Below are 72089 nucleotides of genomic sequence, written 5' to 3'. Positions count from 1 at the left end.
TTTCATTACAACAATCTTTAAGATATACACGCTAAAGGTGAGTCTGTCGTTGGTCCTACTCCCACCATAATTTAAAACTAATTATTTACTTTAATTTCGTATTGAACTTTGTCATTTTTAAAGAAAATTTTGGCAAGATGTTACCATGTTAAAATAATGATATCTGAACTATTAACCAAAGAATTTATGGGAAGCACACGCTAATGGGTAGGGAGCAATAGCATGTCCTTTTAGTTTAGTCATAGGTAACATCACTAATACTTTTCTACTCCTAAATCCACTTTGATTCATATATAAAGTAATTACATTAATAGTAATTTATTGTTTAGAATGTTATCTTGTATATACCTTTATTATCCACATAGTAGCCTTGTTCGGCTCCTAACATTGCTCATCGATTTTCTTATATTCAGTTAACTGATGAGTGAAAGACCAATTCTATGGGTCGATCCACCATTCAAACTGTTTGTTTAAAAATTTTTTAAAAATAAAATAATAAGGAAATGATGAGATAATATTGACAAGGTAAAGGTGTACTACTTCATTTTTTTTTTAACAGCTTTAGTATTAATATTAATAATAATACAATGCTTCGACAAGATGCTGAAACATAAACAAAAGAGTACAGTTATAATGAGAAAGATGAACTAGTTACCCATAAGGGCCACGAAAGACAAAACTTTTTATCACGACTAGAAATCCAAAAATAACATAAAGAAACAAAAGAGTTAAACACTTCGTTGATAGAGGTATTGCTTGCCTGATGAATGACTTGATTTATATGCTTCCAAAGTGACCATCACCACACAAAACAAGATTACTCTTTCATTGGTTTGTTGTTGTAAACCATAACCTTTACTATTAGGTTGTATATAAGATAAACTCTCATTTCTCTTTTTAAATTTTGTAACTATATTCCCAAAATGTTTTTAATAATATAACTAACGTTATACATGATCCTATGTACCTTTGAATATTTAAAATAACTGCAATGTCCTTTTACATCAATAACATACATTACTCATGGCTAACACCAATAACCGATTCACCGCCATCATCACGTTGCCGCTACCACCATCATCGCTGCATCACATGAGTATTCGTGTAGTATTTTTACTTATTTATCTTTACTACTGTATTAAAACTATGAGTAATGATAGATCCTCCTGATTGATCAACCTAATAATATTCCTAATTATAGGATCAAGACACATGAAAAAATCAAGAGGGGTGATGAAAAAATATAATTAATGGATTACACATGTAAAAGATTTATAGTATTAGGAGGATTATTAGGAAAGGGGATATAACTTGAGTCAAGTTAGAAAGATTTTGACATTTGGATTAAAATCAAACGAAAGATTTAATGATCATTTTTGAATCTTGACCTTTGATTGTAATCCAAACGCCATGATTATTCTAACTTGATGTAACACCCCGCTAAAGCGGAATATACGGGATGCACAGACAAGTACAAATGCACACAGTACAAGTTCAACACAGCCATTAAGATTAATCAAAGATCAAGAGAGCAAAGTCAATACAGATCATAATTAAGTCTAGAACAAAAGTACAAATGTTATTACAGAATATATCTGAATCAGAATAGTCAAATTCATGGGACAGAACAATTGTCTCATCGAACAGAACTTGAACTGGAATAGCAATAAGGTCTTCGTAGCTCCTGAACTTGTACGCACGAACCGTCGCCAAAAGGATGAGCTTAGAACGGAAGGCTCTTATGCTAAAGATCTAGTACCTAGCCTGAAAAGCATGTAAGTTCAAAGGTCAACTACGAAAGTAGTTGGTGAGATTCACATAAAGTACTTTATAAATATACATAGTCTGATATGTATAAGGGTCTAGTCAAAAGTCTGTATGCCTGTCAAAAGTACCTTGCTGTAATAACAGTAGATTAGAGTCCGTAATGTACTTAATATGTATGTCTATTATTACTGCTAATCCGCTTGGCCATAACGAGCTATGATAATTTAGGGAACTCATGTAATCAGATAGTATATAAGTACAAACTAGGTCAGAACCGGTGACCAGAGCATGTGATCAGAACAGGTGATCAATAAGTCTAGGTAATATGCATTCTCCTGTCCTGAGGAGAATGAGGATGGGCCTACCCTAACAGCGCTGTCCATATACCTACGGTCCATTCCCAAAACTGGTGGGAGATGAATTGATAGCAGTAAGTCTTAGGCCTCATACATAAAATAAGTACATAACAGTATGTATTCAAGATCCTGCCCATTCAAGATCTAGAAACACATTAAGAAAATAAGTATCATAACATAAATAGTCTGTCTGTACGTAAATAGTCTGTCTGAAAGTAGTCTGTCTGTACATAAATGGTCTGTCTGAAAATAGTCTGTCTGTACATAAATAGTCTGTAGTACAGTCAAGAAAATATATATATATATATAAGTCTATATATATATATATAAGTGCAAAATAGTTTCATGCTTTTCAGTCCCTGATAGAGAACTTTAGAAATGTACGAAAGGGGAAATAAGTGAACTCACAGTGATCTGGTACAATATAGAGAACTAGTACAGTGAACAAGTATAAAGATAGATAAGTATATCTATCGAGATCCAATTACGCCTTGCCGAACTCCTATGCACATAATAACCATATAGAAGTACATATATTAGTCTAAGTGATTATTCAAATCACAAATGTCCTTGATGAACTGATGATTTGGTCCTTTGAACGTTTTGACTCCAAAATAGTTTTAACTGAACTTTACGTACATGAACTGAACGAAGGTGAGCCTTAAGTCTGTTTGAACTGCACTGAACGAATTTAGACCTTAAATTCGTTTGACTGAACCTTACGAATTTAACCATTAAATTCGCATGAACTAACCCTAAGTGCTTTGAACCGTACGAACTTAACTGCATCTTCGCACAAACTGTTAGACGAAGTTGACTCTATTTTCGCATGAACCCCTTAAACGAATTTGTCTTTTATATTCGTATGGTCTGAACTGGTACGAAAATGGCCCCTAAATTCGCAAGCACTATTAAGTTCGCTACAAAGGAAAACGAACATTAAGTTCGTTTGGACTCAATATTGAACGAAGTTATTTGTTAAATTCGTATGGTGTGGATCTAAACTTAAGCTAATTTCGTTTTGAACATGATAATTTCGCTTGATGTTGCAGGCATACGAACATAAGACTGAACTTAACAAAAATCACGGGTTTTGAAGATTAAGACATGTTACGACCCAAATTTTGATTACAAAACAGTTACTAGACTTATCTAAGCATAAACCCATTAATCTTTAACACGTTTTTGACATCAAAACCGACCAAATCATCAAGAACACAAGTCTAAAAAGTTTATTTTTTTAATTTCATCAAAAACATAAGATTTGTTGTTGTTACCTCAGAACCGATTTCAGAAACACGTTTTGATGATTACAAGGAAGCTAATGATATCAATGATTTCACCCAAACCAACCAAAATCAGGAGATGAATATAGTGTGTGTTTTAAGGTGTGGGGAGTGCGTGAAGAGAGGTAGGAGATGATGAATAGTAAACTTTTAGGGTTTTACACTTTCTATTTATACCTTACTATAAAATGAGATTTCACAACTACAAGGACCATTTTGCAATTAATTTAGGCTAAACTCTTTTATAAACTTTTAACATTTACGAACCGAACATATTATATTATTGCACGTAATCACGAGCTCGTCGTACAATATTAATATTTAGATTAATTTGAAGTTCATATATAAGTACATAATGAACATCTAAAGTACGTCTATAACTCATATAAATTAGACTGTCTGGCCGATCTAATGGCATATGTACGTTTTTAGGAACTTAAATAGAACATTTCTGGGACGGTTGTTACACTTGACCCCTTAAGTTGTTTTCAACTTGAGTGAATCTCCATCAGATTATTAGGCTAAAATACTAGGAAGGTTTTCCAAAAATTATTCATCCCCTTATTTTTAGGTTACCCAACACTTAGTTTAGAAATGACTCAATTATCATTAATGAATCCCCTCTTTGAAAAGCGATATAAGAAATTTTCCAATTTAATTTTAATGAACTAATTCACACTTTCAATTTTTATCTTACTACTTTACACACTCTAAACCTTTATCTTTGAAAATATTTTTACTGCCATTTTTTCGTCAATTACATTTACATCAATCTATACCACTCAAAGTCACTATCATCATCAATAGACGCTTTATATCACCATCAGTCGCTGACATCGCTAAACCGCCGAACTACCACTACAACCATACTGTACGATTGACATGCTAGTAAAGTATAAGCACTAGATGGAATAAGTGGCTTTTAAATCTTATTCTTGTGATGTAACTTTTAGTCTAGCATTTCTTGAGCTATGGCCTCTCTTTTTTCATATATGCTAAAAAAAAACTCGTACGTAGCATATATATATATATATATATATACACACTAAAGTTAAGGTTTAAAACTATATGCTGCTACGATCATTCGCCGGTAATTACAATACGAACTATATTTTGTTATAGCTTTTCGGAGATTTTAAATGTATAATCAGAATGACAAAGTCTTGGGGGTATTTGGCCTAGCTTATTTTAGAAGGCTTATGGCTTTTTTGGTTTTTTTTTTCATAATAAAAGTCATTTAAGTGTTTGTTTTAGCTTTTTAGCTTAACTTTTATAACTTATAAAAGTCATTTTTAAGAAGTCAAAAGCTAATCCAAACACTAGAACAATAGCTCATAAACTTTAAATAAAAAAACCACAAACCATTTATAAAACATAAGCATAAGCTAAAAAATAAAAGCTTAGGGGTGAGCAAAAACCGAACCGAAAAACCAAAAACAAAAAAAAAAACGACAAAATCGAACCGACAAAATCGAACTGAAAAAACCGAAAACCGAACAAAATCCATTGGTTTGGTTTTTGTTTTTCAAAAACCGAACGAATCGTTTCGGGTTTCGGTTTCATATGCCAAAAAACCGATCAAAACCGAACTGAACCAAACTCATTATATTAATTTATTTTATTTTTATATCATATTACATTTATATTTATTACTTATAATTTGTAAATATGTTAATATATTTAAACTTTTTGTCTTTTTAGTGTACAAATCTATATAAATTGTATGTTTTATATGAAAACATACAATAAAATCAATTCATTTTATAAAAGTTATATCAATTTTAACACCTAAAAAACCATAATTAGTTTTTTAAAAAAAACATCTCTATATTTTAGTTTATATATCATAGTTTTTAACAATTAAAAATTCAATTTATAAAATTATAAACAAAAATGTAAAAAGAAATAAAAAAAACGAACAAAAACCGATCCAAACTGAACAAAAAAACCGAATCAAATGTTTTTTGTTTTTCTAAAATCCGAAAAGATCGCTTCGGGTTTTGGTTTTAGCCAAAAATCGACCCAAACCGATCCATACTCACCCTAATGACAAACAACCATTAGAAACAAAGATTTACGAAAAGATATGTAATGTTTGGTGATGTCATTTTGGGGAGGCAGGGTAACATCAATTTGATAATGAATTTTGCTTTATGGTCTTTTCCCTCCTTAATTTAAAACATAAAATATTATATATGTTAAATCAATTAACATTTTTGTTAAAATAAATTAGTGCACCACTTACTATTGTTTATTATACTAATAATTGTCTTCGTCAAAGACGTGCCATTGGCTTAACTAAGATTACAATTCTCATCATCACTTAAACAAATCTAATCCACTCCATTACCACCATACTTTCACCAATCAACACTTTCACCCCCTCATTTTATTGCTTGAAGAAGCTTTCATTTGACATCTTGTTATGGAATACTATTATCACACGTTGGTATGTTTGAAAAAACTAGATGGTAACTGGTGTCTGTTAGCTGCTAGTTGTAGTTGGTAGTTGTTAACTGAAGCTTTTTAAGTATATTTAAGTGTTTAGCAGAGTAGTTATAGTTTTTAATAAAATATATAAAATGACAATAATAGACATTTAAAAAAAAAATAATTTGATACATATATATAATATATAATATAGAAATTCATTTTCAATTAACTTAGATATAGTTATTTTAGACTATTGAAAAATATATACGAGATTATTGGATAACAATTATATAAATTAAATTATGCTCAAAGCTGAAATTATAAGTTAAAAGCTACGAATAATTTTAACATTTTTCATTACATAAGTGGTAGAATATAGGATAAGATAATAAGCAAAAGGCATTGAGAGCGGAAAATATACATACGATTTCTTGAAAATCGAAATAGTATTTTAGTAATTTAATACTCAAAACACACTAAAAGCTTGCAACTTCTTATTAAACGCTTGCATTGGTAGCGTTTTATGAAATAGCTTTTTGGCTGAATTGAAAAGCTTGAACCCTTTTTATCAAATGAAACTTTTTATTAGAAACGAGCTTTTTGTTAAAAGCTTGAAGCTCTTAAAAGCTACAAAAAGTTTGCTTCCAAACATACCCCTTATATGTTTATGTGCCTCGTTAATATTCACTAGAGTTACCATAAGTGGGTTGTAACTTGCCGTTTCACAAAGTTTATCATTTCGCGCTCTTGATTTTCAAATTACAACGAAAAGTGGCAAATCTAGCTTGTTTTCGCTTCTAAATGTAAATGTCATATTTATGAACATTTAAGCTATTAGGAAAATAGAATTATTGAAAGAATTTTGTAGAGTCGTACATGAACAAAAGGTGATGTGGTTTGAAATATGACGTGACAAGATGAATGAGATTTTCAACCATGAACCAGCAATTCCAAATAATGTCAATTTTTTGTTCCTTACAATTGTTTTAATAAATGTAAATGTCGTTTAACCTTCTCGACATAAGGTATATTTTTTCTTGCTCTCTTACGTAATTAGTCCATCATTTACTTTATGGTTTTTCTACGGCCTCTTATAACCTAAATAGTAGAAATAGAATAGTAAAGAGTAGATATATTTTTTAACAATTAGTCGTTATTCGATATTAGGGAACACCTCACCGTATAATGGTGAATTCTTACACATACTCTAGACTACGTGATGTAGACCATAAGCCGTTACAGGTGATTCAGGAAAAAAACTCACAGACTTTTCACTCCGAAAAGTCAAACCCAAAACCTGTGAGAAAAAGCATAGATACATCTGTCAGTTAAACTATCTTCATTTACGGTAGTAGAGAGTAGATAGATGGTAGGTTAGTAATTAACAACTCTAGAATTGAATGTAAAAATATGACATTGAGCTATGGAGCCCTTTGTTAGTGCAATTTTGTCAACATAAATTGGAACATTTTACAATCTATATTTGGTCAATCAAATCATTATGCGGCCCCAAAATTTTGATTTTTGACTTTTACTGTTTAAATGGTAATGTCTATTGGGTGTGTTTCATAAATAATCATAGTAAGATTTTGTTTATTCCTCATCCCGTGAAGCCAGAAGGTCGAAGGTTTTTGTTCGATCCTCACTCATTGCATCAACCAGTTTTCTAATCCATAGTTAGAGTCGGTGTTGAGAATCAGATTGTTCAGGGTGGTCACTCATTAGACCCTGGCCCGGTGACGGTTTAAGCTTTCGGAGGCGTTAAGCGTGATCGATTTTGGAGCCTACTTCATTAGCATACAAATTAAAGTAAATTAATATAGGAAAAAAATATCTCATTTTATGTACTTGGCTACCTTCTATCATGAAAGGAAAACAAAATTAAAAAAACCTTTTTTTTTTTGTTGAGCGGTTGTAATGATCTTTTGTCATGCCTCATTTTTTTTTTTTTAAGGTGAGAGTGGTTTCCCTTTTTTTCTTGAGCCGTATATTATAAAGTTGACATCTATTCTAAAAGTCTAAACGTAAACTTGTTATAAGAATTTGAGACCTTAAATTTTTCCATTTACTATTGAGCTGTCTCTGCCCGGGCCACCCCTAGGTCCGATCCTGTCCATAACTTTGATCATAAAACTTTCAATAGTATTTTTAATTCATTGTGGAGTGAGATTGATCAAGTAAATTATATATAAAAAATTTACAACTTCTGAGTTAAGTAAGAGTGGGTAGTCAAAATAATAGGCAATGACTAATGCATGCATGATTAAGATGTGGGTGTTGAAAAGGTTTAGGGAGGTGCGGTGGGGTTGGAGTGTCTACTTTTTCCTCTTTATTGTGCTCGATGGGTTAACCACCTGAGTTGACTTAGCCCATTTCAGTTATAACCCATCATGCATTTTCTTCCCAAAGCAAATCCACTAGCTTACAACCTTCTTGATGCATTATTCTAATTGTGCTTTATACATACATATATAAGTATAATATTTAATCTGCTTAGTCACTTATTTAAGTTAAACACTTAAAAAGTTTTGAAAAACTATTGTAAATGAACTCATAAGCTTTTATCAAGTAGCATTGAGCTTTTATTTAATCTAAGTAAAACTTTTCAAACTCTTATACCTCTATTTTCGCAGACAAATGCTTCAACCACTTCATCCAACCGAGTTGAATATGTTTGGATTAGAATACTTTACGGATTATTATGTGAATATTAGAAAGAAATCAATAATCTTGGGTTTATAGCTTACGATCTTATCGACTTGAGGAATCAATAAGCCTAATTGGTAAACTAATAAAGTGTCAAACATAAGCATATATAACAAGTTAGAAGGTTAGAAATATAAGAAACATTTTTGGTTTTGTAGCATCATTTCGTATATGTATGATAAATGGTGGATGATGGCACGTTTTGGGATCCATGGAATATTAAGGTTGACGATTCATTTACACTAATGGCCCCGTTTCCTTTCATATTTGAGAAATTTGAAATATTTTCTGCAATCATCATAACATGTCGTTTTCCAAGCTTACCATGGGACAATTAGTGAGTAGTTAGAATGGTATAACAAAGGACAATGGGCCAATGGCGAGAAAATATGTGGATTACATTTTAATAATTAGTACTCTTAGACGTAATATATAATATGTGTGTCAATTTCAATGCATATCTATATCTATACTTATTAAAAAAAATACCCCATGTTGAAAGTTATACGGGGAATTGTCTAAAATGCTCTCTCATGTAACATTTTTGTCTATCACCCTATAAAATATTTTCACATATACTATATCATAAACATTAATAATTAAATTACACTATCAATCATTTACCTTTTAAAATATCTTCATTAACCCTTTAAATCACATATTTTTTTATGAAATATCTACACCACTCGACGTCGTCTCCACCACCAACACTCGCCGCCACCACCACACCGTCGTCGTCGCCACCACCTCCACATTACGCGGGTAGAGTGCTAGTTTATAAAAAAATAAATTTTACAAAAAGTTACGTTGATTGTAAAACAACTTATCTTTTACCATGTTAACACCACTTTTTCGATATTTTTTAACATGCATGTCATGCATCTTCCAATTCAATACTCACAATATAATTAGATACCAATCAAAATAAAATAAAATAATAAAATAATAAAAATAATAGAAAATAAAAATGCTATGGTGGTCACCCTAGCCTCATCACTTACCTATCACAATTCATAACACCCTCCTAATCAGGGACGGCTCCACAATGAGGTAGTGTGGGTAACTGCCCCTATTTCAATTTTGGTACAATGTAATTTTTTAAAGGTATATTTGTAGTTTTGTTCCTAAATAATAATAATAATAATAAATACATTATACATACAAATGTCACCATCGTTGTCATAAGCCTCTTCTTTGGAAGTATGTTACATATGTTGGAAGCATTAGTTTTGAGATAAAATCTTCTATTGGTAAAGTAAAAATTTTCAATTATTTTGATTTTTAACGAAGTTGAAAAAGAGAAGTTGAAGAAAGTGTTATATTTGTGAGTAATTGTATCAAAATTTATCACATGCTTTAAAATTGCAAAGACCAATGTTCAAGTTAAAGATAGATGTTCTCATAACTGGCACCCAAGCGAAATTATTTTAAGGGTCCATTTTTTCTAATTCTCCGGTGAGAGTTAATTTTTGTTTAAAAACTTTTTTTCCCCTCAAAGATGACTTTAATAAATATAATAAAAAACTTTTAAATTTGCCCCCTCAAAAAAAAAAATTCTGGCTCCGTCCCTACTCCTAATCCTTCCCGTTATCAATGATCTAATAGATCCACTTTCATGTCGGTTTTTGCTAGCACAAAAGTTACTTTTAACAAAACGCGCGTTGATAATTATAAACAAGTAAAAAATAGCTTGAATGCATTTAGAGTCATCTAAATTAATTATTATTATTTTTTTCTAAATAGATAACTTCTAGGTAGATTCATAACTGTATCTAAGGTTGGAAAACTCGTAACTCGAGATCGGATCAGCGAGAAAGGGGAGTCACGGCTTTTTAAAACTTTGATCGGAATCGGGGAGAACCCGGATCGAGTTTTTATATAGAAAAATTATAAGTTTTGAAATTATATGTAATAAACTTCAAACTTATAACATACCTGTTTAGAAATTTTAGCATAACACTTAAAATTTAAAATTCATTCATTAGAAACATAAACTTAAACCAATTCCAATTAACCCGTGCTCTGATTTCGATTCTGAGTTCTCAGCCGAGTTTTACAACCCTGAATGTATTAGGATATCCATTAATTATTCGATCTACTTTTGCATAGTATACAATGTCATAAATACTACTTACATAGTAATAACTTTTAAAAGATACATTGCTTATTAAACCTGAACTCATTTGGTTTTGAGTATGTTCCTTATTGGAATGACAATGCAACCATTAACTCAAAGTAGAAGAAAACTTGTCTAATAGGACGGTGGCGGGGTTGTGGTGGCGCAAGCCTTGTGGTGGTGGCAGCGGAGGCACCGAATGATGTAGGTTTTGATGTAAAAAGAATACTGTAAATATTTTAAAAGATAAAGAATATATGATATAGGTATAGGTATTTCCGTTTAAAAGATAAAGAATATATGTAAAGAGAATGGTAAGAAAGGTAAATATAGGTATTTCCGTTTTTTACTTTTCGATATTAATAATGGAGAATTTTTTTTAGTATTATAGATGTACGCTCAGCAAGATAGCATATGACCGTGAGTCTGTGACCAATACTTTTAAAATAGTGCATGGTTGTCCAAAAGATAGGTCTAATTGCATATAGATTATCAACATGTTAAATCACCTTCTTGCAAAAGTTAGACTATTATTGTTAAATTATTTTAAACTAAAGTTAAAACATACTGTCAATATTAAATCATAAAGCCACCGCCGATGCCTGTATACATCGGGAAGATTTGTCAAGATTTTTGCTGATAGATACATATGAAAAATACATTGCATTTATAATTTTATAATTCATCAGCCACGTGTGATGTTTAAATTTTTTTGGTGCAACTTTCTTTTTAGATAAACTTGGTACTAATCTTAGAATATAGAATATAATTAAGTAAGCTATATACTTAACTTTTTAGAAAGTCTGCAGATTGGGTGACATCATCAGTTGTGGGAATATTGAAGAGAATATATATTAATATATAGATGTATAAGTAACATTCTAAGTATTTATTTTATAGAAAATGACTTCTGATAAAATAGCCTTAAAATCTTTTTAACACTCTAAGAAAGTGACATATAATATCTACTAATTCTCTTTCTTAATCTTGCTCCCTGATTTTTCCACGTGTCATGATCCAATAGTTAGAAAGATTTTTAAGCTATTTTGTTAAGATGATTAATCATTTCCCTATTTTTATACAACGTTTATAAACTTGCAAACGACTCGTGATTCAGATAAATTTTGGATAACGATTTTATGACGAAATAATAAGTAATAATGGTATATGTGGCTGGCTTAAATACTTTTTTAAAATTTTGGTACTGATTCATTATCTTTTTATCTTAACTTTTTGCTCGCTCATATGTGAATACTATTTTTTTAAACATATATTTGGACCTACCAAATTAATTACTTTACAGTTTTTTTTTTTTAAATATTACCATTTGACTCCAAGAAATTGTATATACATGCGGCCGTTTTACGCCAAGAAATTATATATACGTGGGGTTCATGATTGTGTCCTTTTGTCATTTTTTTTGGTAGAGAAAATTACATTTTTGGTACCTTAATTTGATAACTTTTGCACTTTTAGTCTTTAACTCAAAAAATTGCAGCTTTCATACCTAAAGTTTTGTGTTTTTTTCAGTTTTGGTACCACGTTCATACGGTGTTAAATTTTGCCGTTAACCCCCTCACGTGACAAACACGTGAGGGGTATTTAGTCTTTTGGCCCTTCTTTTTTTTTTGATAAAATTACAGTTTTGATACCTCAAGTTGTCAAATTATTCACTTTTGGTACCTCAAGTAGACAACATTTTTTTTATTACACTCTATAATTTTCATCTCACACATTAGCATCTATCAAACAACACAAACTTAAAAATCAACACACATTCGTATGAATCCATGTATACCTATATATCTTTATAACATACCAAATCCAATACATAAACATGCATAAATAGATTCAAATCTCTTATATGAATCATACACCACCAGAAAAGGTTGCCTACTATCTCCCTCCCCACCATGCACCAGATTCCAATCTAATCTCGTCTGTAGCAAATATATTCATCTGTAGCAGTTTCCGTTAAGATTTCGTTTATAGCAAATTCCGATCAAGTGTCGTTTGTAGCATATTCCAACAGAAGAAGAGGGTAATTTAGGGGTGAGATGATTCAAATCTCTTATATCAATTATACACCACCAGAGAGGATTTTCCCGTGACATGAGTTTTTTCCGGCCATCGATCCACCAATGCATTCAGTTCCTCCACCATCACCCGTAATTACACCAACAACATATAATATTTCAAGAATAGATACACACCATTGGGAGTTTTTTTAGGAGTCGTTAAAAAAAATAAAAAATCATGTGTGTTGATTTTTAAGTGTGTGTTCTTTGATAAGTGCTAATGTGTTAGATGAAAATTGGAGAGTGTAATAAAAATATGTTGTTTACTTGAGGTACCAAAAGTGAAAAAATTGACAACTTGAGGTATCAAAAATGTAATTTTCTCAGAAAAAAGAGGGTCAAAGACTAATACCCCTCACGTGTTTGTCACGTGAGAGCGTTAACGGCAAGATTTAATGCCGTGTGAACGTGGTATCAAAACTAAAAAAAAAACACAAAACTTTAGGTATGAAAGTTACAATTTTTTGAGTTGAAAACTAAAAGTGCAAAAGTTGCCAAGTTGAGGTATCAAAAATGTAATTTTCTCTTTTGGAGAAAATTATGTTTTATGTTACCAAAACTTTGTATGTTTTTTCAAAAAAAATGTAATTTTCTCGTAAAAATCAAAAGTTGAAAGAAACATACAAAGTTCAAAGATAAGATATGAAATAGATTTTTTGTTAAATTATGTTTTGAATAGCAGAAGTTTAATGTGAAAATTAACTAAACATCCTCCATTGAAGGCCCAAACAAATATCCAGACTGAGTCTATACAAACTCATTAGTCCATTAGGCTAAGATGTAGATATATGTTTTTATCAGTATCAGCTCATTAGTACAAAGCCCATAGCCCATAGGTCCATCTATTATCTATATGTCGGTTTTATTTTTTATTTATCTATTTTATAAAAATTATCACATCCTTATTTTTTCAAATATTTACACAATAATTACATACAGAATTATTAAATTACTTTTAATAAAAACCCATTATGGAAATAGTTTTTAACTAACACTTTAAACCTTTATTTTAATAATTAACTAACACTTTAAACCTTTATTTTAATAATAAACACTTTAAACTCTTTAAAAATTTTCACTATCACAATTAAATTAACCTACACCACTTCACACCGTCACCACCACCAATAGTATCATCACCGACACCACTAGACCTTTTCCCCACCACCAGCGCCGCATTGTGCGTGTACCAAGCTTGTTTTAAATTGCATGAATAGTTGACGTGCTCTATTATGTTTTACACCTTCCGTTCATTTATGAAAAATATTTTGTACGTGTGATCTGAAACTATTATTTCACTACAATGATACCCTTTTCGTTCACGTCAATGTTGTTATTAAACCACAAATTGGGATGGTGATTGAACTTTACAAAATTTTTTTTTTTTTTTTTAGAAGGTCGGACTTGCACGTGATTAGAATGGGTGTTTACCAACTCTTAAATGAGTATTTGGTGATAATTTTTGCAGCTACTTATCTTACATGCATTAATGAGTTCATTTTCAAGTAAAATAACGTTACTAAATTTAAAGGAAGCTATCAAGAATTGAACAAAAGTCTTTAAATTAAGGTACGAGGCAGTTACTAGATATTCAACGACACTTTTGTGTAATATTTTACAATAATTTGTATATTTGGACTCGCAAGTTTTAAGTTTTCTTCACGGCCCATATGTGAAAAAACGTCAGGATAAGGGATGAAAGGTGCAAAAATAACCAAACGAAAGGGACCACTTATGCAATTTATTTATTCTTTATTTTAATATTTCCATTTCCGATGTTTTATTCGTTGCAATCACCGTTAGGAATAAAAAGGCTGAAAATTTGTATCTATCTATATCTATAGATTCTTGGACAATTTGAGTTTTTCTTTCTTTGAAGCAAAAGATCAAACAGTTGGTGTGCAACATGGAAACTGCAAAAAAAGAATTCTTGAAAGAATTTGGTGAATCTTACGGCTATCCAAATGCCCCAAAGAATATTGATGATATCAGAGCTACTGAATTCAAAAGACTTGATGGTAATAATAAAGATTTTATTTTTATTTCATTTTTTATTCAATAAATTTGATAAAGTTTTGATTTTTATTTATATATATGTGGGATTGTGTGTAGGGAATGTGTATTTGGATCATGCTGGTGCAACTTTGTATTCTGAAAAGCAAATGGAAGCAGTTTTTAAAGATCTTACTACTAATGTATATGGAAATCCTCGTATCCGGTTTTTATGTTATATTTTGTAGTTATATTTTAGTATGATGTGTGATAATATGATTATGTCGTATAGGTGGATCACGTTTCGATTGAAATCGTTAATGTAGTTATTTTGTGTAAATTAGTTTTAAGTTGGCCTTCTAAGTAGTTTCATTTTTGTTAAGACATGATAAAGGCTTTTGAGATGTTCGTGAGGTTGTAGGGAACGAAAGTATGCATCGTGATCAGGATATGGGTTTTTTTATATATGTTCGTTATGATGCTAGAATGTAGACAACTTTACTTGCTATGAAGTTAAAAGAAATGAAATGTGAGCTAGGTTTTGGTCAAACCGTCAAACATGTGATATATAATGATTTTAGCCTATGTTATTAAGCTAGTTGCCGTGGAATAGAGATTTTTATTGATTCTTTTCGCCCATGTGCTTATCAACAAAATTTTTTAACTTGCTGACCTTGGCCTCATATGAAGGTTATGGGTTCTACTCCCACTTAGGAAGATGTGTGGTATTATTGCGTGGATATATGCCTTTCTAATGAAGTAGTTAGAGTGAAACGTGGATTGTGTAATGTGATACTTTTGAGTAGCTCCTCCGTGATGCCTTAACCTGGCTATACTAGATAGTCAAAGCAGCGCTAGCTTGGCCTCCTCAGACATTGTAGAAGATGCTCGTCATCAGGTAACACATTATACAATATATATGCATATGTAGTTCTTACCAGAATATTAACTATAAATTTACTTTTTTGTTGTTTTATGTATTATTTAAGAAGATAAAAACTTTTATATTCTTATGAAGGATTGGAAACCACTCCTATTGTTCTCTTCCTTCTCTAATTGGGTTGCATTGCTATTTATATTATTGTACATATAGGTTCTCAAACTCTGCAATGCATCCCCAAAAGAGTACAAATGTATATTTACTGCTGGGGCAACAGCAGCTCTTAAACTTGTTGGCGAGGCTTTTCCATGGAGTAGTCAGAGCACTTTCATGTATACAATTGAGAATCACAACAGTGTTCTAGGAATCCGAGAGTATCCTTTTAGTGTGAAATCTTCGTCTTAGTTTCTTTGATACCGTCATTACTGCAGCATATGGAGTTCAGATATCGTTCATTTTCTCACCTATATAGTTGACGGGTTTGTTTCTCCCTTAATTTTAAAAGATATGCTCTCAATAGAGGAGCCGTGGCTTTGGCAATAGATTTTGTGGATGCTGCAGAATCAGACACGTGTACAAGCAGTAGATCTTCCATCAAGGTCTTGCAGCATCCTCTTCAAAAGAGAAATGGTGCTAGGACATGGGACGAAGAGCCTAATGGTAGTCTCTTTAAATGAAAGCTGATTAGACAACTCTACCAATTTTTGTATGATTTTGTTTAGGAAAGTTACCAGTTTAATGGTTTTCTCATGTTTACAGGCCAAGTATACAATTTATTTGCTTTCCCTTCTGAGTGTAATTTCTCAGGAGTGAAGTTTAACCTTGATTTGATAGACGTTATTAAAGAAGATTCAGAAAAAGTATTGGAAGGCTCTCAACATTGCAGGTTTGAGACTTTTCATTCATATAAGTAGTCGGTACTCTTATCTGGTAGAATATGTAGCGAGTTTTTGATGAAAAGAATTAGAGGTGGCAATTTTGTCCCATATGCTTATAAATGGGTTGATTTGGGGTTTTGTTTTATCCCATATGGGTCAAGTAAAAAAACATAGGTAAATGGGGTCCGGGTCATATGTGTTGAACAGGCTGGAAGTCGTCCAAATCCTATGTATAATGCATAAATCCTCCTAAAGTGGTTTATTCGTATATTTAGATAATAGGCCATTTCAATTCATACCTACTTGACCCGTTACTGACATGCCCATCTTGCCGCCTCTAAAGAGGATATTTGGGGTTTATTTATACATAATGTCTCCAACCAGGGGAAAATGGATGATTTTAATTGATGCTGCAAAAGGATGTTCCACCGACCCTCCAAATCTATCAAAGCATAGAGCAGACTTTGTTGCTATCTCTTTTTACAAGGTACCTCTTCAACTTTCAGTTTGTAACTGAGATGAAGGAAGATATGTGTGTTTGTGTGTGTCTGTGTCTGTGTATACTAGTCTTAATACCCGTGCGCCATGCACTGTTTGGCATAGTTTATTATATGACATTAAAATATTGAGTTTTTTTAGACAAATAGTGTAAGTTAAATGCAGTAAGACACTTCGAATAATTTTGGTTATGTTTAAACTTTGAAAAAAATGATATAGTTGTATACTTGAATAAATAATTTAGGCAAATTACAAGAGAGAAAATAGTAAATTTGGCTTTTGTCAACGTTTTTTTTACTTTTATTTTTATTTATTTTAATTTTACTCAAGCAAGGTAACAGTGCTAAATAAGTTCAAATGATTTATTTGTAATCATATTCATGGTCAATACATTCACTTCAAATGATAGTTTATTCACAGATATTATTTAATTTTGTATGCTATTTAATAGGATCATTTAAGATTTCAAGTATATGATATGTAAACACAATTTAAACAATTTATGCTACTTACATTTTGTTATCAATATAATTACTAAGAAATATTGATTGCAATATAATTAGTAACAACGAGACAAAGTACCCGCGCGTTGCGGCGGTGAGATGGTGGGGGTGATAGGTCATAGAGTGTGATAGCCAAATGCCTTAGCCGTCCGGGCTCCGCCCTCGGCTTTAAAATTTCGTCGAAAGTATATCGAATGACATTTATAATGAAGGAGCATGAAATTTTAAGAACACCCATATAATTTTTATAATTTATCGATGTACGGTTTTTGAGATAAAAGATTTTGAATGAATTAGAAGAATAACATGATTTATGGAGGAGAGAGAAAAATAAGTGGTTGAGATTTGAGGAGAGAGAAAAAAATGAGTGGTTGAGATTTCTTCTAAGGGCATTATGAATAAGTGATAGGGGTATTTTGGGGTTTTCACTTAGTTGAAGTTGAAAAAATGGAGGGAAAAAATGTTTTATAATGTAGTAGAGATAAATTGTGAGAAGCAGTTATTTCTAACTCAGATAAGCTAATAACAATAAGATTTAGATAGAACATAATTATAATTTTTAGAAACCTCGAGAACTAAAATCGACACAAAGAAATTTGAAGAATTTCTATTGGAAACTAAGGGTGATTGGGGAATTAAATAGATCTATTTCACCGGCATCAAAAACTTACTGGGAGGTTATGATGGGTATCCAATGTGGTATAGGGGACATGGTTCCCTCCTTAGCCCTTTTATATATATCTGTGTGTGTGTGTGTGTGTGTGTTCGTTATATTGGTTTTATTTTTCTTATTTGTAGCTTTTTGGCTATCCAACTGGACTTGGAGCTTTGATCGTACGTAATGGTAAGCAGGCTTTAGTCTTGGCTTTCAGGGTTCTTCAATACGTGATACGTTCTGTCCGAGTGTTCAATAATATATTTAAATCAGTAAAATATGATATTTAGAAATTTCAAATTTTCAATGACAAGAGGAAATCACATTCATTTTTTTGTGTGTACAGATGCTGCAAAGTTATTAAGGAAGACCTACTTTAGTGGAGGTACTTTCTTTTCACATACGGATAGTTTTTCTTTATTTTGTATAAAACAAATTTTATTCACAACAGAAGTTTTTCAGGCACAGTGGCTGCATCAATTGCTGACATTGATTTTGTGAAAAGAAGAGAGGGTATTGAGGAGTCTTTCGAAGACGGAACACTATCATTCTTGAATATAGCATCCATTCGGCATGGGTTAGATATTCTCAATACTCTGACCACATTTTCCATATCACGGTATGTGACTCCTTAATCTTGTCATAATTACTGGTTTCAGGATTTGATTTAGTTATCATGATTAAAATTGATTTGGTTTATATTTTCATGGGCTTGTATTGTAAAAAAATTGAGGTCATTACCTCATGAGAAATATACAGAAGTATTTCCCCATATACTTTCTCTCTTCCTCAGAAGTTCCATAGTGCCTACGTAGTTTTTTTGGTTGATTATTCTAACATACTTTTTGATTACCTTTTCTTAAGGCATACATCGTCACTGGCTAGATATACAAGAAATATGCTTTTGGCATTAAGGCATGCTGATGGGGAGGAGGTTTGCAAAATATATGGCATGGATTATTTGAAGGTTGGTGAGTCTATGAATATAGCTTGCGCCTAAGATTTAAGATATACCTAATAACATATAATTGTCATTGCTTTCCATTTATACGTGGACTGTCAGTATGAATGCTTTAGGTAAAACATTGACTATTTGAAATGTAAAGCTTACATGTTGCGTGTTTTATGCCATATATTTAGTAATTGCCTGATTTATATTTGCTTTTGATGTTGCGTTAGTTGAAGTAATATAAAACTTTGTATGTTATTTGTAGGTGTCGTGTAGTGGACTTGGTCCTGTAGTTTCTTTCAACTTGAAAAGGCCTGATGGTTCCTGGGTTGGTCATCGTGAAGTGGAAAAGTTGGCTTCTTTGTCTGGAATTCAACTACGGGTAACTAATCATACTAGGTTATGTGTTATCATGAATGTATAGGTGTGGGTGACATAGGGTTCGTAGTATTTGTTTCTTGTTATGGATTTCATTATTTTATTAATTGTGTAGACAGGATGCTTCTGCAATCCTGGTGCATGTTCTAAGTATCTTGGTTTATCTCATCTGGATCTTCTATCCAACATTGAGGTAAGCTCAAATTTACATATTTACTATTGACGATCAAAGAAACAATGAACACATAATAAAGACATGCCCAGTATCTGAACATATGAATGTATAAGAAATAACCTAGTTAATTGCTACTAATATATTTATATTGCCCTTAACAAGAGCTGTTTATCTTTCTGTTAGGCTGGGCATGTTTGCTGGGATGACTATGATATATTACAAGGAAAACCCACTGGAGCTGTTAGGGTATCTTTTGGGTATATGTCAACATTCGAAGATGCATGGGTAGGATATAATGATATATTTAATGTTAAAATTCATCTCATATGGTCTATTTGCTATGTTCATCAATATTGATGATTTACGGGTTTCAGCTTTAGAAAGTTATAACTTAATGATCCGTCCATGTTTCTTTTCTTGTTGTCTCTATCAAGCCTATTGATCTTATAAATGTTACACTTTTGTCTTCACCTCAAATTTTTACAGAAATTTGTGAACTTCATCGTAAGCTCCTTTCTATTGTTGCCCAACAATACTAGACATCTTTATCAACTCATATCCAACTCTATCCAGCCTGATGCAGAAGGTTGGTCATCTTTCACTTTACGTTATCAACTGTTTACCTCTTTTCATTGCTGGGAAAAATTCCGTTTAACTTATAAAACTGATCAAGATGCAGGTCATGGGAAGACAACAAAACATTATCTTGAGTCAATTGTTGTGTACCCAATAAAGTCATGTGCAGGATTCAGAGTAGACAGTTGGCCTTTAAGCAGCACTGGTAGAGTTGTAAGCTGCATGTTTTTGTTAAACTTTCTGGTTTGGATTTTATACGTCTAAGTGTGTAATCCTGTCTAGCTTATATTTGTTAATACTGGGTATCATTGATATGTTTTTCTCCTTCTCCTCCTCAAGATAGCATATCTGCCTAGTGCATATAAAATGTAAAGTAATAACAACTTAGATTTAGCAAAAAGGGCGGATGGGCAGATTCGGTAACAGTAAGTTACTTAAGACACTTTTTTGAGCCCACTTCTTTTTTATAGTTAGTGTGTCAAAATTTAGTTTAAAGAATTCAGCGTAATTTTGATAATGATGATCATCTTGTTATTTAGTTAAATTAAAATTGTAGTTTTCCATAATCAAGTATGACAAGAACTCTACATTAGGCTAGGGAGAGAGAATTGGCTGATGAACTTACAAAGACGTTTGTATTCACTTGTTCTTTCTAAAATCACTCGATCAGACACTTCATACTGCACTAATAGACCTTTTGATCTAATACAAAAGGTTGTGTATAAGTTGTATGAAATTAATTGTGGGTGTACTCACCCAAGAGCATGAGAAAAAGCATACTTTTGTTCCATTTTCTTGTTTGTAAGCTGTGCTAATTTGTCATCCTTAACTACCTTCCAATTTTGATGTACATTTCTATTCAGGATTGTTATATGATCGAGAGTGGCTTCTCAAAAGCATGAATGGTGAAATTCTTACGCAAAAGAAGGTTGGTTCTCGGTTAGTTGTTACAGTGAACTGTATTCTGTAATGGTTGACACTACATTAATAGCAAGCCTCATTTTTGTGAACTGAAATTTCTGGTCTAAGTTTCATGTAAGTCATGATTTTCACACTGAATGAAAGTTTGCCTCCGAGTGATATTGACTTAATTGGGGAGCTCCTAAGAAAATTATATAACATGCTTTAATAATGTTCCTTTCCTCCATAGAGAAATTGATTTCAACTGTGAATTTACTCTAGTGCAAACCCTTTTGAACATGGATTTTTTAAATGAAAAGTTTGAACTGGTATAAGCTAACTGTTGTTTCTCTTCATCTCTTCAAGTAGTTACTTCATAACTTGATAACATGGCAATCCTCTGGAGAAAGTTAATTCATTGGCACTTGGTGTTGTAGGTACCTGAGATGTATTTTATCGGTACAAAGATTGACCTCAAAACAGGAATACTTCATGTGGAGTCTCCTCGGTGCAAAGAGAAACTGCTTATAAAACTTAAGTCGAATTTAGCTGAAGTGGTAGAAGAAATCAGCGTACATGCTCAGAGGTTTGGCAGTAATGTTGTATTGTATCATACTTCCTCTCTTGGGAAAACATTGAATGTCTTTTTTTTTTCCTACCTTCGTTGTTGAGGTGGCTAAGTGGGTGGGTTTGATGGGTTGCATTATGGTTCAAAAATAACAATTATTTGGTATGCTCCAGGTTGCATTGACCAGAAACAGTTCTGTTTTGTAACTTTTTATTGATAGTTAGTGTCTCAATATTTTGCAAACAATAGTATAGTAATCTTATTATATAAAACGATCAGAAGTGCACTGTACTGAAATACACTGTGGTTTTCAACCTATTTGATATGTTTCCCTTTAGGCTACTTTCTATGTTTTACCTAGTTGACCCGGTTAGGGATGAAGTATAACTGATTCGGCTCATAAATATGCAATTGTGCAAAATTGTCACCACTATTTTTTACATAGTTAAATATAGTTGTTATAGTTCCAGGGGGGTTCTTGTAAACATAGATAAGTCCAGGGTAGTAAGATGTAGTATGTCTGAATTAGGTCGGTTAGTAGTTTGTATAAGAACTCAGATTAGGAGGGAAATAAAGCAGATTAGATTATGATAAAACTCCTTCTCTAAATTCTTTCTTCAGTGATTTTCACTGTATCAATTGGTATCAGAGCCGTCGATTCTCCGACATGCTTTCGATTCTGTCTCCGATTAGGATTCCGATCAAGTTCCGGCAGCTTATTGATTCTCTTCCTCCTTAAAATCAATAGCAACTGTAATTTTGATTCGTTTTCTTCTTCGTGAGTTATATGATTTCCGATCATATCTCCAGTGATCTCCTTCTACGTAACTATTCAATTCATTAAAAAAAACAAATTTTTTTTTTTTTAAGAAATTAGGGCAAACCAGAAAAGTAGCAGTTAATAGCATTCAACGAGGAAGGTGCTCTTACTGATTACTGTAATACGTTTCAACGGTTATTCGATCAGGTTAGAAATTTTGATGAAATCTCTGAATTCTACGGTATATACCTATTCATTTGTGGATTAGACCTGAAATTAGGGAAATAATTGTTGATTGGCATCAATATAGCTGCATTAAGGTAGAAGATGTGATTTCATTAGCTTTAAAAATTGATTCTAATGGCTTAAAAGATTCTTTCTCTCCATTTGATTCTATTTCTTCTTTTTATAACAAAGATTTGGAGTTTGATGTTAATGTTACTCTTGAGGAATTGATGAAAGATAAAGTTTTATTAGCAATGGGATGATTCAAGAAACACTTATAGATGAAGTAATTGATGATAAAGATTTAGAAAAAAGTGAACATAGGCCTGATGTCAAAGATTCACTAGATATATCTGAAAATATAGATAGTGCATATAAGGTGTTTGATGAAATGCCTGAGCCAATTAGGGATGAAATTGAGGCTCAATTTAGTGATATCTATATTTGTGAGACTGTTTTAAGTGAAAGCCCTGCACTGGAAGTTTCAATTCATGAGATTAGTAATGTGATTGTTGAGATGGATGATAGTAATAATCTTGTTACTCGGCAGTTTAAGCATGAATTTGGCAGTTTATGTCTAGATGTACATGTTCAGAATCGGTGAAGTTGTGGCATTTCAATCTTTAGGTAATATTGTGTATTTTCATAGTTTTGGGGGACAAAAATCATTGAAGGAAGGAGTAGTAGGTTTGGAAATGGTTATGGACAATTTTGGTTGGAAACCGGGATGGCTTCATTGTTTGGATGGTGTAGCAGGAAATTGTCATTGAGGGAATTGTCAATGAATCAGAAATTGTCAAGAACATAGAAGAAGTCAGGGATGATGTTGTTGTTTCTGTTACAAGAATTGGATTGCTGAGTAAAAGTGACATGGTGAAAAGGATGTTTGTGTTTAGTAATACAGAGTTTGATCAGGCTTGTAAGGATTCATTCGGATGGAAACTGGGTTGGATTGGTTTTGTGAGGAATAGTAAGCAGGTGCAGGTAGTGTCAAGTTCTATTATGATGAATAGACCTGTTGGTGGTGATGTATTGAGGGGAAAGCTTGGCAATGGAAGTAGTTTTCTGGAAGTTGTTGATGGTCAAGATGATAACAAGTGGAAGGCTGCTCTTAAGGACAGAAAGTGATACTTCTGTGCAGAATTTTGTTGTCTCCAAAGTAACTAGTCAGGGAAGGGTCTTCTTTGATCTTGGAAGTGACAACAAAGGCCACTTTGTGGAAATAACTAGAGATGGTATTGAAAAAGTCGTTGGCTTATATACAAACTACTAACCGACCTAATTCAGACATATTACATCTTACTACCCTGGACTTATCTATGTTTACAAGAAACCCCCTGGAACTATAACAACTATATTTAACTATGTAACACTATTTTACTATAGGAGTTTAATTACTTTTCTGACATAAATTTTCAATGTGTTGATACAAATGCATAACTCAGTATCATGTTCAATGTAGTATTGGGTTATATTTTTCCGGATCAAGTAGTCAAATGACCCTTTTAACTCACAGATATGAAGTTTTGGGCTATAATAACGAGATCGACACGTGGTTCAGCAATGCAATTGGCCGACCTTGTTATTTGCTGAGATCAAGTTCCAGAGGTTGTATCCGCTTGAACAGGAACAAAGTCACGGGCATATGCAGAGACGTAGATACCAGACTAAACTTCGTTAATGAAGCTCAACTTTTATTGGTATCCAAGGAAAGTGTATCTGACCTTAACCACAGATTGAGATCAAGTATGTTGAGAAGCACCCTTTTTTATGATCCCCAGATATGTTATTAGTTCATTTAGCATCTTATTTAGGCCGATCTTACAAACAAGTTTATCAGGATACCAAGTAGAGGGCCAATTTTGAATCATGTGAATGGGTTTAATTTGGGTGGGTTGTGTTTTATATCTAAAAGGTCAAATGGATAACATCAAAGGTCAGGACTGCAAATGAAATTTGAAGGTCCCTATGCTTATTTCAGTTGCATGCGACATAATTCTTTTACAAAAGTTAGATGATAGTTCTCATATAGTAGTCTTTCAATATATAAATAAATTTATGAACAAACTATCGGGTATACCTGACCCAATCCAACTTGCTCCTACCCATTCCAAAACTTGCATGTTTTGATATGTTACACAACCTGCCAACTCTGTTGTTGAAAATTCTCTTAGAGATGTTATGTGGAGACTCTGCGTAATGGGTGATCCATTGCATATTGGTTATGTAGTGTTCTAGGATAGTAACCCATTTTGTTGGCAGCAGTAACAGAGAGAGGATCTGCTGGATTACTGATAGAAGTCGATGCAATGAGATTCCGACCCAATCTTGTCATATCTGGTGGTGTGCCATATGCTGAAGACAGCTGGAGTGGTCTTAAGATTGGAGGCAATCACTTCATGGTGAGTTCTAGCTTCATTGAACCAAAATACTGAAATAGCTTCGTCAACTCCAAATTTTCAGTTGCATTATAGTAATTCTGTCCATGAAAATCACATCGATTTACTTTTTCGGCCAACTTTGCTTTCTCTGGAAAGCTATAAAGACAAAAGAAACTGCTCACGGCCACCTTCTGCGGGTTCTGTGCCCCAATACCTCGACGGTGTATGGGGGTGGTTAAGATGTAGGCAGACCTTACCTCTACTAAGGTAGAGAGGCTGCTTCTAGGTTCTACCTAAATGGGTAGAAAAGGACCTCCGGCCTTTGTATGAGATGAGGATCGAACCCTTAGAGGCCAGTGTGTTTACCACTGATCCAAACCGCGCTGCTTTAAAGACAAAATACATATTTGTTTTGTAAAAGGGCTGCGACGGCTACCAATGGGACAACAAGAATTGCATTTCTTGCATATATTGAGTCAATGTTATATGCTTAGCAGATAATTAGAGGTGGAAAAGTTGGCGGGTTAAGTGATGGTTCAAAACATGTAAACTTTGTGCGCCTCGACATGGGTTGAGATTATTACCTGAAATACTCTCTGCTATAGAATACATTGTTATTCAAGATTGGGAAACTCGAACTTGACTCGGGGAGAGGTGGACTCACAAGTATTTGGAAACTTGGGCTCGACTCGGGGAACCTGGATTGGGATTTTTAAATATATAAAAATAATATATATTTTGAAAATGTATTTTTAACATATATTGTTATTCAAGGTTGGGAAACTCGAACTTGAATTGGCGAGGGGTGGAGTCACGAGTATCTGGAAACTCGGGCTCGACTCGGGGAACCTGGATTGGGATTTTAAATATATAAAAATAATATTTTTTGAAATTATAGGTAATAGAAAATTAGAAATAGACTAAAGTCTTTAAACTTAAAAACATAATTGTTTAGAATCATTAACATTATACCTCAAAGTTCAAACTTAATTGCTGAAAAAACATCAACTTGAATCACTTTAGGGTTTTTCAAGAGTTTATTTTTAGAAAAATTGACCATCTTTGACCCGAATCAGCCAAGCTTGACACGATTCGGCCGAGTTTGACCCAAGTTGGCTGAGTTTCACACGATTCGGCCGAGTTTGACCCGATTCGGCTGAGTTTGACCCGATTTGGCTGAGTTTGACCTGTATCGACTTGAGTCTGATCCCGTTGAGCGAGTTTTAGATTTAGTCGGCCTGACTCGACCCGTTTAACTGCCAAGCCACGAATCAAATCCGGATACTCGGCCGAGTCTTACAACATTGTTATGGATATTTTGATTTAGGACAACTTTCAACAGGTTTGACCTGTTTCCTTTTTAGCTATTATATTAGACATTTCACATTTTTTTAGTAATAAAGCATAACCCAAGTCACCTGTTCACTAGTAAATGGGTTGTTGCCACCTCTACAAATAATGGATCATTCTACTTAAAACTATGTGACATGTTAACCAAAAAAAGAAGCAACTGTCACTTAGCAGTTTTCATGGGGTTTAATCGTTATATGCTCGTTTTTGTAGTCATTGGGTGGTTGCAACCGATGCCAGATGATCAATTTGAATTATCAAGATGGTGAAGTACAGAAATCAAATGAACCTCTGGCTACTTTAGCGGCATACAGGAGAGCCAAGGTTGGTAAATCTGCTATTATATTCTCCGTGCTCTTTTATGGTTTTGTTTGAAGCTTTTATATTAATGCGAACAGGGGAAGATACTCTTTGGAATTTTATTGAGATACGAGTTAGACAACGAGGCTAGGGAAGATATATCATCATGGATTCAAGTGGGACAAGAAGTATACCCTAAAGCAGAATGATGCACAATGACTTGGTATATGTAATGCAACTACAGAAATTAATATTGTGGTGGCTTTAATATTAAATTGTAACTGATGAGGAATATTTGATTTGGGTTACTTTATATAGTGTAAGCTTCCTGAAATATGGTTCTTGGTCATAAGATGACCCTAACCTAGATTTTTAAATGTTATGTGTACAAATTGTTTAAGGAAGATTTAATAAATAAAATCCAAAATAGGCATCTTAAAAGTTAATATATCTTATGTGTGATGGTGATGATTAGAGGGATGGGGTTATCCTTGTTTAAGTTACCGGGGAAGGTGAGTCATTTGACTTGGATGTACCTAGCCTAATGGGGTTATCCCCGTGAGTGCTTCAAATCTTTCGGACAATTTCCAAAATGTTATCTACTAAGATTTGAACTTAAGACGATATCAGGTCTTCTGGCTGTTATGTGATGGTTGTTAGTTGCTATAATTTCTTTAGAAAACATGAAGTAAGCTTAATATCTTAAAAAGGGTTGGAATTGTATGATTGAAAAGGTTGCTTATGTTTGGTAGTAGGTATTAATGTTGTTTGACTTGTGACTTTGATTAATTCTTTTTCAAAATTGGCTGTTTATTTCTGGGTCTTGGTTCTTCTTTTGCCCAATCAATGATGTTGACTTGTTTTAAAGCTTGTGGGTTTGTTTTCTATTAAAATAAATCTTTAAAAAGATTGTTGCTTTCTTATTATCTTGATGGTGACAGTTTTATGACAAGGCTGCATTGGAACATCATTGATTAGTTATCGATCGCAAGTACATTGAAAGAGTTTTTTTTTTAGCCAAATCTCTATAACTTTAAATTCCTCCTAAAATTATGGGTTATTTCTATTTTGTACTAGCACTAGAACTATATGAAAGTGAATCTCTTGCCCAATGTATATATTGATATGGTTTTCCTTCTTGACATTATCTTTTATATATATTTATATATCTACTAATAAACTAAAACAAGATTAACATGTTCTTGAAACGACACGTGCCGTAATCCTTGATCGACAAATGTCCTTTTAATTTATTTATTTTGTTAAATAAGGTTTATAGTTGTATATAAATTCAATTTTCTTATTAAACTTAGAACTAAACTTTAACTTTTTGCTTATTAATATAAAATATATTATAACTTTATTTGATTTATCGTTTTTTATCATTAATAAATTGTCTCGCTTTTTTTCTCACTTCTTCAACTTCTATTATTTATATTAATTATAATAAGTTATTAACATAAAGACTTCAAAAATTTGAGTTTACGATCCGAAATTACAAGGCTATTTACCATGATCTGCTATACTTACAAGTTCCGGTTTTGATGTGGTTTTAAAAACTTAAGGTAAATTCAAAACTCTAACTAAACATATATTATATTTATTATTACTGTTTTTTATAATTTAGATTCGTCGATTTACTTCAACTACAATTTATTTTATACTCACGAATCATGTATGAGGCATATTTGACATTCTTTATGATACAATCTACATAGCTATCGTACATCATACGGGTATTAAGACTAGTAATAATACAACTAAAAGAGGGGATTGGGGTTGGCACCCATAATCCTCCTCTTTTAGCCTAATACTCTCTCCTTATTAATCCTCTAATTTTTAAATATTTATTTAATAAAAAATGACCGACCTTTAATAAAAAAAAATTATTATTATTATCTATATATATATATATATATATCACCTAAAAAACTCATGCATATTCTCAACCTTAACCTACGGCAAAAAAAAAGCTACGATCGACTACTTACTAAAAGAAAGGTTTTTTTTATTTATATACTTTGTTCTTATTATTATTTTATTATTATTATTATTTAACATTAAATTCTTATGTTATTGTTATTATTATTATTATCTTTTTTAATTTAGTTTGTTTTTTATTATAGGTTCATTAAGGTTTCCTCTTCAACAACAAAAAATAAGACCACATTAGTTCATCTTGAAGATCTTAAGCCAACACATGTTAACCATCATCACCGACTCCGTATTGTGCATGTATGAACTGCTTCACTGTGGAACAACCCGTAGAAAATCAAAACGTTCGAGATGGTCTTTGTTGATGAATTGGTATGTATTTTTCAAGTTATATACTATACATTTTTTGTTTTTCTTTTAATCTAACTAAAGTTGAAAAAAAAAGGTAAATTGGAATCAATATTTATATGAAATTAATTTTCTTATGTTTCTTATTTAGCATTCGTATTGATTAAGTTGTGATATTGGTCATATACTTTTTATTTAACTAAAGTTGAAAAAAAGGGGTGAACTATATCAATATTTATATGGGAGTTAATTTTCATATGTTTCTTATTTAACTTTTGTAGTTATTAAGTTGTAATATTGGTCATACATTTTTTGTTTCACAATTATTATAAGATTTTTATATATCATGAGACTATCCGTCTAATGGACGGGCCTGAGCACTAAATGACCCCCCCCCCCTCCCTCGGTCCCTTGTAAAGGAGTATTGATACTGTGCCATCACTTTTAATGAATGTATTAAAATGTATAAGCTTTACAGTTGGTTGTATAAATCAGTAATACATAAATATAGTACATGTATTAATAGTGTTTGATGAAAATATCAAACTCTTCTTGTAATCAATATGTTTAATCACTATCTCTTAATTCTTTTAATAATAATATAAAAATTTTTGCTTTTATTATATTATGGATAGAGCTTCTATTTAAAAGTTTTAATCGCAATCTTAGTAACGATGATTATCGGAAGTACTTGTTTGTTTTATTGCTTGTAAAGTTTTTTTTTAGAACGGTAATATATTAAAATAAAAGGCCACTAGCAAAGTACTAAAGAACCCAAAAGTACAAGAGTACAAATAAATTACAAATATAAGCCTCAAAGAACACGACAAAACTATGGAACAAGAAGAAGACAATTAAGCCATTCAACCCAAGAAATTTGTTTCTTTTTGCATCTACACGAATACCACATATCGGACTGGGTAACAATGAGATCATACACATGAGATCATACACAAATACCACATATTGCTTGTAAAGTTTTGACTACATTCTTGTTGGCATAGTTATTGTGAGATGAGATATTTGATTAATATCACATTCCTACACTTTTAAGTAGGTTAAATAAACCATCCTTGTTTTGTTCGGAGATACTGTGCTTTGAAAAAAACGGATTTTGTTCTTGAGCTTCTAATTTGGATGGCCGTTTAGTCAAGTCCTCTAGAATATTTCTAAGATGAGTAATACATACATGACTTTTAAATCCATGTACAATAAATACAAGTCTTATTACATCTCCAATTTAATATATACTACTTAACCTCAATCGACTAATCACAGTCTCCAATTTCTCCAAGTTAATTAAGTCAATACATCTCTAAATCAATTTACATTTTTGGTTTTTCATCACCAATTTATACTTTAACTCAATTTAAAAATAATTAATATATATTGCATAATGTCTATCCAATAACAAAATATAGTTAAAAGTTATTAGTAATTGTAATCAGACTATAATTAGGATAATCATTGTTGTTATTATTAATTGGAATCAAACTGTATTTATGATACAGATTATTCTTATACAAACTGAACCCTACAAATAAAATCACAACACACAAAATAATTGAAAATTTTACGAACCAACTTCTACTTTTACTTTTTATTGTTTTTAATTATCATGACTAACGAAAATAAAATTATTTTTTATGTATATATGTACATTTAACGTATAATTTTTGTTTTTGTTCAATATACTAATTCTTATAGTAATAGTGTTGTAAAACCCGTGTATTTAACACGGGTCTAAAAGCTAGTATTGAATAAAAATATAATAATAATTGTGTTTATACCTATATAACTTTTAGTCATACACTAACAAATACAAGTAATATAATGTATAATTTATGTACTGGTCTTAATACTCGTACGATGCACGTTAGCTATATAGAATGTATTATAAAGAAATTCGAATATGCCTTATACATGATTCGTGAGTATGAATTAAATTGTGCCTAAAGTAAACCGATGATCAAAGTTAAATTATAATAGACAGTATTGATAAGCATAATATATGTTTAGTTAGAGTTTTTCAATCACATCAAAATCGGAACTTGTAAGCATAATGGATGACAGCAAATAGCCTTGTGATTTCGGATTGTATATTAAAATTTTTGAAGTCTTCATAATAACTTATTATAAGTAATATAAGACTATAAGTTATAGGAGTTGAGAAAAAAAAGCGACAATTTTATTAATGAGAAAACGATCAATCAAATTAGGTTATAATATATTTTGTATCTATAAGCCAAGAATTAGAGTTTAATTCTAAGTTTAATAAGGAAATTGAATCTATATATAATTAAAAAATATATAATTTAATAAAATTAATTAATTAAAAGGAATGTGTCGATCAAGGATTACGCCACATGTCGTTTCAAGAACAACTCAATCATGTTTTAGTTTATTGGTAAACAATTATGATGGATCTATAATTGTTATGTATGATCAAAACTATTATACACATCATTTTAGTATCTTTATTCGCTACATCAAGTTTGAAATTGTTAACATTAATTAGTAGTTTCCTTTCACCTATAATGGACATTTTGGTCATGTTGTTTACGAATTGGTGTGAAAATTGTTTGGCAAATAAATTACGTTTTGATGCTTCTCACGAGGTCTCTAACAGTTTTGATGTTTGGCAAATTATGAAGATTTAAGGTTCTCAACTCCTTTATAATGATTGGCGAAACATTAGTTTCAAGCATGAAATGATGTAGTGCAAATAATGGTGGCAAGCACAATTTAGTTCATCTACATCAACTTCAAAAAAATGGTCGATGCATTCGTAAGAGTTAGCCAAGGCAATTTATAATTTTAAAAAATCTATGTATCTCACATCAGAGATTGTTGAAAAAAGAATGGTGATCTTAATTGTCAACTACCAAGATGGTATAAAAAGATGACATTACGAGATTACTAATTGGAGAGACTTAGTTTTTTTTTCCTCCAATCTTTAGATAATATTTTAGTTTTTTTTTCCTCCAATCTTTAGATAATATATTGGTGGATAACTTAATAATAATATGAATTATGTATTAGGCAAATATGAAATTATTAATTTTAGTTAGGTAAATATGTAATTAAGGTCTTAAAATTGGGTATATATGAAATCTCCCCCCCCCCCTAATAAAAACAACACATGTATTTTACTCTGCTACACCAAATAATCTTAATAGTACTTCATGCCAGAGATTAAACTTTGAACTTCACAGTTTGAACCACTAGCATGTTTCGTTTCTAATATTGGTGCTATATATATAAGATCTTATGTACTTTAACTAAATCATTGATGCTTTCTTGACGGGAATATATAAGAGTAAAAAAGACAAAATACAAATCAAAATGTCCATTCACTTTTCGATGTTTACTTTGATAATTAATTGGCTCGACGATGATATCTTGTCACTCGATAGTGACTTCCATGATGAAAGCATCGATTGAATATCAATGTATTGTAGTTCTTCTGGAGGTTCTAATGACTTTTGTTTAATTTTTCTATTTTGAATCAAATGTTCTTTATCTACTTTGGATCTTTGTATAAATTATTCCATACTTAGAGTCAAGTCTCTGTGTTTATTAAATTAAATCTTGTGGTGATACAATATATCTTGTTTTAGTAAAGTCTTCAGATGTAAGATTCTATAAAGTATGGAAAGAAAAGCATCACATATAGGAAGTTCGTCTATATAAAGCCAAAAGGAGACACATTTGCTGACCAAGTAGTAGATATTAGGAATTAAGGACAGACAATCAACCATAAAAATTTTGAATGGATCAAAACCACATAAAATCAATCATTTATATTTGTCAAATTTTGACTATCCAGATGATTTATGCCTATGTCAACTTGGCGTATTGATTATGATATAATCCGCTTTGTTTATAATTTTGTTTTGTTAAAATCCAGATGCTTTGTTTATAATCCGCTATATCATTTCATTTTACTTAAAAAACTTTCATATATGTCACTAACTTGACGTATTGATTTTGTTTAGCGTATTAAAATCATGTAACTTTAATTTTTCTTATGTGATTGTATATAATTTATACGAAAAGACATGCCAAGGGGCAATCGAGCTAGCCAAAGGCGACAACTAAGTAACTTTAACGTACTAAGCTTAAAAGAATTTCTCCTTAATCTTAACCTGGTAAAAATTAAGCATGCATGTTATACACGATTTAATAGTAAACTAGATTTTAGACCTATATATTAAACACGGAGTTTACGATATTATCAATATTATATCTTTATACATTTAATTAATAAAAAGTTATAATTTTAAATATATACGGTTCTAAGTGTTATACTTTGCAAGTTGTAGTACAATATTCACAGGTTCGTCATTGTCATTATTAGGATTTTTAATTTATAGTTAATGTATATAATAATAAATATAATTTAAGTATTCAAGGCTAAAAAGTGTAAATTATTGATGAAAAACAAAAAAAAAGTAAATTAATGAGATTTTTTTATATAAATTAATATACTCGTAAATACTAATATAATAATATATCTGGATAATGATTATTAGGATTTTTAATTTATAGTTAATCTAAATGATGACCTAAGCGATAATAAATTTGATGAAATTGAGCGATTTGATTGGTTAATAAATTATTAGTTCAACTGTCTTATAGTATATACTAGATTTTAGCCCCATGTCAAACACTGGACACGGGGGTTACGATATTATTAATGCTAAATGCTTTGATACCAATTAACTGTCAACATTATTAATACAGAAAGTTAATATATATATAAAATGAGGAAATTGTGTTTTTTTTATTGAGATAGAGCATGAATATTGAATGAAATTCATATTGATTTGAAGTTAGGATGTTGTATTTTGTTTATAAAATATTACCGTAAATTTTTAATAGTTTTTTAATGACTTAATATTTATCTTTTAGTTGAATTGTAATTATCTAATTCTAATATAATATTTATACATATGGATAGGAGTGTAGTCGACATTTATTGCTATAAAAATTTAATAACTTTTTAAAAATGTAATATATATCTTTAGGTATAGAATTAGTCGTGTAATTATATCTAATTTTACAATAAAAGTCAAAATTAAAATTTAGAGAAAATCGAAAGACATTATCAATATTAGATGTTAATTTATTATATTTTAAAACATAAGATACTATTCTGAGTAATAAAAAAATTAATCTATATATATCAACTCTTTGAGTCTTATATTGAAATATGTTTTACAAATATGTTTATCGAAGTTGTTCTTAAAATGTTAATATATTTATATCAAATTTTATTTTTTAATTAATTAATTTTATGTTTATATAATAGAACATACTATTAGATATATGATAGAACATACTATTAGATATATATTAGTTATTATTCAATTGGATATATATTAGATATTATTTTATTGGATAAATATTAACTATTATTCTATTGGATAAATATTAACTATTATTCTATTAGATATATATTAGCTATTATTATCTATTTAATATATTAAAATTATTGAATAAAAGTGTATATTTGTGATTGAAAACAAAAAAGTGTAAATTAAAGTCAAAACTGAAAACAAAAGTCAACTTTAAAACATCAAGAGCTGTGATCAGTATTGGAGCAACTATGCTTTAGTATAATAAAAGATTAACATAAGATAAGATGGGACTTAACTCGATCGACATGGAGTTCGTCAATAAGTGGAGACTTGTTACTTGGAAACAAGATTTCGATTTTTGAGGCAAGCATATTTTATAAAGGGGTTTGCTAAATAAGGCATTTAGGACTGTGTTTAAGGTGCATAAATTATTTATACATTTACCATGAAAATCAAGAAGTGGACTTTTAATATAAAAAAGTACAAGTTGTTTAATGCACGTTGTATTTAACATTTCTCTTTTATCAATATATTTTGTCGGTCATGTTTATAGATGAGCTAATTATCGGGTTATTTTTGGGATCCGGGATGGAGTAATTTGGAATGCCTAGCTAAGGGTCATGTGCGGTTGGATTATTGTCAACAAAATGGTGACATCTTTGTTAATGATCAACTTAATCCATTAAAAATATCTCTATAAATACTTGGTTGAATTCAAATTACGACAAAAAAAAGACTACGATCTAGAAAAAAACTCATTATGATTATTATTATTATTACATATCATTTAGAAAAAACTCTCACATATTTTCAAAAAAAAAAACCGTACGACAAAAAAAAACTACGATCGATTACCAAAAAGATTTTTATTTATATACATTGTTCATGTTTAATCATTATTATTAGTACTTAACATTGAATTCAAATTATATATTGTACACTTTTTGTTTTTCTTTTTGTTTCTTTTTTTTGTTGAGCTTAACTCTAAATCGTATAGTCAAAAATTGTTGTTTGTGTTTGTAATAAGTTTAAATTTAACGTGCAAATTTTTTATTTAACTAAAGTTGGAAAACAAATGTAAACTGAAATCAATATTTATATGGAGTTAATTTTCATATGTTTCTTCTTTAACTTTCGTATTGATTAAGTTGTGATATTTGATTGATATATTTTGAGACTACTGAGCACTAGTGTATATATATATATTAGGAAACAATATACACATACCTAATTTAATCGGAGGAAACTATTTAATTGGAAAAATCTCCTTTGTGAAGACCGGACTCTATGGTCTCCATGTCTCGTCAACATTACCAATATACAATTGAGCTATACAAAAATCTTATTTTCATGAATATTAAAAAGAAAACCGGTCATTAATAATTGTTCATAAATTGTGAGAGGTTATCTACCTAGATTTAATAGTGTATCTATATTCCTTTATAAAGAAAATAATACTCTCTCTCCTAAATATTGAAAGTTACATATGACGAATTTATACTTATTTTTTAATATACTAAAGTACAGTTGTTCTAATAATTTATCGATCAATCACAGCTTTCGATTTCTTAAAGCTGACTTTTATTTTCAATTTTGACTTTAACTTACACTTTTTTTGTTTTCTATCATAAAACAATTTTTTTAAAATTTTTTTTAATATATAACTCTAAGTGTTGATATCTAGATCAAGTTTTTATTACTCAAAATAGTATATTAAATTATAATTTATAATAAATTATCACCAATATTAATAACGTCGTAAGCCAAGTGTATTAGACACAGGCCTAAAATCTAGTACCTTCCTTATTTCATACTTCTTGAACACACACAACTAACCTCTTGTTAGTATATGTATAGCATTCTGATTTAATTAAACATGTTCCATTTAAGGAAAAATAGGTGTACTTCAGATGATTTTGTGATGTCAATTGTATTTGTCGCAACGCGTGAGTATCATGCTAGTATTCATTAAAGTGAATGATTATTTAGTAAAATTAGTTATAAAACAATCAATTGATTAAATTAGTAGAGAAATGAAAAGATTAGATTGATTTAATATATTAATATAAAAAAACTTATATTTAGGTACTTTTTCTAATTAAACATTTTCTATAGTTTTATTATGATGTATAATATCCTTTTATACATATTGAGCTTCATGGATGTCAAATATATAAGATGAAATCATAATAGCTCAACCAGCTTTTCATGCTAGACATTTGAAGAAATTTCACAATAAAGTCCTCCAGTGAAGTAAATTTAAGTCCTGCAAAGGGGGCAAGGTTTTATCCCAATTAAATGTCGTGCCTTCGAGCGGTTTAGTTAGGAGTTTCTCCTCCTACTAGGTATTGAAAGTGAGGGGGCTCTCTAGCGTAGATTCAGTTAAGACAATGTAAGCTAGATCCCTGTTGCGAGCAAATGATTCACACCTTTTATAAAAGAAAAAATCGTTGACTATTTCAGAACTCAGCAAACCATTAATTACTCCTTTTTCATTTATTTGTCTTCTGTTCAATTATTTGACAAAGTTTTTGTTGACATTCTAAAATGGCATATATATTCAAGTCATACGTGATACAGTATATGTTACTGATGCCATACATGCACTTAATAATTAGCATAAGTTCTCATATAATACGTGGTTATTTCAGTTTCATAATGTAATTAAAGAGCTGAGTTCAAATTTATATAATTATATACACTAGTTAATCAAACCCAAAGTTAAATCGGTTCTAACTTGGACATTTTCCGTTAATCTATCGTAAAAATTTCGGATCGATATTTGAAAAAAAAAAAAACTTGAAAACTTCGAATTTTGAACAAAAAAAAAGTTTAATGTTAATGTTGATGATATTCACTTATCATTGTATTTATATTTTAAAAATTATTTATATGAGGATAGAAAAGGGATGGGAGTTTGAGATAGCTAAAGAAAGTAAACATTGAGTTTAGGGTAAAAAAAACGATAAGAAAATAAAAGGGTTAAGTCACTGGATGACCAACGTACTTTCTTTCTTGTACATGGTTGCCCATCAAACCCAAAAACTAAACTGTATGACCAATATACTTTTCAAATTTGTACACGGTTGACCAAAAGTTTACCGGTTGACCGGTGATAGCCGGTTAAATGCATTTTTCTTTGATAAAATTATGATGTGGATATTACGTGGAAAAAAATTAATCACCAGATTACCAACGAACTTTTCTAGTTGTACATGGTTGCCCAACAAACTTGTAACATTTGTACATGGTTCACCAATTCATGACCTGCATATTTATCAATTATACTCTTTTTAGGTGACGTGACACTTAGTTGATAATGACATGGACTAATGATAAAAGATATGGATTCCGAATCACCAAAGTTGTATATAAGAATCAAATGTTCGTTCTCCTTTCCCCCAGTTGGTCTGAACCCTAAACTGAATTATGTCTTCTTTGTTATCTAACATCCTTAACATAGACGGGATATGATTTTTTTATATATATATTTGCCAATTCGGAATTCATATCATATTTTTAAATAGTCCACGGCATTGCCTGATCACCTAAAAAGATATTAACCGGTATACCAGTCAACAATTGGTGAACCATGTATAAATGTTACAAGTTTGTTGGGCAACCATGTACAACTTGGAAAAGTTCGTTGGTAATCTGGTGATTAATTTTTTTCCACGTAATATCCACATCATAATTTTATTAAAGAAAAATGCATTTAACCTGCTATCACCGGTCAACCGGTAAACTTTTGGTCAACCGTGTACAAATTTGAAAAGTATATTGGTCATACAGTTTAGTTTTCGGGTTTGATGGTCAACCATGTACAAGAAGGAAAGTACGTTGACTTAACCCAAAATAAAAATATAAAAATTATGATGTCATATCTTTCTAAAAATTATGCTAGCAAAGGATGAGGGCTTGCCATTTCATTTTTTTTAAATAACTTTTAAAAACAATGTTGTTTTAATAATATACTAGCTAATTAACCCGGGTTCAATCCGGCCGCTTAATTAAAAAGTTCAAACCAAAAAGTATATGGAAATATGTATGTAATTTGTTGTTGATACATTATAATTTGATGTTGAGATAGCAAGATACTTGTAAAGATGAACATTAATATATAAAACCCGATTAAGGTGATGAAAAAGTGAAAGAACTAAGATAAATCAATGGTAGATATGGATTTAAAAATAAAGAGTTAAGATAAAGTTGATCATTTTTCATATTAATTAAAAAAAAATTAAGGTTAGACAAATACTTCATCCGTCTCATTTTAGTTGTCATGTTGACTAACTTTGACCGTAAATAACTTTGTTTGTGTCATGTAACACTTGATATAAAATATATGAATGAATTGGGTTTTTAATGTACTTTTCATTCATATAAGTTTTATCAACTACTATATAGTACAAACAAAGTTATTTACGGTCAAAGTTAGACAACATGACAACTAAAATGAGACGGATATAATATGAAAGAAAGGGATTACATAAGGTCTAATAAAAAATATATTAAAAGAAAAGAAAAATGATTATGACATTTAAAAAATAGTTTAGAAAAAAATGTTTGAATGCTACATAGAAAAAAGACTTCTAAAAATAATTTTATTTTATTTATATAAGAAGAGAAGAGAATATAAGAGATATTCACCTCATGTTTGTAAGAAAGAAAGACATCTTTTTATCCCAACGGATCATGAAGCAAGATAAATATGGTTTATTAAAGTAGCTAACTAGTTTGTTACTTCCTCCTTACATTTTGATTGTCCAAATATGAATTGCCAAATCTTTTGTCTTCAACTTTAACCGTAAATATTATTTTTGTTGATATTCTATAACACTTGACATCATAAAATATATGAATGGATTGATTGAATTTTAAATATGCATCTCATTAATATAAGTTTCATTAACTAATATGTAATATAAACAAAGATATTTACAGTAAAATTAAAAAAACACGGATGAGGATTCCTTAAAGTTATAGTTATAAATAACTTTAAGGGTAAATTGAAAGCATCTTGACCTTTGGATTGAAATCAAAGGTCAAGATTCAAAGATGTTCTTTGAATCTTGACCCTTGATTTTAATTCAAAGGTTAAGATTAACAACTCTACCAATAAAGTTAGAAATCCTCATCCAAAAAAAACATTTCAAAAGTCAAATTAGGACAATTAAAATGAAACGGAAGAGGTAGTTGTTGGTAAATACTAGCTTGCTAGATCCTTGGAAACAAGTCTATGTAATATGTGCAATTTGCTTTTTATTATTATTATTATTATTATTATTATTATTTAATACTTCTTTTACTTGATATATGCGAATAAATTCATTACATATAAACAGTAAGCTAGTTTATCGGGTTTTTTGTTTTATCATTTGATCAATGTTGTTGTTGTACATATATATGAATGAATTGAACTAGTTTAACTAGTTTAACCATGTAACTTAATACATATTTTAAAAATTCTAGCTTGTAGTATTTGAAAAAAATTATATATATCTTGGAAGAGCAAAGCTCATACACCTAAAAATTATATATATCTGATGCCTAGCTAGCTTCTGGACTAATATTATTAGTCAACATTTTTCCTATCCAAGTCGCATAAACCCCAAAATGTCAAGGCCTTAGAATTATGTAATTAGACAGTAAACAATATTGTCTAGTAAAAAAAATGATAGCCAATTCGTTATCAGCCTCACTAAATGACTCTACAACAGGAAAAAAGGTAAAGATCGATGTAACATTATATAGTATAAATATACAAGATATAGTTTTTATTTTCCTTTTCTGTTGAGCTAGATGATGGTCAGATATATGATGAAATCTCTGACTATTTCCCTTTTTCCGTTTGATCTAATGAAGGTCAAATATAAGGTGAAATTTTTGACGGTTTCAGAACCACCATATATGTGAGTGATTTACTTTTTCCTTTGGCAACTTGCTAGAATGCATGTCTAATATTTGCTATCCAAAACAAATTTATATATAATATAATATATATATATATATATGTGTGTGTGTCAAATAAATAAGTAGAAAGAAATGAGATAGATACCCAAGAACACTACTACTACATTTGTGTGGTTTATAAATACATAAAATATAAAATACATATATATAAAAGTAAACAACATTAACATGAGCTAGCTATATGCCTATATTATCCCAATCTCTATATCAATTATCTCAATCTTAATCCCAATTCCAATAATATATGTAGCTTGTGGGGTGAAAAAATGACCAAAGACTATATAAGTTTGAAGAAGCTTTAGATTTGTGGGTCCATAAAACAACCAACAAGTCAATATACATGACTTTGACTAAGTTGAAATATTCATCAGTTGATTTATATACTCCTCAAAGCCCTTTCACATACAATCTCACTACAAATAACATACAAATTAGAAGAAGGTTTCCTCTATACAAACTCACAAAAGCTAGTACTCCACATATAGAAAGTTATTAGAAGAATCTATGGATACTCACAAGCAGCTGAATATGAACTTTTCTAACACTAATATAAATAATAATACTACAGAATTAGTTGATGAAGAAGAAGACATACCTCTTCCAGGGTTTCGATTTCATCCGTTGGATGAAGAACTCGTCGGATTCTATCTGCTTCGAAAAGTTGAGAAGAAACCACTTAGTATCGAACTTATCAAGGAGATCGACATCTACAAATACGATCCATGGGATCTTCCAAGTATATGATTCAACTTTTTATCCTTAGCTAGCTAGCTAATTAACTATACATGCATATATATTTTTCTTACTTGATCCTGCGAAAAAAGAAATAAAAAGAGAAGATTGAACTTAGGGCTTTTTAGAATTATTGTCATAAAAGAGAAATTACATATATACTTTGGTCAACTATATATATGGTTGATATATTATAAGTACATATCATTAGTTAGTAGGGTTTTTTGCTAGAAAATTTTTATTCTATTACGATAGAACATGAAACGTAAAAGCAATTACAAACACAGAGATCAGTTCTCTACTTATTTCATGTCTTACAATTTACGGCTCAAAAATATCGTGTTAATCGATCAATGGAATATATTTGTTGTTCTAGCTAGCTAGCTAATAAATTAAGATCTAATCAAACACATTGAATAATATAAGTTTGATGTTTTCTATATATATTAATGCTTGCTTTGAAATGGTGTGTATATGCAGAAGGTAATAGTAGTGGAGAGAAAGAATGGTACTTCTTTTGCAGAAGAGGAAGGAAGTATAGGAACAGCATAAGACCTAACAGAGTGACTGGATCGGGTTTCTGGAAAGCTACTGGCATTGATCGTCCGATTTACTCAAGTGACGGAACAGTCTGCATAGGCCTCAAGAAGTCTCTTGTTTATTACCGTGGTAGTGCTGGTAAAGGGACCAAAACCGAATGGATGATGCATGAGTTTCGTCTTCCTCCTCCTCTTTCAGACAATGAAAACGGCAAACAAATAGACGATAAATCTCTTCAAGACGCTGTAAGTACATCAACTAAACTAACTAACTTCATTTCGGGTTAAAATGATTTCTCATACGCCGAATGTAGTCAGCAACGTACATTCACTTTTGTCCAATATGGTTTTTGAATTCGGAATCAAAGTGATCGCTAAAGGGCCGGTTGGTTCCCAGAATTTATGGGAATTGAATCTGGTGGAATGGAATTTGAATTTTCTTCCTTGTTATGTTTAGTTAACATATTAAATTCTAAATCTCATTCCAACATATTTCCATAAATTCTGCGAACCAAACGGCTCTTAAGGTTTTAACATTTTGGTATTAATAAAAAATTAACGATTTTATCAACACGACAAAACTCATATTGAAATGAAATTATACATTCTACAACATTTGGAGTTTTTCTTTTGTACATATGTAACCAAGAGACTTATTACATGAAGCACATTGTACGTGTGTATGCAGGAAGTTTGGACATTGTGTAGAATTCTAAAAAGATCTCCAAGCTGCAAAAAAACCTTACCCGAATGGAAAGAAGCGTCTACCAAAAAATCACATCAGCCGGTGGTTGATCAAACAAGTAGCGGAGATTCTGATTACGATATGCAAAGTTACATTAGCTTTCAAACTCCTCAAATCGACGAAAAGAAACCTTTCGTTCATAATCATCATCACCAACACCAATACTACCATGATCAGACGAATTACCACTTGATGATTCATCAAGGTCATCAACAGCTTGCCACGACGTCCTCTGATCTACCACAATCTACATCGGCATCATGCTCCAGCTTTTCGGGTCTAGCTGATGTGAACGAGTTTGTTAAGACTGGAGAATGGGACGATTTGAGATCAGCCGTGGATCAGTTTTCTGTTGGTGATCCTTTTTTCTTCATGTAGTCATTAATGCAGGGTTTTATGCATATTATTGTGCATGGAAAATCATATATATATATATATATATATATACAGACTTTGTATCAACTAGATAGCTATACACTGCAACCATTTCATGATGATATATATTTTTTGGGGTTGTAAAGTATAACCAATATTACTGACATATGTCTTTACAAGTTTCTAAGATCATATATATTGATAGTATATACATAAGCTTTATATATAAAGCTATTTTGTACAATTGCTAGCTGATTATATATGCACAAGCTTTGTAGCTGACCTTTTATTAGAATCCATTGGTATTGCATATATTCATTTTCTAGAAGTAATAATATATATTGATATGATATGATTTTATTTACATTATTTGTATAATTCTTTTAACAAGATATATATATACTGCATATGATATGATTAATCAAGAGAAATTAAGTTTTAATATTTCAATATTGTTCAAGAAAATATCAAGTTTTTGGATCAATAGTACTTGATTATTATTCAACAAGCATATACATATGTCAGAGATGGTGAAAAATGAATGATTAAGATTTGGTTTTAATGGTCCTAAAATAAGCATTGGTCCTAAAATAACTTGGATATATATATATATATATATATGGGAAAAGGAAATATAAGGTTGTCCGACACCTAAGCTTAGGTGTGGAACCCCTCACATACTAATATTTAATTATTATTGTTTAATGAATAAATCTCTGGGCCACATAAATTTTATGGTTTAAAAAATTAATATGTGAGTGTCCGACATCTAAGCTTAGGTACCTAACAGCCTTATATTCTCATCCCTATATATATATATATATATATATAGTCATAGCCATGTAAACTTCTTTGTTAGATTTTTATCGGTTAAAGTTTTTGAGAGAAATTACTAATAATCTCTACTCTACCCAGTCGATGATCAGGATATATAATCTTGAATTAAATTGTACATATGTTATTTGGGGGATATTGATCTTAAAGTAAAACAATGGGCTAATTTATACTGAAATATTTTCATTAGTACATAGATACACGTACATATATATATAGTGTCCAGCAGCAATGAAAACCAAAGCATATGCATCTAATTGACCTGTATATATGTGATGTGTATTGAATGTAAAACATACTTAATTATATACTCGACCCAACCATACGCTAAATTAAACGTACGTCCCTCAAAAGGATCACAAACACATTTGGGACAAATTAATTAATTAATACTTGCGAGACATTATACATGACACGTTAAGTTGTACGTAACTTAAGATAAACGAAGATAGAAAGATGATCGTATAATTAAAATCGATCACCTGAAAATTAAATGATTAGCAAGAATCATGAAACCTGCTTGTCAGATCCATGCGTAGCTAGCCCATCCATTCCGACGTCGGCCTTATTGTTCCTATAAAAAAGCAAGCAAAGATGAGATGAATCTTGATATATTGAGAAATTAATTAAAGAGAGAGATCTTCAAGCATTATTATTATACATTGGCCATATCTTTTGTATTATTTGCTGTTCAAAAAACATATATGTCCATTGAGATTAATTGATTGACTGGCTAGGCCAGCAATGTTTAAGTAGCTAGTTTGCACACATAAAATTAAATAGGTGAGATGTCGCCTAAGCCAACCATATGTCGATATGAGGCATGTTAACATTGTGCGACTAATTGTCTAATTAAAAGCCCACACAAGTTTTAATTAAATAAAGCCGAAGGGATTTTCTAGTATTGACTTATTGCGCATGTTAATGTATCAGGATTTTTTTCGAAAAATAAGAATTGCATGTATTTTGCAGAAATACGGAGCTGAAACATGTTAAGTTATTAGTTGTTTCATTTTTTCTAGAAAAATTTTAGTACCTTAACGTATACAAATTACAAATTAAGATAAATAAAATTGTTATCAAGTGGAATTAATATCTGGGATTTATGATATATAATTAATTTGGAATTTTTAGATTCCGTATAGAAAGAAAACGAACTACTTTAGTTTCCATTTCTTAATTGTGATTTGATACAGGAATTCATATATTATTCGTTTGCATGATTCTTTTATGTTAAAATGTTATTTACTGACAATTTTTAATCTGGCATTTCCTTGTAAGAAATGTGGCTGAATTTATCGAGAACACCATCGATTTTTCTTTACGACTTGGAGGTTGCAGTTTTAACCTTACTTTTCCTTAAAAGTCAAAGTTTGTGAAAGAATATGTGATACATATTTCAAGTATACAAACAAGTGAAATAAAAAAAACCTTGGTGCCTAAAGTCCTAAAGATACGCTTGATGTCATATCGCAAGGTTCAGCATACGAATCAACTAAACTTTATGTTTTGGGCAACTCATACAGTACTCTCGATTTGGTCAAATTTTTGCTCTTTGTTTGATTTGGTGAAACTGAGTCCCTTAAAGTATTTGTAGATTTCGGGTTAGTACTTACAATGATTGAATACTATTGTCTATATATAATAAATATTTAAATATCTTTTAATGTTAAATTAGTAAATTTTTGGATCTCACAACGCGAGGCCTCAATCATCTTATTGAAACGGCTACATCATTTTAGTTTACTTACATTGAACCTTTAACCGCTTAATTAAATATCATTGTGTCATAAATATGTTTATTTAAAAGTGTGCAAGAAACCAAAACTATTCCTTAGTAGAAACTCGAACGGGATATGATACGGCATAAACATCAATATATTAGTTGAGAATTCAAGTGGATGCGATATAGCAAAATTTAAGTAGTGGTATAGGATGTGTCGCAAAAAGTTTGGATGACTCAAAAGGAAAATAGTATGAAAAAAAACTCCAAAATGCAAACCGTAGTAGAAAAGAAAGATATGCGATGTGGTAATAGCCGAATAGTGGTACCAGGTGTAACATGAACGAATAGCAACTCGTTATGCAGACGAGTTACTATTCACAAAAAGATTATACAAAAAACCAAAAAAAGCGAAACAGAATTTGATATGACAAAATCCAAATAGTGATACGGGGTTTAAAAATATGGGGGTGCAATTTGTAATGTAATGTGATGTAATTCCATTGTCAAGCACAAATGGGGTATTATTAATGTGTTTCATGAGTTTTTGAGTAATAAAGTAAGATTTGTTTAATTGATTATATGTATACTCTATACTTTTATATTTATCAATTTTGTCCTTTTTAAAAATATCAATTCATGATTTGAAATACTTAAAATATCTCTCTCTTTTATTTACTAATTTAAACACTCTTAACTAATATATCTATACAACAACAACAACAGGACTCAATCTCTGCGCGGGGTATGGGGGAGGTAAGCTGTAAACAGTCTTACCTCTACACAAAGGTAGAGAGATTGCTTCCATAGGGACCTCCGGCCACAAAGGAGTGCAAGACGGAAAAAGAGAAATATTTAGAAAATCATACCTGTCTGCCGAGAATCTAAAAAGAAGAAATACCTGTCTGCTGGGTCCGGCTACTATGCGGGTCGAACGTTTATCACTCATGCGTCCTACCGATATCTTAGAAACATGTTTGACAATACAAATACGAAAGCAACCATATTGGGCATATTAAACAACATAAAAGTAGCAAACTAATACGTAACTCGAACAAGTAGTGGGAAACAACAAGACAAACATACAAATAAATAAGAAATGACAAAACTTGAAAAGATCCCGATTGAGCCAAGGCAGTAACTACTTCTAAACAACCTATAGAAAAAAGGACCTTAGGCCACCTAGCTATCCTAATCCTAATCCTCTCACCTGCTCTTCTAAACCAATAAACTAGTCCTAAAACCCTAGTCCTCTAGATAAACTCTCATTGGTCATGTCCTCCGACAGCCATCTTGGGGGAAACAAACACAAGAGTAACCTCCCCCATCGGTTTAGGCCTCTCGAGACTCAAGGCCAAAAACCCCTACGAAAGGTCACAGAGAACCAAAGTCTAAATAAAAAGTCTACTTAATCTAAAACCCATATGCCTTACCCTCGCATTCCACTACCTCTACCTGGAAGCTCCTCTAACGCATTCGGAATTCCGTACTTCCACCTCCATCTACCTATAACTCTTCCTGTCACGTCAAAGTCCTCTGTAGCGTAGCTAAGCCACTTCTCTAGGCCAAACCCTCACAAACCTCCTTTGGCAAGGCAATATGGGAAAATAAGACTATCTAGGTCGCCCAAAAGTCCTACCCTAACCTACTATTCTACTCTAATCCTAGTTCTCCATGCCGTCCTATTCGACGTCATGTCCTCCGACAGGCCAAGTTCAATTAGATCATTCGCTAATCGATCCTCCCACCTCATCTTTGGTCGTCCCCTTCTTCGTATGCCGTCCACGTGAATAGACTCCGCTCTCCTTAGTGGTGCCGTTTCATCCCTTCTCCTAACATGGCCAAACCATCTCAAGCGCTCTTCCTTTAGCTTGTTAATGATGGTCCCTACTTCAAGTTCTGCTCTAAAAACTCCCGTCGGGATCCTGTCTGCTAAGGTCTTCCTGCAAGTCCACCTTAACATCCTCATCTCAGCTACCTCTACTCAAGCCGCTTGGGCTTTCGTCATCGCCCAATATTCTGACCCGTATAGCATAGTCGGTCTAATAGCCACTCTATAGAACTTCCCTTTCAGCTTTAGCGGGATCCTCTTATCGCACATGACTCCCGTAGCTGCTCTCCACTTCATCCATCCGGCTTGGATTCAATGTGTTACGTCTTCTTCTATCCCACCCGATTTGTGTATCACTGATCCCAGGTATCTAAAAGACTCCTTCGGACGCAATATGCGACCCCTAATGCTAATAACCTCATCCCCATTTTGTCTTATCTCCTGGTTATCGAAGTCACATCTAAGGTATTCTGTCTTCTCTCGGCTCACGCACAAACCATGGTCTTCAAGAGCTTCTCTCCATTTCTCTAGCCTCTGGTTTAGTTCCTCCGTCGATCTCGTTATCAGCGCAATGTCATCGGCAAAAATCATACATCACGGTAGTTCCTCCTGTAGGCCCCTGGACAGTTTGTCTAGGATCAACGTGAAAAGGTATGGGCTAAGCGTCGAACCCTGGTGTAGGCCCATATCTACCGAGAAAAGTTCCGTGTTCCCCACAGGGGTTCGAACACCGGTCCTCGCCCTATCGTACATATCCCTAATAACCCTAATGTATCTCCCGGTAACCCTTTTCGCTTGTAGCGTCCTCCAAATCAGTTGTCGTGGTACACTATCGTATGCCTTTTCCAAATCTAGGAAGGCACAGTGTATCACTTTTTGTCTTTCCCTATACTTCTCCATAAGGCTTCTGGTGATATGAATAGCCTCCATTGTCGACCTACCTGGCATAAAACCGAATTGGTTCTCTGCCACCTTTGTAACCTTTCTAAGCCTCATCTCTATTACTCTTTCCCAAAGCTTCATGGTATGACTTTGGAGTTTAATTCCCCTATAGTTGTTACAACTCTGCATGTCCCCCTTGTTCTTATAGATAGGTATGACCTCGCTAAGTCTCCATTCTTCTGGCATTTTTGCACTTGTCCAAATCTTGTTGAAAAGGCTTGTCAGCAAGCTTATCCCCACATCTCCCAAGCATCTCCATGCCTCAATAGGAATTTGGTCTGGACCTGTTGCTTTGTTTCTCCCCATCTTCTTTAGGGCGAGCCTTACTTCCTCTTGGCTGATCCTCGGAGTATCGTCGTCGTCGCAACATATGTCTGAGTGAGTACCGTGATCGATTCCTCCCTCACTTCGCCCCGACTCTCTTCTATTAAACAGGTTGGCGAAGTACTCTTCCCATCTTTTCCTAATGTCTTCCACCTTCACAATGCTCCGTCCTTTTTCATTCTTAATATAGATGACGTCTCCTAAATCCCTATGTTTTCTCTCCCTTGCTTTAACAATTCTAAATATATCGTTTTTGTCTTCCTTTAAGTCTAGTTTCTTATACAATTCTTCGTACACTCTTTCTTTTGCTATAGCTACAATCTTCTTTGCCTCTTTCTTGGCTTCGTAGTATCTCTGCCTAGCCAAGGACCAGTCCTCATTTGTCCCGTTTTGCTTGCTCTTGATAAGTTCTTTAAAGCAACTAAGTTTTGTCGCAACCTTGGTCTGGACCTCTTCACTGATCCACCAAGATTCCCTACCCCCTTTCCGCTTACTACCTGTCCCTCTTGTTTCCCCTAGTACCGCTGTTTCCGTCTCCCTCATACCCTTTGCCAAGTGTGTCCACAACTGATCAGCATCCATATGCTCGCCGTTTTGAATCTCTAATGAGAACCTCGCGCTGGTCGTCGATCTAAACGTCTCTGCTGCTTCACCCGTAAGGTATTTCCAAAGGATTCTTGGCCTTACTGCCTTCTCTGTCTTGGTTGCTCGTCTACTCAAGAATAAATCCAAAATTAGCAGTTTATGTTGGGAGTAGCAACCCTCTTTAGGGAGGACCTTGCAAATCTTTACAAGCCCTGAAGTCTCCTTTACACACCAAGAAGTAGTCGATCTGCGTTTTATTGTCGCTGCTCTGGTAGGTAATCAGCTGAGATTTCCTCTTTCGGAAGAACGAGTTTGCTATTACCAGGTCATGCGCAGTAGCAAAATCCAATATCCTGCGTCCCTCATCATTCCTCCGACCAAATCCTAAACCCCCGTGTACACCCGGGTAGCCGTCTGACTGTACTCCTATATGCCCATTTAAGTCTCCTCCTAAAACTAGTCGTTAGTCATCCAGGTAACTCCTCACGAGCTCATCCAGTGAGTCCCAAAAACTCTTCTTCTCTCCCTCACTCCAGCCCGACTGTGGGGCTTACGCGCTGATCACGTTTATAGTCTCCTCTTGTATCACTAATCTCACCAACATCAACATATCCCTGTGTCTTTCCACATGTACTACAAAGTCTTTAAGTCGATCTGTCATGATGATCCCTACTCCATTTATCGACTTAGGCGCTCCAGAATACCAAAACAGCTATAATACCCTTAAATCTCAACCACTCATTGTTTTCTCTCTCTTCCATAAATCATTTTATACATTTAATTTATTCAAAATCTTTTATCTAAAAAACCGTATATCGATAAATTATAGATATTGTATGTGTGTTCTTAAAATTTCATGCTCTCTCATTAGAGATGTCATTCGATATACTTTCGACGAATTTTGAAATGCGAGGGCGGAGCCTGTACGGATAAAGCATTTGGATATGACACTCTATGACTTATCACCTCCTATGACCTATCACCCCTACCATCTCACCGTTGCAATGCGCGGGCAGTTTTTCTCGTATATTATAAAGCAAATTCATGTTTGTTTTTCAACATTGAATTTAAAATTTCAATATTGATTTTAAGTTTTAACATTTACTTTCCCAAAATGTCTCTCCTATCTATTCTATATTTATCCAAAATAACAATAATATCCTTTCTCTCTTCTCAAATTTCAACCAATCATTTTTTTTTCTCCCTCCATAAATCATTTTATTTTTTTAATTCATTCAAAATCTTTTATCTCAAAAACCGTACATCAATAAATTATAAAAATTATATGGATATTCTTAAAAATTTTCATGCTCTTTCATTAGAGTGGTCATTCGATATATTTTCGACGAATTTTTAAATCCGGAAGCAGAACCCGTCAGATAGATCGCCCCATCACCATCGTTACCATTACATCATAACCCCGCCATCACTTCCATATTCATATGTTTGATCTCGATCACAAGTATGAAAAGTCATTCAAGCTAGAATAATCAGGCCACGATACAATTGGATTCACATTGGGCTACGATACTAAAAAAAAGAAGAAGCCCAACCCATAAATGTGATGGTCCTCATTGAAGGCCGAATATTCCACTCGACGAAATGAAAATATCTTTCTGTCTATAATATCTCTCTCATATAAATATTTCCTCATTCTCAAGTTTTAGGGTTAACTGAGAGAGCTTCTCTTCTCTCATTCCTATACCGCCGCTCCTTCTATTTCTTTTTCTTCTATTTTCCGGTATGAATCCTCTTCTTTAACTTATTATCTATTCAGATCTGCTATTATTTCGTCGATATAACATAAATATATATATATATGTATATCTATGTTTACATGATTCTGTTTCTGATTATATATATATATTTCTGTATGTATGATTTTGTTTTGATTATAGTTATTGAGTGCTACTGTTTTTGATACTCTGTATTATATATATGTATGTATGTATGAATATAAATATGTCTGTGATAATAGTTATCAATTGTTACTATTTTGATCTGTTTCGATGATTATTTTTGATTTATTTTTGTTACTTAGATTGCTTGATTGTTTACTGTTTTTGATGCTCTGTATATATATATATATGAATACGATTTTGTTTTTTGATAATAGTTATCAATTGTTACTATTTTGAACTGTTTTTGATGATTATTTTTTATTTACTTTTTATTATTTCTATTGCTGTATGTTTCATGCTATCTATTCATCGCTATGTCATAGACATACAAGTATATATAGATATTAAATCTGATATATATGTGTGTATATATATATGTATGTATGTATGTGTTTATGATGATCTTATTCAGTATGCTGATTATCATTTGATATGTTAATGTATGTAAAGCCGGTTTAACTTATATTCTTTTTGAATATGCTTGATTGAGCTTAATCATTTGATATATTTGTTATGTTTCTTATGCGTGTTTGATCGATTTGATGTTTGTGTGTTATTGATTTGTTTAGCTGAAATAAGTGTGATTTGTTATGATATCAACAGAAGTTATTATGTTTAGATTATATATATGATAATGTATGCTATGTATATATGCTTAGTTACTGGTAGTCATTGATGGTTTCTGTTAAATATTTCATTATAGATTTTTGTATAAATGTGTGATAGCAACTTAGTTTACTGCACAATCAGAGTAACTGTTACCTCATAATATACAGTGATGTATATAAATTTTATGCATTCTTTGCTAATCGTTTTTATGTTTCAAGTTACTTGTATGATCTGTGATGTGACTTATCTGAATGGATTTCTGTATATGTTTTCTATCGTATTATCGCCATTAGTATTCGTTGATGATTTGTTCAGTGTATTGTGTGTCTGACCCTTGCTATTTGTTTTTATGTTTCAAGTTACTTGTATGATCTGTGATGTGATTTATCTGAATGGACTTTTATGTTTCAATGTATCGTGTGTCTGCTCTATATTTGTGAAATACTTATGCTTCACATGATTGTTATCAAGTTCTTTTTGGTTATATTATGACATTTAGAATTCATATCATATGTTGTTGTAGAAGTTGTTATAGCTGTGATTTTCTGTTGCTGACAATTATATTGTTTGTTATTTTGTCAGGTTTTCTTTTTCTTACTAGCATTTAAGACGATTGTTGTTGGAGTCGTAAAAACTTAGCAAAATGGTAAGTGATACTTTATCTGCATTTTCTCACTTCATTGGCAAAGATTGTTTAACTGATACCGGTCTTTATGTCAACCTGCAGGTGAAGTTTACAGCTGAAGAGCTTCGTGGCATTATGGACAAGAAGCATAACATTCGTAACATGTCTGTTATTGCTCATGTTGATCACGGTAATGGAACAGCTCTTCTAGATAGTTTATTCATACCACTGTGCGAATATAATTTCTTAATTTAACTTGTATTTCTTAGTTTTATTATGGAAATGGTTAAATCAGTTGCTAACCTTGCTTTTTATGTTTATAGGGAAGTCCACTTTGACTGACTCACTTGTGGCTGCTGCTGGTATTATTGCCCAAGAAGTTGCTGGTGATGTTCGTATGACTGATACCCGTGCTGATGAAGCAGAACGTGGTATTACAATCAAATCCACTGGCATCTCGCTATACTATGAGATGACTGATGCAGCTCTCAAAGCCTTCAAGGGAGACCGTGATGGGAATGAATACTTGATCAATCTTATTGACTCACCTGGGCACGTTGACTTCTCTTCTGAAGTTACTGCTGCTCTACGTATCACTGATGGTGCCCTTGTTGTGGTAGACTGTATTGAGGGTGTGTGTGTTCAAACTGAAACTGTCCTTCGTCAAGCTCTTGGTGAAAGGATCCGACCAGTTCTGACTGTCAACAAGATGGATAGGTGTTTCCTTGAGCTTCAAGTTGATGGAGAAGAAGCATATCAAACCTTCCAGAGGGTTATTGAAAACGCTAATGTGATCATGGCTACATATGAGGACCCACTTCTAGGTGATGTCATGGTTTATCCTGAGAAAGGTACTGTTGCATTTTCTGCTGGGCTCCATGGTTGGGCATTTACTCTTACCAACTTTGCGAAGATGTATGCTTCCAAGTTTGGTGTTGATGAATCGAAAATGATGGAAAGGCTGTGGGGCGAGAACTTTTTTGACCCAGCAACCAAGAAGTGGACTACCAAGAGCACTGGTTCTGCTACATGCAAGCGTGGTTTTGTTCAGTTTTGTTATGAACCAATTAAGCAAGTTATCAACACGTGCATGACTGACAAGAAAGATAAGCTGTGGCCTATGTTGGCAAAGCTTGGTGTTACCATGAAGGCTGAGGAGAAAGAGTTGATGGGCAAGGCTCTTATGAAGCGTGTCATGCAGTGCTGGCTTCCTGCTGCTACTGCTTTACTTGAGATGATGATCTTTCATTTGCCTTCCCCTCACACGGCCCAGAGATACCGTGTGGAGAATCTGTATGAGGGTCCTTTGGATGATCAGTATGCTAATGCTATTAGGAACTGTGACCCTAATGGCCCTCTTATGCTTTATGTTTCTAAGATGATTCCCGCTTCTGACAAAGGTAGATTCTTTGCCTTTGGTCGTGTGTTTGCTGGAAAGGTTTCTACTGGTATGAAGGTCAGGATCATGGGTCCCAACTATGTCCCTGGTGAAAAGAAGGATTTGTATAACAAGAGTGTTCAGAGAACTGTTATCTGGATGGGTAAAAAGCAAGAAACTGTTGAAGATGTTCCCTGCGGTAACACGGTTGCTTTGGTTGGTTTGGATCAATTTATTACCAAGAATGCAACATTGACCAATGAGAAGGAAACTGATGCCCACCCTATTCGTGCCATGAAGTTTTCTGTTTCCCCTGTTGTGCGTGTTGCAGTTCAGTGCAAGGTTGCATCTGATCTCCCTAAGCTTGTTGAGGGTCTTAAACGTCTTGCTAAGTCTGACCCTATGGTTGTTTGTACTATTGAGGAATCTGGTGAACACATCATTGCTGGTGCTGGAGAACTTCATCTTGAAATTTGTTTGAAGGACTTGCAAGAAGATTTCATGGGTGGTGCTGAAATTAATGTTTCAGATCCAGTTGTGTCCTTCCGTGAAACTGTCCTTGAGAAATCATCTCGCACTGTTATGAGCAAGTCCCCTAACAAGCACAACCGTCTCTACATGGAAGCCAGGCCCTTGGAGGAGGGACTTGCTGAGGCTATAGATGATGGCAGAATTGGTCCACGTGATGACCCAAAGGTTCGCTCCAAGATCTTGTCAGAGGAATTTGGATGGGACAAGGATCTTGCCAAGAAGATCTGGTGTTTTGGTCCTGAAACAACCGGTCCCAATATGGTGGTTGATATGTGTAAGGGAGTCCAGTATTTGAATGAAATCAAGGATTCAGTGGTTGCTGGTTTCCAGTGGGCTTCTAAAGAAGGTGCTTTGGCAGAAGAGAATATGAGAGGTATCTGTTTTGAAGTATGTGACGTTGTTCTCCATGCTGATGCTATTCACAGAGGTGGTGGTCAAGTCATCCCAACAGCCAGAAGGGTTATCTATGCTTCTCAGCTTACTGCCAAACCACGTCTTCTTGAACCCGTCTATCTTGTTGAAATCCAGGCACCCGAGAATGCTCTTGGTGGAATCTACAGTGTGTTGAATCAAAAGCGTGGGCATGTGTTTGAGGAGATGCAGAGGCCTGGAACTCCATTGTACAACATCAAGGCTTACCTCCCCGTCGTGGAATCATTTGGGTTTTCTAGTGCTTTGAGAGCGTCTACTTCAGGTCAAGCCTTCCCTCAATGTGTGTTTGATCATTGGGACATGATGGGTTCAGACCCGTTGGAAGCTGGATCACAGGCAAACAACCTTGTTACTACTATCCGTAAGAGGAAGGGTTTGAAGGAGCAGATGACCCCGCTCTCTGATTTCGAGGACAAGCTGTAAGCAACAAAGGTACCTGATAAGGGAATTTTGTGTGTCCTTATTTTATCCTGTCATATTTGCTACAATGTTTCTTTACTGTGTTGTAATTACTGCTATGGTTCACTACTTTTAGCCAGTTGTCTTCAGAATATTTTCAGACTATGATCTTTTAAATTTTGAGATTCATGTTTTTACTATATTGCTCTGGTTTGATTTTGTTATTTATATTGCTCTGGTTTGATTTTGTTATTCTGGTTTTAATCTTTGGTTTGTTAATTTTAGTCCTTAATACCAAGGTTGGCATATCGTTTTAAGCAGCAGCAACAAAAATCTCTGCTGTTTGTTTGTTTAAATTTAGTTAAGCACTTTATCACTGTGTTGCAGGTTATTATTATAAAGTCTTGTGAAACTTGCACATATTTTAATCAGCTTCTGTTTATGGTATTGTGTTGCTGATAATTTTCATCAGCTTCTGTACATAGTATTGTATTGCTGATAATTTTCATCAGCACTTGATCACTGTGTTGCAGGTTATTGTTTAAATCTGATAAACATCAGATGAATATTGAAATGTTTGTGTTGTTGAATATTCGATAACTTATATATTTTGGTTTTTAATCTACATCTAGTGTCCCCGGTTTAAATTCACAACTTTTTCTTAAAACATTTAAATTGCAACTGAGTTTTAACGTTACCTTTTAACTAATCTAAAGGGTTTTTGAAACCGAAATTTGTCTCTCGAAATGTCAAAACTCAAAACCATTCTTGCGATGGTATTTTCGCCCCATTTTTGTCACAGGTTCAATATGATGGTATTTGTTTATACTTGAAAAAGTTTGCAATGTATGTTATGTTTGCGGTGCATACATAAACTATAAAGAGTTTGTTTGAGAAAGGGACGATCTATTATATCTTCAGTTGATTTAAAAAAAAAGCACCAATTCTTCTTTTTGCTACCACTAGAAACAGTTGAATGGTGAGACTTTATGGCAACTGTTCCACCCGGGTAAAGAAATAGGTATATTTTATGAACGTCTATAAACTTTTAAGTTGGGCTAATGGCTATCCATAAATTTTGGTAGTAACTTGTACTCTTGTATGCTGATTTATAAGGTGATTTATTTATAAAGTCACACCGTCGAGAGATTTTTAACTTTCGGTGTAGGATAATCCTTGGGTGGTTGAAGACTTAAAGCAAACAAGATTTAGATTTGTTGGTAGGATGGAAGTGGCCAACGAATGGAGCTCTTTTTCCTATATATATAGACCATTTGCCTAATTCGTTTCTTGCTTATTGTAGTATCGATAGCTCCTTGCTAGTATTGTTTTATTTATAAAATTCCACCTTTGTCGTTCAAAATATATAGACCATTTTGCTCAAACTTTATACCCTTGTTTATATATTCTTTTGCGACTATACAACATTCTTTCGTTACCATCATTACTGTGGATGCTACATAAATGGATGAGATACAATATAGGATTTTCCATATCACAAAGGAATTGGTTGAGACAACTTGCTAGGTGAAATGCGACATTTGCTCTCATTGAGGAAGGACAACCTTGATGATGCATTATTACAAAATGTATGGGTTAGTTTTCCATTGTGTTATTTTTATTGACTGATCACAGTTTTATTATTTCTTTTAACTTGAGATGTTGTAGTCACTTCTGGGCTTCTTGCACCAGTGATCAGACATCTTTGTATCGTATCATAGTTTGTTTTGCAACTTTCCCAAGCTACATCTTATGGATCAATTTTTTAATACTTTATAAAAACTTTTGTAGTAAGTCTTAGTTTTTGTTTAGTTAGTTTTATCTCATAGACAATTTGGGTTGTAAGAAGTTATTGTCATGTTGTAATTAATATTGTCTTCATTATTCCAAACAATATATTGATTCATGCGGTCCTATAACTATTCCAGTTCGTTTAATACTATTTTGTTTTCCCCATTTTGAAACATGACTAATATAAATGTATGAATATAACAATTATAACAAATGGAGCTTCTTTGTGTGTCGGTTGCAGCCTCATCGTCGTCGTCAAGAATGGGTGTTGGGTTGAGTTAGGAATCGAATGGATCGAAATTTTCGAGATCTATCTCGGCCATTTGGCGCATAACGTATTGTCAAGGATCCATTGCGGGAGGGGGAGGAGGATGATATATCGGTTGAGCATAAGATTGCCTTCGAATTGGTGGTTCGAGAATATAGTATTGTGAGCTTGATTGTTGTTACTATTGTTGTTGATATTGTTGTTGATTTTGTTGTGGATATTGTTCTTGTTCTTCGCCTCAACCCCGACCTCGACCTCGACCTCGTGAGACACTAGCTACGTTTTGTTGTTGTTTTCGTCTCTATGGATCCATGTTAAATTGTGGTATATGTGATAAAGGTGTAGATTTGGTTGTGTTTTGGTTTGAGAATTAGAAGTTGTATATATATAAAGGGGGAATTTTTTTTTTGTTAATTAAAAACGCACGCTCCAAACGGCTAGTCAAATGTTCCACGGTCACTTTTGACCCAAAATACTTCAACCCGTTAGCCGGCTTCAAACCCTCCCAAATCAACCCCTTGGCCAGCCCGCGTTATCGACGGCGGTATTTTCTGGCGGGCTGGTTCCCGTCCTGAACCCGTGTTCGACTTCGTTGGCCCTAATGTTTAATGTGGTAAGACACTACTATGACTATCATTTATGCCATATTTAATGCGGTTCTATAATTATCGTCTTTTGTTATTATGGTCCCAACTACTTGGTCACGAAGCTTATACGTTCTAGTATGTTCCTACTCATTTCATATCTTATAAAATGAAAAGACTTTGTTATTGTTATAATTTACTTTAATAAATGAAACGATACTACATTTAGTAAAGTAATCAAAATAAAACTAACCTGCATCGATGCATCACGTTCCTTCAATTTTCTATGTTAGTACTCATACAAAATGAAGTAACCTATTATATGTCTAATTTTGATATTTATAGATAATCTTTATCTTTATATCGTTTATAAAGTAAAATTTGTTCATTATCTAGAATAATATTGTTATATAACTAAAAACCATACGTATACATTGGGTTAATAAGGATGGGCATAACACCCACAGGTAATAATGAGACGAAACAGTTCGCGATCTCTCAAAAAAAAAATTGATTCGGTTTGAATCGATTCGAGCTCAAGCTACTTGAGTAGACTTTTAAATCAAGTTCGAGCCTCAAAATAACTTATTCGGAATGCTTGCGAGTTCATTGAGTTTGTTCAATATTACAATTTTACCTTGAATAGTATATGTTATTATATAATTATAATCCTACTGAGTCGAACTTAATCGAGTCGATTCAAAATATAGAATTGAGCTTTGAGTTTTTGATCTTATTGGACTAACTTGCTCTTAAATTTAGTATACTACATAATCAAGTCGTATCGAGTCGAATTGAGCTCGAAGATATTGATTAGTAAAGCAAAAGCAAATTCGAGCATGAAAATAAAGGCTCGGTCGAGCTCGGTATTTTAGTGGCTCGATTACACCCCTAAATTATTGGCACCTGTACCTTTCCGATCCCGTATCAATGATACCCGTGTACCGAAAATCACCAAAACTTATCGACCGGGGACTCTTTGCTCTATCCGTAGTTGTAACCTACTAATACACACACACAGCCACTTTCAACATCCAGTAATAGTACTAGTATTTTCTAGAGATATGATGATTGTTATTCAGCAGCGTTCCCTTCCATTGTTTCTTCTTTTTAATAATCTCTCTAAATTATCTTCATCATCCTCTTCATTATCTTCTTTTCGTACTTGTTCCCTCCGATTCCACCACCGTGCTCGATTCAGGACTTTCGCCTCCGCCGCCGCCGCCAATGAAAACAAGGAGACTTTCTATTCCGACGAAGCGGTATCCTGGAGCTCCTTAGGAATTGCTCATACTTTATCTCAGTCTCTTTCCGCCATTAGCCTCAATCGCCCTTCTCTCATTCAGGTTCTTTTTATATTCACTTTTCCCTATATATATATATGTATATATGTATCTGTGTCACTGTGTGTATCTGGTTTTGTTTTTTTGATCATTATGTATATATATGTATCTATATCTGTATATGTATGTATATATATATATTGATGGATTTTGTTTAGTTATTGATTAGCGTTTTCCATTTCTATGTAAAAATTTTTATATAAAATGTGGTTGAAATACATGATTTTAAGGGAAACAACGTTATTGATTGTTCGTCTTTTTATCCGTTTTTGATGATTATTTGTGATTTATATCCATTATTTAGATTGTTGTGTATTTCATGCCATTGTGTGTGTGTATATATATATATATAAAATATATATATAGGGTGAGGATCCTGGAAGAAGGTGTCTTAAGGAGAGAAGACCCTATTAGCTAATCAGAACGCGACATGTGGCAAAATTAAAAAAAAAAAAGTGCGGTGGCTATCCTGTAAATAAATGAAAGTTTTGTGAAGCTTGGTCAGCTTGGGATTTCAGTGGGTTGGGTCAGCTTGAGATGGGTCAGCTTGAGTTGGATCAGCTTGGTTTGGGTCAGTTTGGTTAGTCAGTTTGGGTCTGGGTCAGTTTGTCTGGGTTAGCTTGGGGTCTTGTCAGGTTTAGGCCAGCTTGGGTCAGCTTGGGGTTAGGTCAGTTTGGGGTCTGGGTCATCTTTGGTCATGGTTGGGTCAGCTTGGGGCCTGGTTCAGGTCAGTTTGACACAATTTACACATAATCTACACATCTACACAAATGTAGATTATGGGTTATGGGTTTGGTCAGGTTTGGGTCAGCTTGGGGTCAGGTCAGGTTGGGTCAGCTTGGGTCAGCTTGGGGTTGGGTTAGCTTGACACAATTACACATAATCTACACAAATGTAGATTAATATACACAAATGTAGATTATGGGTTTTGGGTCAGGTTTGGGTCAGCTTGGGGTTGGGTTAGCTTGACACAATTTACACATAATCTACACAAATGTAGCTTATGGGTTTTGGGTCAGCTTGGGTTCTGGGTTGGGTCAGCTTGGTTCAAGTTTGGGTCAGCTTGGGGTTGGGTTAGCTTGACACAATTTACACACAATCTACACAAATGTAGATTAATCTACACAAATGTAGATTACGGGTTCGGTTGGGTCAGCTTGGGGTTCGGTTGGGTCAGCTTGGGATGGATCAGGTTGGGTTTGGGTCAGCTTGGGCTAGAACCCAGGCTGATCAGATCCCAAGTTGACCCAAAACCAAGCTGACCAACCAAGCTGAACTAGAACCCAAGCTGATCAAGCTGACCCAACCAAGATGACAGACCAAGCTGATCATAACCCAAGCTGACCCAGACCCAAGCTGACCCAGACCCAAGCTGACCCAAAACCAGGCTGATAAAAGTTTGATTTATTTACAAAAATGCCACCGCGTTTTTTTTTAAATCCACACCTTCTCTCCTTAAGACACCTTCTTATTTGATCTCTCTCCTATATATATATATATAGTTGAGTATATGTAAATGTATATCAGATTTTATTTTTTGATTATATTTGGTGATTATTATCGTTTGATTGTTTTTTTTATGCTTATATGTTATTCTCTTCCGTTATTTAGATTTTTTAGTAATTTTGCAGGCTGCTTCAATCCCTGCTATACTTAATGAAAAGATTAGTGATGTTATTGTTGCTGCCGAAACCGGTAGTGGCAAGACACATGCTTATCTTGTTCCTTTGTTTCACAAGCACCTCTTATCACATCGTCATGGTGACGATGATCCTCCTCCTCTGCCTATCATGTCTCTTGTTCTTTGCCCTAATGTTATGCTATGTCAGCAAGTTGTTCGTATGGCTAATTCTATATGTGACGATAAGGGAGAACCCCTTCTTCGAGCTGCTGCCGTCTGTGGAAGTCAGGGCTGGCCGCTTGAGAAACCAAAAATATTAGTCTCAACTCCTGCAGCTCTTTTGAACTACCTTCATGCTATCGATCCTGAAAGGCGTCGTCGTGCTGAGTTTGTTCGCCATGTTAAACATGTGGTAATGTTTCGGTTATGTGCTACTCATGATTCTTTTATACGTTTGTAACTAAGGTTGTTTCTTATTCTAAATATTAATATGCTAGGTTTTCGATGAAGCAGACATGCTTCTATGTGGGAGTTTCCAAAATCAAGTTATTCGCCTTATAAACATGTTTCGTTTTGATGAAAAAGTGCTGTCAAGGGCCAAAAATGCTCCAATTGACAAGACACTGGATGTGGAGTCTGAATCCATTATGCAGTTCGACTTAGAGGACAGTCAAGACATCCAAGGTAACCTCATGCCTGAGGATGTTGAACACAGTGAGGATGGCAATGATGATGGGCATTCTTTTCAAGAAACTGAATCAGTTACTACAAAGAAGAGAGACTGGAGAAGGACCAGGGAGATATACGAACGCAGCAAGCAGTACATCTTTGTCGCAGCCACACTTCCTGAAAATGGAAAGAGAACTGCTGGTGGTGAACTCAAACGGTTGTTTCCGGATGCTACATGGGTTAGTGGGCTTTATCTCCATCGTCATAATCCAAGATTAGAGCAGAAATGGATTGAAGTCACGGTTGACTCGCAAGTGGATGTACTTATAGATGCTGTCAATCACACAAATATGTTAACATCTGATAATGGGTTGAGGCGAACAATGGTTTTCGCAAACACAGTTGAGGCTGTTGCAGCTATCGCCCAAGTCCTACACGGAGCAGGTATTGAGTGTTATTGTTATCATAGTGAGAGCTCTTTAGAAGAACGCACAAGAAATTTGGTTGATTTTCAACAAAAAGGAGGGATCTTTGTATGCACTGATGCTGCTGCTCGTGGCACTGACATTCCCAACGTTTCACATGTTATACAGGTACCTGAAAGTTGAAACTTTATTTTCTTTCTGTATTCTTTTTTTTTTTAAAGGAGATTTTAGGGATCTGTTTGTTGATCCTCTGCATTTGATTGCAGGCAGAATTTGCTACATCTGCTGTAGATTTCTTACACAGGGTGGGTCGTACTGCCAGAGCCGGTCAGCCGGGCCTTGTTACAAGTATGTACAATGAGTCGAACCGTGATCTTGTTGCTGCAGTTCGTCTAGCTGGAAATCTGTGCGAGCCTGTGGTAATGATGCTTTTCATGTATCAGATGTCTTGAAACACCTTTAACTGTACATACATATGTTATTGTTATCTTTGTATACTTCTTTTGCCCTTGCATAAATTGAACCCTTTTCTATGTCTGCAGGAAAAGGCGTTTAGCAGGAAGAGAAGCTTCAGGAAGAAACTGAAAAAAAGAGGTATATTAATTATCTAATATCTCTGATCGTGCTAGATCAAATAAATGAAGTGATTACACATATATAATGTACTTTTAAAAGCAGGTAGGGCAGGAACCAACAATTTACGTGATCAGGAGCGAATAGCAGCTTAAAAACCAAGGGTCAAAACTCCGGAGCTCATCATGTAAAAACTAGCTGATATCGTCCATCACTCAACTTTTTGACATATGAAGTTTGTCGGTTAACAGATTATAGATCTATGATGGACAAAAATGCAAACTTTGGATTTTAACCATACATCCTGGTACGCTGCTAGAAAACCATCTCATTTATGTGTAAATGTGAGTAGAGAGCATGAGTCATCTTATATTATTCACGTCCACATCTTTTTGTGTAATAGGTAACCGAGATAGAAAATGACTTGAGTTGCATGAGCTATTAGTATAAGTGTTCAATGAATTACGTGTTTAATAAGTTGGTCTTTTAATAGGTGTATTTGAACTATTAGATTGTTGGTTACAATAGTCCATGGGTTCATTAAGGGTCATCTTTAGTTGAACAAATAGGTGATATATAGGTTCTTTATCTTTTCTTGATCCCTTTATATTCGTACGAAGTCAAACTAGGCAAATAGCCATGTAGTTTATGTGAAAAGTGCATGGATGCTAATTGTTACAACTGCAGTCAGGCCACTAATATCTTTGATACACCTGACTCATACTTGTATTGAAACACCTTAGGTGAATTCCACATCAATTGTAGACTTTGTTTGTACTTGGGTTCATTAATAAGAATCCTCCCTATCAACTACATGAATTTGGGGGCATCAGCGCAACCAATCTTTGAGAATTCTGTAGTGAGGTGAGAATAATAGCAGGAAGGGTGGACCTCTGCGAAGTCCTCACTTAGTACCAAGAAAAAAGTTGTGTCCCTACGGGCAAATCATATGATATTTTGATCGTGATAGTAGTGGCATTATAGTTGCATAATCCTAACAGCATCTTGTTGTGAGCAGTCAACTACAAATGTCTAATGATAGATAAAGCAGTCATATTGAAAATAAGATATTACAATGTTCATATATATAGGAGTTATTACTGCTTTAAAAAGTTTTCCTAAATGTTGGGTTTATATGCAAAAATCCCTTTTTATATCAATCAAACAAACTTTCCCACAAGGATGCACCAGCCATATGTTAGGAACAGTAGGGTTGCACAGCGGAAGCAAAACAGAAAATAAATAAGAACACGAGAATATAACGTGGTATCTCTCACAAAGTGTGTGAACTAATCCACGGCTGCAACTAGGGATTTTATTAAGCTCAATGACACAGAATTACAATACAATAGACCAGTATATATAGGAGACAACTAGGGTTTACAAACTTGGTCCCCAAGAAACCTAATTAAAACCAGCCTTTTAAGGCCTAATTAAAAGCCAGTCGGCCCGAATTAAAAACAAGCCCAAACAAGGACTTCACGCCCAACAATCTCCCACTTGAATACCTTTCGAAAAACTTCAACCCGCTTTTCAAGCAAACAATATCCTGGTCTAAATAGTTATCCAAAAACACATGGAACAGAAAAACAGGTCCAGCTCAACGAACAAACCAAACTTCAAACCATAGCACACCTAGTTGCAGCAGACCCCCGCTTATTAAACAGAAGGCCCCGTTGGAGCCTCAGACGACCCCAACACGGTCTTACCAGACCTCAGCTTCACATCCTCAATCCCATCTGACTCCTACAAAGTAGCTTTGGGACTTCTCAGAGGAACACTCTCCAATGACGGTATCTAAGGAAAGATTTCATTCGGATCCCTAGTCTTTCGAACCCAACGTAGATTCCCTGACTGCGTCGAGCTACTCTCACTGTCAGTCTGTCACGAAACTCCCGTACACCTTCAGACTTCCAAATACGCTCAAGCAGATTACCTTACCTGGAGTCCCGGAGTTCTTTACCGTCGACCGAACTCGTTTAACTATTGAATCAGTGAGCCCAACTTTGGCGTTCGTCTTAACAGGGGTGGTCATTTCACATCAAAACCCTGATCATCCAATTGCCCAGCATAGATTAAACTTGTCTTTAGCTTTGGAACGGCCCTCACGTTAAGCAAAGTCCAGGTAGTACCGAAAGAAGTATCCAAGACAACATTACCTATGCCAGTCACACCAAGAACCTTACCGTTTCCAAGCCTAACTTTGCCAAAATTGACCTTTTTAACATTCTGCATGCAATCAACACTGTGGGTGGCATGAACTGATGCACCAGAATCCATGACCCAAGGTTCCACACTACTAAGTACCAGTGCATCACCATCATTTGAATCAAAAGCACTTTTAAAAGCAGAATTCAAACCTTCATCGGAGTTCTTCTTATTAGGACACGAACTCCTAAGATGCCCTGTCTCGTTGCAGTCCAAACAACGCACACTTGGCCGAGTTCTAGATGGACTCTTGCCACGACCCTTGCCACTATTCCTGCTATTCCCCTTCTTGCCAACATGTAACATCTCAGAAGCAGACCCCGACTGAGTACCTCTTCGGCGAATTTCTTCACCCAATACCAAATCCCGAATCTTTTCGAATGTCATATCATCGGTTCCCACCGAGCTAGTAACAACTGTCACCATCCCGGACCAACTATCAGGCAATGAAGATAGTAATAGTACAACCTTAGTCTCATCATCAAACTCTATCTTAACAGAAGACAGAAGACAATCTGGACAAGATCAAGTTCAATTTGTTAATGTGCTCGGTCACTGTGCTCGGTCACTGATGACCCTTCTTTCATTCTCATGGTAAATAGCTCTCTCATCAGGAATACCTTATTAGCGGTAGACGGTTTCTCATACATATTCGACATCATACCACTGGCAGTAGTTTGAGACATGATGTTGTAAGCCACGTTTCTCGTCAAACTCAGTGTAATAACCCCTCTGGCTTTCTTATCCTTCGTATCCCAAAGAACTGCCTGTTCTTCATTCATCTTCTCTGGTTTTTTTACCAAGAACCATGTCCAGATCCTTTTGACCAAGTAATGCTTCAATTTGCATCTTCCACCAACTAAAATCCGAACCGTCAAACTTTTCAATCACAAATTTCCCGTCTTCAGCCATAATGACAAACGAAAAATAAATAACCAAAGTTACCCGACTTCAACTTAGTTGATTAACACACGTCAACAATAATCAATAATCAAATAAGAAAAACCAATAACAGCAACCCTATATCTTCCAATCAATCAAAACCACCAAAATCCGCAAAACAGGAACCCTAAACCTGAGATCCACGAGCAGCAGTCGGCTGCAAAACAGCAGCGGTTTTTGGTGATGTACAGCAGCGGAACAGCAGCAACAGCTTCAAACCAGCTCAGGACAGATTGAACAGGAAGAAACAGCAACTTTAGTAGAAAATTACAGCAAAACAGCAGCAACAGTAGCAGTTCAGAACAGATCTGACCAGAAGCAGACAGCAGTGAACAGCAGCAGCAGCAATCGAATTAAATAAGGCAGATCACAATTCGAACAGCAGCAGCAGCAATCGAATTTAAAGAAAAAACTGATCACTGAAACCCTAGCCTAGCTCTGATACCACTTGTTAGGAACAGCGGGGTTGCACAGCGGAAGCAAAACAGAAAATAAATAAGAACACGAGAATATAACGTGGTATCTCACACAAAGTGTGTGAACTAATCCACGGCTGCAACTAGGGATTTTATTAAGCTCAATGACACAGAATTACAATACAATAGACCAGTATATATAGGAGACAGCTAGGGTTTACAAACTTGGTCCCCAAGAAACCTAATTAGAACCAGCCTTTTAAGGCCTAATTAAAAGCCAGCCGGCCCGACTTAAAAACAAGCCCAAACAAGGACTTCACGCCCAACACCACAAGCCCACAAATCATGCACAGATGTCCAATCCTGACTGCTATGCACTGTTTTTAGTGGTCTATTGACTATTTTGTAAAATACACTAAAAAAGTTATTCACTCCAACCAGTACCAACAGCAACCATGGTCAGACATGCTGATGTCTTTATACGAGGCCTTAGCCCTTGGATTCGAAACTCTTTAGGTAAACATGTTAGACGCGGCCCAGAAAAGGGTTTGAAAACTGTCACAAACATACCCCAATTATCACGCATATATTTGAGTTAAATACTCATCTTCTCAAATAGCTTGTATAGAAAACCCTCATCCTTAGCCTTTTATAATGCAGCAAGTGCTACAGATTTACCCATGGTACCCATTTTATAACGAGTGTCACAAATAGGATGTATCAAAACCACATTTTTATCTTTCTATATATGCTAGATATTAGTATTCAGCCAGGATAACGGATATGAGTGTATAAATAAGACCATAAAGACATGAGAGTAAACCCTAAAAGCTATTCCAGCCATTTCAAGGGCCGTCAAGTTTGAAGCCAGGAATCACAAATTCACAATATTGAGTTTCTTCTGATGATAAGGCTCCTGATCCAGTTTTGAGGTAAAGCTCCAAACTGTTTGAACTTATCATAACATCAGAATAAGATTCTAAAGTTCCCCATTAATAATTGATTAGTGGGTTAATTTGGTGAATTTAATGGGTCACGGTTTTGTGTCAGACTTACGTAATAAGAATGCAATGTTATGTCTGTGAACCCCAAGGAACTTTGATAAGAACATCTATAGAATTATTCCTCTGGTAACATTCACTTGTTAGACTCTTAAGTATCCAAGTACTATAACTTATACTTTGTAACTAATTAACTTCCGTAGCTCTATCAAATAAACCCCGTAAGAGTATATATCAGTAGGCTTTGCTGGTTTCTGAACCATGAGTGCTTAATGTTATATAACATTGCATATGTAATCCTGTTAAAGTAGGATGAGACCTAAAGCTAACCATTTAGGACTCAGGTTAATCCTTAACTTTAAATAGCAAGCTGATATGTCTTGAAATATCTCATCTCTACCTAATATACCTATAATACCCTTAAAGTTTTTAACAATTTTCTTTTAGTCCTTTTATATCCTTTATTTATAAAGGCAAAAACTTTCACATGTGTACCTTTAATCTTTAGTACAAGTTTTCTCTGCGAAGACTTTTATGTTGATGCCACCATTCTTTCTAAGGGGCAAGGGTTTAGTGCCAATAAGTTCTTTTTGGCACACTTTTAAGCCAATTGTGGTGTGACATGTGGCATTCCAAACTCCTAACCAAAATTTACCAAATTTTACCAGATTGTGAGGAGTAATTGGTTTGTGGTATCAAATGGGGCCAAATTTTGCCACAAAACCAGTAAGAGACTCTAAAAAACACTTTCCTTTGCCTATAAAAATCTAGATGGAAGCTTCTCGAGTGTATGCTACCAACGATCATGTGCATCGGCTCCATAGTGTCAGTTCTTCCTTGCCCATATTTGCCAAATTAGCAATGGAACCAATGTGCCAATGCTACTTGCGGATAAGAAAATTTGATTACGCCCTTGCCCCTAAGCCGAAGGCTCTTTGGAAATCTGTTGGCATTAGTTACTAGTGCAGATTTTATAAAACTTTTAATCTATGCAAATTTAGTAGCCGTGCATTCGTTAATCATTTACATGCTTGGCAGAATGGGCAACTTTATACACATGATTATTTTCTAGGTCAACTAATTCAAACAAATTATTCTAGACATGGGTTACAATTATACATCTTGAATGTATAAATGCTAGTGTATTATAGCTATGAATCTATGATGGTTAGATGGTATAGAACCAGTGGGCTATCAACACTTATGATTGTGGGCTAGTTTAGAAAATACATGTCTAGCCTTGGGTATGTTTAAGTAGGGGACCAATGGACCATAGCATAGATAGGTCCACACTTGAACTAGTAGGTATGGAATGCATATATCCCTTACTTCTGGTTTCAATTTATTAGCCTTGGTGGTCCATTTATTTGGAATATGGGCTAGTCTTTGATCCTGCACCATCTGTATCTTTCTGTCCAAATTTGGATGGTCAATCTTGAATGTAACATGTCACATATGTTGATAATCAATTCTTCATAAGTTAGGTGATTCTCATTGAGCTATCAGTACTAACTTATGACCTTTATTTCAAGCGGAACGAATTGTTTGTTAATTTGTGCTTTTGAGTTTTTTTAAGGATGGAAAAGAAGTGATATGATAAGAAGTGGAGTGATAATCTAGTTGATTTTGTTCCTTGAATCTTCCTCCCACTTTTGGGATGATTTAGAAGGATTGAATATCTAATAATCTCATCTCATCTCATCACTTCTTTTCTTTCAATAAGGAACTTAAGAACATAGCATAAGTAACTTGTTTAGTGCTATTACTGGCTTACTGCAACAATATCCGGTAATGGTCTTAACGGGTCTGTGTTTTGTTTATGGGCCTTAACTGGGTCTTTAGACGTGTCCCCGGTTTACAACATTAATACTTTATGATCACTAAGCTGGATAACCGTTTCTATTTCATAGATGATACCAGTTCCTATTTGCTTACTAGGGTAATGAAGGACTCAAGTTGTGCATGTGTCTTTGAGCCTTAAAAAGACTTCCTCTATCCTCATAGTTATTAGGCAATTTAGATCGTCTTGGAGAACTGTGGAGAAAGTTTGTTTTGCTCTTTATCTTAGTTGAAAATCAACGCTTGTGAGTAATATGTCATATAAGAAAACTACTAATTGGTATTTGATACGTGATCTAGAGACTTAATTCAGTTCCATACAAATCTGTTCTCATTCGAAGGATAAATATATGCATTATCCTTTCATCTTGGAAATGAGACACTATATATTAGTCTAGAAATGAAATGAACTTGATCAAATAATTTGACACTTGGAATATTAATTGGATATGCTTCATTCTATCTTCTAAAAAGTTACTTAACCTTTACATTATCAGCCAACACACCAATATGTCACATAATCTACTTTAAGCCATTTTCCACCATTTGAGTGCTAAATGGATGTGAAATCTGCAAAGCAATGGGAAGTTTCTGACAAGTCTAGGCGTAACACTTATACATCAATTTATGTTCCAATTTCCTACCTTTAGAATCCTTGCCTTTTTTTTCTCTCATAGTGGGAAGGATTGCCCACACACACTCATCTCACATTTTTGCCTTTTTGACATGGCATGTAGTGAGTGAGATTTTCATATAGTATAACTATTTAGTTGAAACTCTTAAAGTTTGTGGGGATCTTATACCTAATTGGGAATGATTCCCATGTGAGAATATAGACAAGAAAGGTGCTCCACTGTCATTTGTTTGGCCATTATGCATACTTGCTGGTGGTTCTGAGTCAATTTGATGCTCACTGGGATGATGATAAAAGTTGTTGGACCACTTATAATGTGTGATTCTTAAATTTCTGATAGTGATCTTAGTGATATATGGCCCCCCTATACAACATGACTCAAGCAAATCCTGCCTTTTTTTTCTCTGGTTTGTCATTGCAGTGGACCCTTATAGCCATTTTAGTGATATAGATATTGATTTTTAAATGACAACTTTGGCCCACTATACCCATGGGCCTATTAGTTCAACTACATTTTTGCTGTTACTTTAATCTCACGTATGACATGGCTTACAATACATAGATAACCGGTAGCTCGCTACGGACAGAACTCACAGCCAACATGAGAGTAGGTAAATCACGTAACACTATAATTACTTAAAAGGAAATGAGATGGGATGTGAACCTCATCGGTAAAACTTATAAAATTACTACAGTTTTAGGCCTCCAAATATCTCTAGTCCTCATATCTTTGTATATGTTAGATGAGTATATAAGCTTTGGAAAAGAAACACAAAACAATGAGTGTGCTTAAGGAATATGGTTTTTATAAGAATGACACTACAATATATCTATTGGTGTGGTTATACTTTTTTGAACTAAAGTGTATCGATAACATCTGATGGTTAAACCGCGTATATCTTTAATTATGCAATTTGTTATCATGAAATTGATGGTGTAATTATCTGATAAGGATCCACCATTAGCTCATTATGCATTGCCACTAAAGCAACCACTAAAGATGGATCACTGTTGTTTTGGTTATGTCTAATGTTTGGTATGGAAGTGCTTTTGTTTGAAAAAGTGCATGTTTTTTATGGCAACATTGCCTAGCCTACACGTTTTTATTCATTTATGTATATATAAATGTGCACTATCAAAAATGAGTGGAAAACAAGAAGTTAAGCACAATGAATTAGTCTTTCACAATTCAGTTATATCCTCATTACTTGAAGTGGAATTGGAAATGCTAACTGCTAAGCACTTTGCACTTTAATAGACTAGGTCAATAATAGAGTTTTCTTGGAGCAGATTAGTATTTATTATTGTAAGAATATGTCCCATATGTGTAGAAATAGCTGATATAATTTTAATGGTGAGAGTTTATGACAACTTGTTCTACGCGGAGAAATAAGTACATTTTATGAACGTTTACAAACTTCAAGTTGTTGTCTATCCATAAATTTTGGTCGTAAGTTGTAAGTTGAGTTGAAGGTTATTTGGCGAACTTATTGTCCCCGGTTTAGTGTAATTGTCATAAATAGTCGCTATTATAACAAAAGTCAAATTAACTTCTGTGCACACAAAGTGATTACCTCTAGTTGTTCTTTCTTTTCTTTTTTTGATTGGAAGTATATTTTACTCTTATACTACTCTAATAAATACGAAGAAACATCAGTGTTAAAAGATTGAACCCTAATCGGTTCTAATTGTTTTTTTATTTGGCACTAGTAAACACTTTCATAATGGACCATTTATCTTGAATATAAACCACATATGGAGGTACTAATGTCCTGTTAAAGACCTCAAACTTAAGAATTCTTTTTGATTTTCTTTGTCCCACTTTTCACTTTATCAAGATAATATTATAGTACCAAATTTCATGTGTTAGTGTTCATGTGCCACACAGTACATATCGGCAAGATTAGGTGCAACTGTAAAGCTATATTTGAACATGGAATTTATTTATTTTTCTTATTATAGGAGAGTGGGAATAACTGTTGCATTGAAGACATTCATCACACATTATCTTTTGAAAAGGGGTAGACATACTATTGGTTTACCATGATGTACTAAAACACATACACACACACTTTCTTTTTTCTTGTGTCTTTTGGTTTGTTTTGTTAAGATATGATTGATATAGGGAAGATCTCTCACCACTTGCTTTTGTCTTCTTTTATCTTTATATAATATCCACAGTACTTACTTTAATGTGGTATGTTGTGTGTGTAGCCCTTGATTCTGACCCTGGCCCATTTTATGAGTGGTTTTATTATTCAAAGTTAATATCTTCTTTAGGCCAACTCTTGTTAGTTTGGCTTTTAATCTCCATTGTTCCCTCTTGTTTTCTTGAGTTCCCATGTGCAATTTTCCTCCATGATCTATCATAAATCATATCATTAAGATTTTTTTGTTATGTCATTATTTTGTAAGGAACTCAATGGGAAGCTTCAATCAAACCCTGTCAAGTTGCATTATGTTTAAGTATTCTTCTAAATCAACTTAAACGCCAAATTAACACTATATGATTGTTCGATGAACAATTTCACAAAGTTACAGCGTTAAGATATAATACACTTACTAACAAATGACCATAAAGAAGTCTATTAACTAATCTGACACCAATAAAATTAGGCGATGAAATTGTAGAAACACCTTGTATTAGAAGTTATGTGCATGTTAGATGCTTCATGCACATAGTGTCACAATTTTTCTCCACGCCACAATTAGCTTTGTTCAAGTAATACAATTTTGAATCAAAATACAATTTGTTTTAGCATAATCACACCATTATGGTGGTTGCATTTGACTTAGAGAATGGTAAAAGAAAATGAGCCATGCGGGTGTTAAGAGTCAAAGTTGATAGGCTTCTTGATATAATTTTTTTTCAGGTGAAATATCAAATCAAAGTTTTCTAGTGTGGTTGTGGGTTTAGAATGTGGATGACCCACACCACCTA

The 72089-nt window shown here is 33.4% G+C and overlaps 4 protein-coding genes and 1 long non-coding RNA gene across 8 annotated transcripts; all 5 read left to right on the top strand.

Annotated features, from left to right (window-relative positions):
* Positions 1-14548: 14548 nt before the first annotated feature.
* Positions 14549-27156, top strand: LOC122590888 (molybdenum cofactor sulfurase). 4 transcript variants are annotated; one of them, XM_043763066.1, is made up of 22 exons: positions 14571-14760; positions 14855-14953; positions 15574-15632; positions 15828-15988; positions 16120-16274; positions 16374-16500; positions 16877-16979; positions 18292-18337; positions 18495-18533; positions 18611-18767; positions 19013-19115; positions 19363-19479; positions 19591-19668; positions 19834-19935; positions 20137-20236; positions 20330-20431; positions 21090-21154; positions 21564-21712; positions 24196-24425; positions 24942-25081; positions 26624-26734; positions 26809-27156. In XM_043763066.1, the coding sequence occupies exons 1-22, from the start codon at positions 14649-14651 to the stop codon at positions 26917-26919; spliced, it is 2466 nt and encodes an 821-aa protein (XP_043619001.1). In that variant the 5' UTR covers positions 14571-14648; the 3' UTR covers positions 26920-27156. The 4 variants fall into 4 exon arrangements, with proteins under 4 accessions (XP_043619002.1, XP_043619001.1, XP_043618999.1 ...); XM_043763064.1 differs by having other exon boundaries at positions 20324-20431; XM_043763065.1 differs by having other exon boundaries at positions 14572-14760; positions 20324-20431; positions 24945-25081.
* Positions 27157-40797: 13641 nt separating this feature from the next.
* Positions 40798-42877, top strand: LOC122594324 (transcription factor JUNGBRUNNEN 1). Its single transcript, XM_043766803.1, has 3 exons — positions 40798-41065; positions 41542-41846; positions 42289-42877. The coding sequence occupies exons 1-3, from the start codon at positions 40834-40836 to the stop codon at positions 42721-42723; spliced, it is 972 nt and encodes a 323-aa protein (XP_043622738.1). The 5' UTR covers positions 40798-40833; the 3' UTR covers positions 42724-42877.
* A 7749-nt stretch (positions 42878-50626) lies between these two features.
* On the top strand, positions 50627-55034 carry LOC122594351 (elongation factor 2). Its single transcript, XM_043766821.1, has 4 exons — positions 50627-50700; positions 52052-52115; positions 52197-52284; positions 52418-55034. Exons 2-4 carry the CDS (start codon positions 52113-52115, stop codon positions 54856-54858), a joined length of 2532 nt encoding a protein of 843 aa, XP_043622756.1. The 5' UTR covers positions 50627-50700; positions 52052-52112; the 3' UTR covers positions 54859-55034.
* Positions 55035-56023: 989 nt separating this feature from the next.
* On the top strand, positions 56024-57220 carry LOC122590582. Its single transcript, XR_006322541.1, has 2 exons — positions 56024-56423; positions 56867-57220. It is a non-coding gene; the product is annotated as an uncharacterized LOC122590582 (long non-coding RNA).
* Positions 57221-58430: 1210 nt separating this feature from the next.
* Positions 58431-62585, top strand: LOC122591270 (DEAD-box ATP-dependent RNA helicase 22). The gene is made up of 6 exons (XM_043763509.1): positions 58431-58823; positions 60452-60853; positions 60939-61703; positions 61802-61954; positions 62078-62129; positions 62214-62585. The coding sequence occupies exons 1-6, from the start codon at positions 58542-58544 to the stop codon at positions 62261-62263; spliced, it is 1704 nt and encodes a 567-aa protein (XP_043619444.1). The 5' UTR covers positions 58431-58541; the 3' UTR covers positions 62264-62585.
* Positions 62586-72089: the final 9504 nt, after the last annotated feature.

The sequence above is a fragment of the Erigeron canadensis genome, chromosome 3, assembly GCF_010389155.1.
Source record: "Erigeron canadensis isolate Cc75 chromosome 3, C_canadensis_v1, whole genome shotgun sequence".
NCBI classification, from domain to species: domain Eukaryota; kingdom Viridiplantae; phylum Streptophyta; class Magnoliopsida; order Asterales; family Asteraceae; genus Erigeron; species Erigeron canadensis.
Note: the sequence above shows the minus strand (reverse complement) of the source record. Positions and strands in the feature narration are given on the sequence as shown.

Bases quoted from the DNA above. Each gene is read 5' to 3' on its own strand.
- LOC122590888 (XM_043763064.1), top strand. From the start codon at position 14,649: ATGGAAACTGCAAAAAAAGAATTCTTGAAAGAATTTGGTGAATCTTAC. The intron at 15,633-15,827 runs GTAACACATTAT...TTGTACATATAG, and splicing joins TAGAAGATGCTCGTCATCAG to GTTCTCAAACTCTGCAATGC. The intron at 18,768-19,012 runs GTATGTGACTCC...CCTTTTCTTAAG, and splicing joins ACCACATTTTCCATATCACG to GCATACATCGTCACTGGCTA.
- LOC122594324 (XM_043766803.1), top strand. From the start codon at position 40,834: ATGGATACTCACAAGCAGCTGAATATGAACTTTTCTAACACTAATATA. The intron at 41,066-41,541 runs GTATATGATTCA...GTGTATATGCAG, and splicing joins CGATCCATGGGATCTTCCAA to AAGGTAATAGTAGTGGAGAG. The intron at 41,847-42,288 runs GTAAGTACATCA...GTGTGTATGCAG, and splicing joins ATAAATCTCTTCAAGACGCT to GAAGTTTGGACATTGTGTAG.
- LOC122594351 (XM_043766821.1), top strand. The intron at 52,285-52,417 runs GTAATGGAACAG...TTATGTTTATAG, and splicing joins TATTGCTCATGTTGATCACG to GGAAGTCCACTTTGACTGAC.
- LOC122591270 (XM_043763509.1), top strand. From the start codon at position 58,542: ATGATGATTGTTATTCAGCAGCGTTCCCTTCCATTGTTTCTTCTTTTT. The intron at 60,854-60,938 runs GTAATGTTTCGG...TTAATATGCTAG, and splicing joins TTCGCCATGTTAAACATGTG to GTTTTCGATGAAGCAGACAT. The intron at 61,704-61,801 runs GTACCTGAAAGT...ATTTGATTGCAG, and splicing joins ACGTTTCACATGTTATACAG to GCAGAATTTGCTACATCTGC.